This window comes from Gouania willdenowi, chromosome 11 (genome assembly GCF_900634775.1).
Source record: "Gouania willdenowi chromosome 11, fGouWil2.1, whole genome shotgun sequence".
Lineage (NCBI taxonomy): Eukaryota > Metazoa > Chordata > Actinopteri > Blenniiformes > Gobiesocidae > Gouania > Gouania willdenowi.
In genome coordinates, this window is record NC_041054.1 from 12,171,948 (window position 1) to 12,244,036 (window position 72,089).

The 72,089-nt window shown below is 37.7% G+C and overlaps 2 protein-coding genes across 3 annotated transcripts; one reads left to right on the forward strand and one right to left on the reverse strand.

Moving 5' to 3' along the window:
* The first annotated feature begins 24,544 nt into the window (after nt 1-24,544).
* LOC114472683 (putative leucine-rich repeat-containing protein DDB_G0290503) lies at nt 24,545-26,435 on the forward strand. The gene has a single exon (XM_028462000.1). It carries the CDS (start codon nt 24,626-24,628, stop codon nt 25,721-25,723), a length of 1,098 nt encoding a protein of 365 aa, XP_028317801.1. The 5' UTR covers nt 24,545-24,625; the 3' UTR covers nt 25,724-26,435.
* cibar1 (CBY1 interacting BAR domain containing 1) lies at nt 26,319-34,526 on the reverse strand. Of its 2 annotated transcripts, none has more exons than XM_028462002.1 (9): nt 34,343-34,526; nt 33,164-33,398; nt 32,972-33,040; nt 31,438-31,539; nt 31,213-31,218; nt 30,909-31,013; nt 30,027-30,140; nt 29,069-29,182; nt 26,319-26,499 (listed from the first exon to the last, which is right to left on the reverse strand). In XM_028462002.1, exons 1-9 carry the CDS (start codon nt 34,369-34,371, stop codon nt 26,383-26,385), a joined length of 891 nt encoding a protein of 296 aa, XP_028317803.1. In that variant the 5' UTR covers nt 34,372-34,526; the 3' UTR covers nt 26,319-26,382. The 2 variants fall into 2 exon arrangements, with proteins under 2 accessions (XP_028317803.1, XP_028317802.1); XM_028462001.1 differs by having other exon boundaries at nt 26,319-26,502.
* Nucleotides 34,527-72,089: the final 37,563 nt, after the last annotated feature.

A 72,089-nucleotide genomic window follows, 5' to 3' on the forward strand; every position in this document is an offset into this window, starting at 1 on the left:
AAGCTAGTGCAGCTTTAGAGATTCAAGAGATTCAAAGTGTTTATTATCATGGAAAGCATAGAAAGGAAACATGTTTCCCTGTACAATGAAACAAACAAATATGAAACAAAGAAGAAAAGCATAATAACAATAATGATAATAATTTAAAAAGTAATAAAGATGTATATGTACAAGGTAGAAAAGATAGAAAAATCAAATATAAAGTGTATTGTGTAGGGTGACTGTACGTCCGGTTTTACCCAGACACGTCCTCTTTTTATGTTTTGTCTGGAGATATTTTACAAATGAATGAAATTGTCCGGGTTTCCCAGGGACCTTGAACACATCTCGAGGAACCCGTTACTTTAAAACCATAACTCAGCTAATATTTGCTCTATCTGAGAAATTCCATTAGTTTATGAAAGCTAAGGAGTTACTCTTTAAATGTTATGGTTTATTATGGTAATTTTACTTTCAAGTGATCAGAAATTGAAAAGGTCATTTATTGAAGTGTATATTTAATGATCATTTAGTGTTCTGTAAGCTTTGAGTTGTTTATGTCGTTTTAATGTCTTGGAAGATATATTCCTCATTTTGTTTCAATGGCTGAGAGATTTTAAGGTGGTGTATTTGTGATTTTTCAAGAACTGTTTGTTGTAATTCATTATAAATGTGATTGACTTGTCTTAAGTCTTTATTATAAAGATAAAAATGTATTTTTAAACCTTATTGACAACAACAACTTATGTATTTATTATAATGTATTTTGCTGTTACAAGGTAGATTCATTACGTTGAGTCCTTTGAATATGCCGAGGTCGGCCCAAGTGTTTTCTTTTTGAACATCAAAATATGGTCACACCAGTGCAGTTTTCAAATGTCCAGAGGAGCACCTTGGACAAAATGTCAGGCCACGTAATGTTCAATGTGCGACGTGTTCTTTCCCTTTTGTTGGCTACATTTAATGTTAGCCTGACCTAACAAAGTAATAATAATAAGAAAGGACTTCCTGTCCCCACATGTCATTAGTTGAACCTGTCCAGCTGAACTTTTGTGTGTGTCCTGTTGAGCCCAGACACTTCCTCTCCCAGCAATAGGATGACACTCTACAAAACCTGGTTGACTCCTCGGTTGAAATATTTCAGTGGGACACAGTGTCTCTTGCTTCCTCCGTTCATCCATCTTCTTCTTATTCTCTGGTTTTCATCGGCCTTCACTGTTCTCCTCCTTTAGTTCGCTCACTGTGTGAAGGTCATTTAGGAAAATGTTATGCTCAGGGGATGTTTACATCACTGAGTGATTGATGGAATGTAATGAAACTATCTAACCTTGAACTCCTGGTGAAGAACGTGTTCCTGGCAGATAAAGATCAGACACAAACTTCTGCCTTCAGTCGATGGCAACGTGTGGTGTAATGACAAATTAAAAACATTATTAAACTCCTTTAAAGAAATCTAACAAGCTAAATGTAGAAAAAAACTATTTTACAAGGCTACAACTCATCCCAGCAACAATGTGTACTACAAATGCAGTTATAGTGATTAGTTTCACCTCTAAGTAGGATTTACACCATTTGTTTTGATTTTTTTAATCGCACATTATTGAAAAAAAAAAAAAAGTTTTTACTTGTCTCTAGACATTTTGTGTATTTTTGTATTATTTATGAAGTGTTTTTACACATAAAATACTTTAAAGCTGTTACCCCGGATCATTTTATTTTAGTGATAAAATCATAATGTATGCCTCATAGAATAAATCGATGTAATTTACGCATAAAAAAAAAAAAAAGGAAAAAAAAGTCAAAATTGCCGCATTGCAATTGTGGGATGTGGCGTTTAGTTGACACAAGCATATAAGCCAGGTCAGTGATTCTCTTGAATCCATTTTTGTTATAGTTTGTTCCCAGTATCTCCTGTGGTTTCAGAATGAAGTGAAAACACTTCTATACACGCCATTCCATATCCCACAATGCAATGCGCAAATATTTCAACGAGTGGAAGATAAAAACAAATTTTCAAGCGGCAATCACAACATTTTTCCCTTCTTTTTGGAGTAAATAATGTTCGACTCATTGATCTATGAGGCATACATCATTTTTTCTAATAATAGATGATCAGAAGCAGCTTTAAATTAACTCGAAAAGTACAGAGTATCATTCAATTGTCAACAAAACACATTTTCCTGCTGCATGAATAAACAACAAAAAATGTGTAAAGGGATTTGTGAATTTCGGTTTTGAAAAGCAGCAATATTAACAAAATGAAAATGCTAAATAGTTGCACTTTAGATTTAAAGGTGCAGTCTGCAACTCTTATAAAAGTGACTTTTTGTCACATTTGCTAAAGCTGTCACTATGTAAGGACGGCTTTACATCACACTAGTAGTTTGAGTGAAAAAAAAAAAAAACAGCCTACTGCAGCCTTTGGCAGATTGCCAGAATGCACCGCGACCAAGCAAAAAGAACCAATCAGAGCCAGGATTGTGTTTGATGGACTGTCTGTTCACAGGCCCCGCCCCTTTCCCACAGCTAGAGTGCCGTCTTGGTGAATTTCCTGCTTGAAAGGTAATTACTGCTGCTTGATTTACATTATGTTTGATTTGTAATTGTTACACTAGAACTCTGTGGTGCATGTGTTGTTCATGTGCGCGCAGCATCCTCCGTGTGGCTGCTGTAAATGACACTGTGTTGTTGCTGCTGAGGTGTGTGCACATAGAGAGAGAGAGAGAAGCGCTGCAGTAATTTATAATAAATAAGTTATATTACTGTGATGTTGCTGTCTGACTGACGTTAGCTGGTTAGCTCCACTGGAGGAGGGACTTTGGAAAGTTTGGAGAAGGATCTGAGAGTTGCGGACTGCACCTTTTGCAAAATTAGAAAGTTAAAACAATTGATTATTGGGTGGATTGGCCAATTTTTTCTTATTATGATATCACATTGAGGATAAATAATTGTCTGTAAAGGAGATTCCCTAATGCCAATATGAAGAGTTCAGCTCCATTAGGTGAGATAATCTGTGGTTCAACATAGCCTAACAGTTTACAGAGATCTTTTTCCATCTCCTTTGCTATGTACAAGATTAAATTCCATGCCTAATATAGTGTGGGATTGTCAGAAAAAGAATGCTTGCAATGACACATTTGTTCAGACAAGATGCGTCGAAGTGAAGGTGGAATCTGAGATTCAGTAAAAGAGCGATTTTCCCAGTGTTAATATTCCTTTGTTTCCACAGACTGCAGAGTTTATTGTCTGAGTGCCATGGGAGGAGAGTTTGTGTGTGAGCACAAAAAGGTATTTTTGCTGCACAGCTATTGCTCCCTTTTTTCACAAGCATGTATTATGACTAATATTGTTTTATTCATGGGGGATGCTAATGATGCAGTTTGTGGAAAACAGTCTCTTTATGCTTCATGTTTGAACCGTGAATAGTTTGGTGCAGCAATTTTGTTGAACCCTGTCTAATGAAACCAAAGATTTATCTCAGCAGTGTAATAAAAAAAAAAATCATGAATGATTTTTTTTTTTTTTTTTTTTTTTTCAAATTGAATATAAGAAGATATCTTTTTTAAAGTATCCCTGCACACACACGTCCGCCTTTTGATTTGTTGATGATTCAGAAATGCCTGTTTTTACAGACGCTGCAGCATGAATATGTATGAAAGGCTTGTTTTGACCTGAGACATCCTTATTAAAGCAAAAAATTCCAACCGCTCCTCCACAGACTGTGTGGTCCGGGGTAGTAATCAAACAAAAAAAGAGGAACATTTTTACATTTCAAATTTGTTGCATTTCAAAAGGCCCCACTGTCTGAGGGTCGTGTCTCGTATACATCTATCAGACAAAGGATTACACAGGACGGAATGACTCAAGGGACAAATTCGTGGTTGAGAAATGCTCAGCTTGGAAACCCATCATTATTGGGAATGTGAGCGTAACAGCGCTGAACAACAGCTAATTAAAATGTGATCTTGAATATTAAAGTTGGAATGGGCTTTGTGCGAAAGATTTTGCATCATATGATGAATAATTGAGAGCATGGCGTGTGACCCCGAGTCAAAAAAGAGGTCCCAGCATTTAGGATATTAGCATAATGTAAAAGTAGAAGCTGCTTGTCGAGTCAAGAAAAGAGTGCAGTGTAAACGAACATATACAAACAGCCATTTACACACATAACGCACACATGCATCAACTCAACAGTGCAACGTAATCTTGTACTGAATGTTAAAACTCGGTCATGGTTTCATAGCTGACATATTTTGAACATTTAGCTCATGTTCCTCACATTTTGCGGATTTTTCTTTCATTTGAGACACATTCATGTATACCATTGTTAAAAATGTGTAAACATGAAAAATAAACCTAAATGTAAATGTTAAATCTAAATATAAAAATGTAGTTTAAATGTTAAATTTAAATCTAAATGTTATACAAAATGGGCTGCTCAGCACCTGTCGATCACGAGGCCCCGCCCACACGCCACACACTCCACCCTCCACGGGTAAAAGTGAGTTGACATACAGCATGCTGGTGCTCTCAGTGAACCTACATCTGTTAAACTGTGTGAGGGCAGTTGTCCACACATTCTATCTGCTGATGTGCAGCCCGTACACCAGTCATTACCGCTCTTTTGAGTTCTCGCTCTTCCCCTCTCCTCACTCACTGAGCCGAAGTAGGTGGTGTGGGCGGGGCCTCGTGATTGAAAGGTGCTGACCTGCCCACTTTGCACAATTTCTAAACATTTAGCTTTACACTTATAGACGATTAACATTTAAATATAGATTTAACATTTAAATTGAACTTTTACATTTAGATTTATTTTTCACATGCACACATTTTTAACATTAACGAACATGTTGTTTTACATGAGATTCTGTCTCAAATGAAGGAAAAATGACCTAAATGTTGAAAATATGTCAGCTATGAAAAAGTATCAAAAATATTATGGGGTACTGAATGTAAAAACTCGATCTAGTTTTCTTTGTAAAACAAAATGATACACAGTGTGAGTCTCTCAGATGGTTGTTATATAGGGCTGTGGCTAAGATCAGGTCACAATAAGTCATCTTTTTGCAAAGCCTTTTTTTGAATCCACCCATATTTGTCACCACTTTAATTACATGTCATGTGACGATGGACAAAAGTGAATTTCCACCTGTGTTAGACGTAGTGAGGAACACCTGAAAACAGATGATGGGCTTCCATCCTCATTATGGGAGCAGCAGACATTGGAGTGTCATGGCATTAGGAAGTGCACTGACGAACTGGGTGATGGTGATATATGCTCAGTGGCTGTGAGCACTCATGGTACCTGCAGGTGCTGAGAGTCATTGTCAAAGGGAATCAGTTACAGTAAAGCTCAAGGCCAATAAAGCCAGTGTCCCAACTGACACCATAAATAATGCTGAACCTGTCTGCGCATGTGAAAAGGGAAAAGGTTGGGAATAAGAGCCTGGTCATTGCTTGCCTAGTTTGGTGTTTGCTTTCTCATGAAGTCCCTTCAGCAGGAGCTTGGAAGAAAAGCATCTGAAGCATCAGGAAAGCAGGGAGGATATCATACAGTGAAGCACACAAACAGTGTTTGAAAGTCGGCTTGGCCACCTTGTCACTAAAGCATTTGTTTGACCATCCGTCATCTTTCAGGTGTTCCTCTTTTAATGCAACGGCTTTTATGGCAGGTCAGCGTAAATCAAATTCAGCAATAACTCAAATATGATGCGTTTATGGTTATTGAGTATTTTTTTTAAACTGTGAAGACTAAATAAACTATTTTATCCCATGTAACTAGATGGATTTTGTTTTTGAATTGATGTTAGCAGTTAGCACTTCCTTCTCTTGTGAACATATTGAAAGTAAACCACTGGAGGCTTTCACCAGCAACCTGTAACTTCCAGAGGTTATGGTTATGCAGGAATGCAAGCAGACTTACAGGCTCTTACAAGTTAAGCTAACACCTATTAAGCAAGGCATTTGTGGAAACCAGATGACCTTTTCAAATATCCCCGAGAACCACCCGTAGCGTGTCAGTGTAGACTGTGATTAAAATGCAATTAAACAGGAGCTCCGACATGATTCACGTCCATTCCCCTATTGAGTGTTTCAGGGCAGTGTTTTTAAAAGAAACGACTGTTTTTGATCTTTATCCACATGTTGCTCAACTTCTAATGAAACAGAAAATTGTGCAAACCTGAGTGAACGCAAATGACATCGGCAGAAAATGAAAAAAAAAAAAAAAACATGTGAAAAGCCTTTGCAAAGCACCCCCCCCCTCCCCCCCCTTTCCCCTTTCTTAGAATGTTGCTATTTGCTCTGGGCAAATGGGCTGCATGTGCACAACTGTGCAGCAACCAGCACTTTAAATCTTCACACTGAGGCACAAACAACGGTAAACACAGCTTAGGGAAAGACAGTCAGGCTATCGGAAGATTGTTTTTCCATTTAGTTAAATTTAACGGCCTCTGAAATTACAAGCACGTTTACAGCACCAAGCCTTCCTGCACACATTATCGCTTTTACTGAACTGCAAAGTCAGTTTGATCGGTAGACTTTTTTTAATTCGAGCTGTAAAATGCTCTATAATCTTGACTTTGTATTCAATTATTAAAAAAAAAAAAAAAAAAAGTTATACTAAATTAAGAATTAAAAAAAAAAAAAAAGTTATTTCCATGCACTCTGCATATTGTTTTCATGTTGGGTGGTCTGCTGTTTCAAATTTCATGCCCAGTCTTCAGATTCCTGCATTGCTTTGGGGGGGATATATATCCCCTGTGATCCATTGTGGATTGCTAAGCAAGAAATCTAAAAGTTGACACTGCTTTCAGAGCAGCTTTAGGGAAAGTCCACATGTATGTGTCTGCATATCCTGTATCCCATTTATTATGGTTGTGATGTAAGCTGCGCTGGAGAGCTATAGCACCGTCTGTGAGCTGCTTCAAAGAACAGGTTCAGAAAAAGTGGGAAATCCCTGCACATAAGTATAAGATTCAATCCACAGAACTTTTCCCAAGAGAAAAAAGATTCTTTACTATAAAAAGCATTAAAAACACATCTCATATACAGGTCCAGGGTTGGGGTCAATTACATTTTTCAATTGCAATTACATCTTCAATTATCAATGTTAAATTACAACTCGATTACGATTACGATCAACATTTTTTCCGATTACAATTACGTCTTTAATTATCAATGTTCAGTTACAACTCAATTACGATTTTGTGACTGACAATTTTTCCAATTACAATTAAAATATAATTTTTCCTCTGTAAGTCAATTACAATTACATTCTCAATTACTAAAGTTCAATTACAATTAATCACAATTACTGAGCCTTTAATAAATAAGCCCATAAAACATGGCTTTCCACTTATGTTAGCTTTCTGTTAGCATCTCTTATGATAACGGGTCCTAAATCAGCTGTAAAATACACTAAACAAATGTCGATCTATTATTTGATTTATTTTTCATCACTTGGTTATAATTTGTTCGGCTTCCTAATCAATGAAAATATAGGTATTCATATTTTTGGCGAGGGCGTCTGAGCCTTTTTTCATGCCAGTATAAACATAGATTTATATTTTTTATATGGACAAATGTGGGAAAGCTCGCTATCAAACATATTTTAATAATTATCTACATATGTGTAAGACATACAACTGTAACAAGGTTCCCCAGTTTTGCGTTCAATTATAATTGACAATTTTTATTGTCTTTTTATGACAATTACAAAGTCAATTATCTTAATTCAATTACAATCACGGCAGGAACAGGTCTATATTTCATTTATATTAACCAGTCCTTAGAAAACACTGATAAAATGTAATATTAAATGTAATTAAAAAAGCATAGCTACCATATGTGGATGCTCTCTAGAGATTAGAGCCTCTACTCCCACACATCCATCCCTTCAACCACCACACTGTCACGTCCTTGACCAGTCGACAGTGTGACACCTCGAGGCGTGCCCATGTGCGAGCGCTGGTTACGTGAAGGTCGGCCCTGAAGGCAGCATGAGCCTCTGATTGTCACCTCTGGGGATGGAAAGCAGGGCTCATTGTTTTCAAAATAGGTCACATGACATGCATTAGGCAGGAAAAGGACAGCAGAGGGACGTGAACACCTTGCATAGCATGAAGGACATAAATAAAGACTAAAATAAAGTTTTGGAAAACTATAGATCTATATTTTTAAAAGAAATGCTTTTTACTTTTTTTATTGATGGGCCAAAACACAGATATTTATTCAGGTTTATGTAGACAACATAAACACTGGAAGGTAATAGAAAATGAGGTTTTGCCTTGGCTAAAACCTACAAGAATGCTTGACTTTATCTTAAAATGCTAAATGATCAAATATTCTTTCACATTTCACTCACCGATACGGATGATTGACAGGTCAGTGAACGTCACACTAAATGATGCATGTTGAGTTGCTTTCTGGTCACCTATATTATTCTAAAGTGCATTCGGTTAAAGTGAATGTTAAAACATATAAACTGATGAAAATGTTTCCATCTTTGTGAGTATCCTAAGAATACGAAAGGCTAACATCAGTCTACAGCTAAATGTAGTGATGTCGTTCAGAAAGTTTCTTAATTAGTTTTAGGTTTAAGATAAACTACGTTATGGAATTTAATCACAGTGTATAGGCAGTGTTTTCTTGTTTTATAGCTTTTAGACAGAATTATGTACCTATTACTATTTAATATGTTGATAACTAATAAATAGATGAATACATTAAAGCTGCAGTATGTAGAATCTGTGAGACCGGTATGGAAACAACCATGCTCCCTTCTTTGTTTTCAACATGACTTACTTCCCGTTTCCTTGTTGTTCACGGGCATCAGCGTGAATGCTCATGTCTTTTATTACCTCCACCAAGCGTGAAGCGCAGAGCGGAAGGTTATGTTTTGCCCTGCGTTTGTCTGTCTGTTTGTTTGTTTTTAGCAAGATCACCTGACAAGTTAAGAACAGATTTAGATGACATTTTCAGGAAATGTTGATACTGGGACAAGGAACAGGTGATAAAATTTTGGGGATGTTCTCAATGACCAAAAATAAGAAAATACCACTCGTGGAAATCACAGTATGGGTAAATGTGCCTGCTCCTTTTATGCGTAGTGGTTTATGGCTTATGCAGTAGTGGTAGGGAAGTGCGTGCTGTACTCTTTAAATCACAATATGGGTGAAATTAGCTACTTGGCGGAGGTCTGCGCTCTCTGAGTGCTCTAGTTCTCTGTTATCACTGTCTCTCTCTCTTAATCTCTCGCTTCTCCAGGTTGTTCTTCCTTTTCTTTTTTTAACTTGCTTTGCCTTGTAACTGTTATGCATTGACGCAATGGAGACTTTTCCTGCTGGAACGTCCGCCGTTGCACTTTTGCTACTGATAGGACGTGAACGCGCTTCGACAGCCAATAGAAATGCCCGAAAGTGACCATGGTTTGTAAAAAGATCTCTAGTTGGCTGAAAAAGAGCATCTAACTCCCTGATTTCAAAAGCATAAATACAGAAGGAGCAGAGGTCCGGAGTCGCACTCAGAGCATTTTGAATTACAAAATGCTCAAAGGTTATTAAGGATTTTTGATCAAATGACGCCAAAAATAAAAACTTACATACTGCAGCTTTAATGAATATAAATATAAATGATTATTTTATAATTGTTCCAAACTTAATTGCTACATCAAAGGAAGTTTATTTTTGATATAACTCCAATCCAACTAAAATGTGTTTGAAATTGAGGATTTGGAGAAAAATCGCACAAGCAGATACTTTAACTACTATGGAGGTTATTATTCAATCAAAATAAAAAAGTTGAAAATATTATATATATTTTTTATTGAAGTCCTCTTTTTGTATTTGGGCCATATTATGAGTAGTATATTTGCGTCTTTATTATTAAATCAAATAAAACATTTTAATCCAAGAAAAATAAATACATCAAAAAAATATTTTCAATCAAAGAAAAAAGTGTCCAATTGCAATTATTTGGGTCTATAATATATATTTTTTGCATTTCAACACTTTTTTTTTTTTATTGGAAATATTGATTCTTATTGAAAAACACAAATCTTCCTCCATGGAGAACATGCAAACAGAAACATTTGGTATAAAGACGGCGCTGTGGCCCTAATCTAAATATGTATTAGTATTAATGTAAATCATACATTCTCTTATCTTCTGAATATGAAATAAGAAGGTAAGGGACAACAGATAAAAATGAGCCTATGGCTATAATCTGACATATTTGTTGAATGTTCATTGACATGTACTGTCCCTTCTGAAATAAGAAGAATAAATAAATAAATAGAGGAAACCTGCCTGATGGTTCAATGGTTTTACCACCAGTGGAAGCTTCAGCACCAGTCAGAGTCTTTAGCAGTAATCAGCTCTCACTTGTCAGATCTCCTAAGCCTCCAATCAAAATTGTTTTTCAAACAGCAAATCACAGCTTTGTTAAAGCCTTAAATGATCCTTATTGCACTACTTGTGTGTGCATTGCATTCTCTCCGTCCTCTCACTCCTCTTAGGCCATGTAAGGAATTAGGTAGGGAGTGGACTGCATAAACGCTGCTTAATGTGATGTTTGATGAGATGTCCAGGGTGGCCCACAGATGGAGAAGCGCCAGGGTGAAGCCTTGTGCAATCAATGGTCTCGAGTAATTACAAAACATCAAACACCAGCACCATGGCAACCCCGGCCACATTTTCCAAAACAAAGACCTGGAAGGCATTCAGTGACATGGTGCTACGCATGGCTGACACTGGGACGATTAGCAGTGGCCCAGTGTTTATTCCTGAGAAGGGTGCACAGCAGTTACTCACCGTCATTGTAGCAGTGAGCAGCTCACACGGTGATATAAACCAACCATACTACTTCATTTATTATCTAACAATAACCAGATCACTGGACTGGAAATCAGGCTGTGAAGATTATTTATTTTTTGGCGATGCAAGTTTATTCAACACCAAAATAAAGACATTCTGAGATACGGTGCCGTCTATTCCCCACATGCACCTGTTGTGAGAAAAACCTAAAATATAATGTGAAACAGAAACTAAACTTAATAAGTGCACTACAATTTACATTAATTACATCGCACATAGATACAAATACATCAAGGCCTTATGGAGTAGGTGGATCAGGGGGGTTCAAAAGAAAAACAATATAGATTAAAATAACACAGAATCTAAAAATACAATACAGTATACAGATGTTTACAAGACAAAGCTGAAACTTACACTGATAGTGTTGATGCTCGAGGCAGATCTCCATCTTTGGAAAAGCATCAAACACTGACTTCCAGGGTTTCCCCCAGTGCTTTATAGGCCTGGCAGGTTGCCAGGCTTTTCTTGCCCCCGCCAGGCTAAGCATCACTTGTTTATTAATCTGAAAATGTTACATTTTAAGGTTCAACTATTTTTTTTCAAGCTGTGGGTGGAGCTGAACATTGTTTTTTCATGAAGAGTGATCCACCTTCTATATATCTTTGCTCAGAGCTGTATGCATGTTACGGATGTGATTAGCGGGAGCTCAGCGCTGTTACAGGGAGCTCAGCACTGTTACTGGGAGCTCAGCACTGTTACTGGGAGCTCAGCGCTTTTACAGGGAGCTCAGCGCTTTTACAGGGAGCTCAGCACTGTTACTGGGAGCTCAGCGCTTTTACTGGGAGCTCAGCGCTTTTACAGGGAGCTCAGCGCTTTTACAGGGAGCTCAGCGCTTTTACAGGGAGCTCAGCGCTTTTACAGGGAGCTCAGCGCTTTTACAGGGAGCTCAGCACTTTTACAGGGAGCTCAGCGCTTTTACCGGGAGCTCAGCAGTCTGACCGGGAGCTCAGCGCTGTTACAGGGAGCTCAGCGCTGTTACAGGGAGCTCAACGCTCTTACCGAGTGCTCAGCGCTCTGACCGGGAGCTCAGTGCTGCTACAGGGAGCTCAACGCTCTTACCAGGAGCTCAGTGCTCTTACCAGGAGCTCAGTGCTCTGACAGGGAGCTCAACGCTGTTACAGGGAGCTCAACGCTGTTACAGGGAGCTCAACGCTGTTACAGGGAGCTCAGCGCTGTTACAGGGAGCTCAGCGCTGTTACAGGGAGCTCAGCGCTGTTACAGGGAGCTCAGCGCTGTCATCGGGAGCTCAGCGCTGTCGACGACGCTCACACACGCAGCTCGGCTAGTCAGTCTACCTGAAGCTGTGACGAGCAGCAATACATGACGCACCGCTACTTGGTTAAGACCAGACACCTACCCAACAAAGTGAACCAGTCTAAGTTTCTCCGTAAGATCCATCCAAAGTTCCCACAAACATGGTGATGGTGCTTTACTAAAGCATGCTAAGCTAACCCACCGACACATAAGACTAGAGCTAACGCTAACCACTTCATGAAAGGAAGAGACTAGAGAAGTACACGGCTTACAGTCATCAAACCACAAAGGGCCACAGATTTACTTGTGTTTTTTAAAACCGTATTTCAAAATTGTGCCTTTTTGTAAAACTCTACGTTTAAGTATCATTAATAAATGGCTTATAATAACACATAATAGTCGTAATTTCAAAATTCCTCTCAACTTTTAACATTTTTTTTTTAACAAAAAACACGTTGGGCCGCCGGTGGGCTTCTCTACCACCAGGCTTAGCAAGTTTTTTAGGGGAAATTCTGCATTATCAGACAAATATCTTTACTGCAGTGTAACTTCCTGCTCTTTTATCTGTACAAACGATGCTGTTCAGGTGCCAAGTGCCTCATGAGGTACACAAGCCCTGTCAGAATAATATACAGTATATATATATATGACTGCAACTGACATCACTTTAAATTGATTGCTACTCCATTGGTTTATTTTTAAATTTTTTGTTTACATTTTGATGGACTTTTCTCTTCAGGTAATGCTGTAAATGATGTCAGATCAATATACATATATAATAGATTTGAATATTATTTAAAGCAACAGGCTCATAGCTGTTTATTTTGGCCTCACAAAGGCTTGGAAGACATTTCTATCCCCATTAATAGAAATCTAAATACATGGGCACCTCCAATTTTTGGGGGAAAATCGTGATGAAATGTGTAATCTGGATGAAATTCTGTGTGGTAATTAAGAAACAGTCACATACAAGATAGATAGACAGATATACATTTTTGAAATGTTGCCAATGGTGAGAGATAGGGATTTTTCAAGGGATTGCTGTAAGGTCTATCTTTGGTCAAAATTTTGTCAAAATCCTACTTTTGAACAGACAAAAACAAAGGCCTTGAACGCATTTGAAATGGTCAATCAAATGTGATCAAACATAGGTGTGTAATTCTGAGTGTGTTTAAGCCAGTGGAATAGGCTTTGCTGGCCAAGAACTGCTAAAAATGGGTGTTAAAAGTTATTACCTATTAAAATTCTGTACTCCTGTCTGCTGTTTCTTACTTTTTCGCGTATCAGTATCTGCACTCATTAGTTACAAATGAGGCTGTCTGCAAAGTTTCCTATTCTTTGACACTAGCCTCTTCTTTTGCATGTTGTGCGTTACAAATGTGACTACTTGGACATTGTGAAATTGTAACTTTCGGTCTAGACGTTGTTCTCTAATCAGCACTTTTTGGCACTTATTTAAAACAGACTTTCTCACATTCTTCGTCTCACTGTTGCGTTCTCTGGACTGTGAAGAACTTGGTGTGTTCTGTGACAGCGAGGGGACGTCCATGCTGTCTTTCAGATGGCAGCAGGCGTCGTCAGCAGGCCACCCGTGACAAGATCTGTCCGCTTCAGACACGAGATCTGCTCGACTAGCTCGTAGTTGGCCCGTGAAGTGCCATGGTGAGCCAGTTTGTTGAGTGCAAAGCCAGGCCTGATATTTATCTCCTCAGAAGTCCCACTTCCTCGCCGTGACCCTCCAGTGCCTCTGTTTGTTTCTCCCTTCATCCCCATCTGTTTTTTCCCCCTCCTTTCTTCTTCTTCTGCCTTTACTCACTCTCTTCTCAAATTAGTGTCAAATTCCCCAGTGTGCTCGTTATGTTTGTTTCTTAGGCATATTCTTGGATGCCTCATTTGTGTGTTAGAGGGTAGCGCACTGACAAGAAAGTAGCCCCATGTGTGTTTGTGTGTGACAGGGCAGGGTCAGTCATGAGAGCGGCAAGCCTGCATTCCTCTGTACTGTACTAAATCCTCATGGGATAGATCCTCATTAGTGGACTGGCTGTTCCCAGGCGCCCCTTATAGTCACCACTACAATGACTGCACACATCAAAGTACGGAAGTTAATCCATTTTTTTTTTGGCACTTTTGTTCTTCGTTTATCATTTTGGGGATGCCCCCTGTTGGGCTTTCATTAATCATTTGTATGACAGTCACTAGTGTATAGAGTATTGGTAAATCCTACTCAAGTACTGTTACTTGATTGAAATTTTACTCAGATACAAGTAAGTCATACATAAAACACTCAAGTACAAGTAAAAAGTAGCTCAATTAAATAGTACTCAAAGTAAAAGTTACTAGTTTCTTTAACCCCCCACCTTTTTTTTTGGGGGGGGGGGGGGGGGGGGGGGGGGGTAATAAAACTTACCGCAGTTCCCTTGCACACAGTAAACATTTCATGTATAAACTTAAAAAGGAAGAGACCAAATCTTGCACAATTGGAACTTAATTTATTTATTTATTTATTTTTTTACGAAGGCATCTGTATAAAATAAAAGGTTTGTCAAAATGTACAATTCCTAAAACAAACCAAACAAAAGAATTCAATTCAAAACAAAATAAAAATTCTTAGGCTCTAAGTATAGCTACATTTATGAACTCTAAAACAGAAGTTTTAGAGTTTTGCGTCTGTTATTGACGCGGTGCATTACATTAAATCTGGTTGGTCGGCTATGATGTGATGCATTCGCTTGTTGTCTGGGCAATTCATTTTTTTTGTCGTTTCACAATGTCTGTTGATCATTTAGGACGTAACATAATAATTGACTCAGTAACAGCTGGGTGTAGAAATGTAATGATTTACTTTACGTCTTTTAAAACGTATGAAAGTGCAAGTAAAATTACTGATTTAATAATATACTCAAAAAAGTACAAGTACCCATAAAACCAACTCAATTATGTGAGTACTTGTAATCTGTTACTTTCACCTCGGGCCACTAAGCAAACGTCACAGGCTCTGCTCTGCTCTCAAACCTCGAGGAGAAACTTTACACACACACACACACACAACCCCCTCTTTTCACCATGCTGTCGTGTAATAAAGCATCCCTGAGAGACGTTTATCACATCGCTCAGTGACTGTATCGTTCCAGACATAGCTCTGATCCCCCGCTGTTGACCCGAGCTGGGCCTGACAGCTTCTCATGTCACATTCTCTCTTCAGTTTCACTTTATTTCTCAGACTGACGAGAGCGAGAGTGAGAGGAGGAGAGATGGGGGCGGTGTAGGAGAAAGCAAGGGCTCTGTCCGGACTTTTTTCAAAACATGGAGGCCGGGAGAACGCTGTCTTTGTTGTGCAAGAGGGCAGACAAATATTTTTTTCCACTGTGCATGACCCCTGTGTGCACATTCGCGCAGTTTCACACGTTCTTGTGAAATATGACTTCCCAGAGACTCGGTCGTTTCTGCTGTCTCAGACTCATGGGAGACGTGTCAAACTCAGAACCCCCGTGAGCAGAATCCTGCCAGGTAGTGCATCCATTTCAGACACTGGATGGTTTGAATGAAGGTGAACATTACTATGATTGGTTAAATCACCTTATAGTTCAGCTTCAGATAGCTGTAGCTAAATGCTAACTTACTATAGAGTCCTTTACATCTGGCTGTGTTAAAACAAAGGCACAGTTATGTAGACATTGGACTCTTCTTAAAAACAAAAACAAGAGGATTTTTCTTGATTTGTGTAAAGTATGGCCTATGAGCTAAAATGAGCTTGACACTCTTGAGTTGGGCGCTCTTGTGTGGGCATCTTGTCAAATCATAGCAGTCCACCATATTCTTTCCTTGTCGGTTTGTTTTTCTGCCTCATCTCTCCCGCTCTAAAGTCACATGATTGTTACTGAGAGAACAACAACTAGAGTACAGCAGGCATAATGTTTGACACATGATGTTATTTGATATCTCAGAAATGGTAAAACTGCATGAAATCTGAGTAAGCTAAGAAAAAAAAAAAGCATCCTAATGGGATGGGTCAGTACAGTTAAAGCACAACTAAAAACAATACAAACTGTCGATGCATAAAACTGTAAAATTGCAAATTAAGGGATAAAAAAATCGGAATCAGAATTCCTTTATTAATCCCAGGAAAATCAATAAATCAAAAATCTAGTGGAACAAAGACCATCAAAGACCTAAACACCAGCTCCATTGTCCTTTTTACCAGTTGTGGGACAGATTTGGCCACTAATTTGCCTGTTTTCACCCCCTTGTCATGATATTCCCTAACAGCTTTTTTTTAGTGTTTGAATTCATCTCTGACCAATGTTCACAAACGATTCATCTGGTTAAAGTTCACAAAGATAGTTGGATATAATAGAAAAGATCATGTGGATACAGTTCATGTGCAGTATTATACCAGGAAGCAGTTAGTTGACCGTAAAGCGACGTCCAGCTCACCTGCCATGAGACTGAGCATGGCTGACAAGGTCCCACTGATAGCAGGCTGCTGCTGCTGCTGGCCGGGGATATTTAGGGACAGAAAAACACCAGGGAGATATTGGTTAATCTCACACACGCGAATAAGCACACAGGGCTAGGCAGCCAAGGCTAAAGTGACAGTGAGCTCCTGCAATAACCTGAGCCAAGGCCTCCCTCACAGATCATAACACAACTCCTTCTGATAAGCAGCTTGCGCAATGTATACACTGTAAAACAGCACAGGTTGTGGAAACACACAACTTTAACGCTGAGTGAACTGGATCCGTGTTATGTTTGTTTTCACTTTGTCAATAAACCCTGTGTAACATCATAACATGACATTGATATTGAGTTTGTGTACTGGAGTAGGTGGATCAGGGGGCTTCAAAAGACAAACAATATTAAAATTAAACAAACAATACAATCTAAGCAATAGATTAAAATAACATAGAATGTAAAAATACAATACAGTATACAGATGTTTACAAGACATAGCTAAAACTTACACTGATAGTGTTGAAGCTTACCTTATGGACGTCATTCAAATCCATATGGTTCTATTTAGTTATTGTGTTTATTGCATGTGATTTTTTTTTTTTTTTTTTTTTAGTGTAAAGCTTTCTCACTCTGCACATTAGTGACAAGTGGCTGCTCGGTATTTATTTAGAAAATATATAACTGATAACGGTGGTACCATGTTTACAGTTTAGTTAAAGCGCACACACACGCACACATTTTCCATTCCCGTTGATTCAACATCATTAACAGCAGCTTTGGTGTGTAATGGTAGGAAGTCAAACCTGAATATTAGGTTTAACAGATACACACAATGAAATCACACATCAATTCTGAACTCACGGCTCTAATGTAAAATAATGAGGATTAAATGCCTACATGAATACGATTCTTGTGTTTTTCGTCTTTAAAAAACAAAAACTGCGCACGTGTGATCTTCACCCTTTAAACACATGTATTAGTGTTATTTGTCTTTACTTAAAATGAAAAAAGATGCATGCAAATCAAACATGGCCAAAGCAACACACATGAAAACCTGTAAAAACCTGGATTTTGTTTTAAACAAAATGAGAGAGATGATCGGCTCCCCTCACTGAAGCAGAACACAAACATTTGCACAGGATGTTTGTTTTAAAGTTTTATTTAGAATGGCTTTAATTTCCGTAACGTCACTTCTTTGTTTGCTTCTTCAGGCAGCACCTGACACCAATGCTCTAAATTGGACTATACCAAGTTGGTAGAAGGTGAGGGGTCACAGTTTTGTTGAAGTCATAAAATATTTAATTTGGAGTATAAACTGTAAATATGACTTATTTCAGAGGTGTTTTAATTACTGCCCACTTTAGCTAAAAACAGGGAGAAGCTTTTCTTTATTTCTGATTTTTGGGTGACTTGTGCAGCAGAAGGAACAGATGGACTGAGCCAAAGATCAGTTCTCTCAGGTTTTGTAGAAAAGGAAGAGATTGCTTGTTTTGTGGACGTGTCGTGCTGTTTTTTGTCCTTGATATTGTGCATTGCTGAAGAGATGATTAAAAAAATATGATTGAAAAAACTGATTTTAGGACCTTGTTTCTCAAACATCCTTGAAAACTACTGGTACTCTTGTTCACTCCAAGTAGAGGCAGGTCTGATTTCAGCCTAAACCCTTCAACAAAACACGAGCTGAAGAAACATCTAAAGAATCTAAAGAATCAGTTTCAGCCGATAGCAAAATTCAATTGTAATAGTCGGCGTTCAATCCTTATGCTGCGTACACACCGGATGCGTCACGAAACGTTTGTGCATCCAGATTACATACAAAGTCAATGGATAGATGTGTCCCAGAGGTGAAATCTTTCGGTGTTGTCCGATTCGCACGTCAAGAGCGTCGGCCGTGCGAGCGCGCTTCTGATTTTTTTTGTCATATTCGCACATTCACAAGAGTTGAAAATATTGAACTCCTGCAACTGTTTCATGACAAAAGTCAATCAGAGTTTTTGTTGACGATGACGTCAGGCCATCAACACGGACACCGGTCTGTTCACCCATTCAACCATGGAGTAGAAGCAGTGTGTGACCACCTGGAGCTCTATGACACGGCCTTTATCACTGGGACCAGACTAGAAGGATTTGGCGTGGAGGAGAATTAGCGGTAGTAGCAGATAAAAGTCCTCTCTGTAGTTTTCATCTTTGAAAGTCAGCACTGAGCTAGGATAGCATTAGCCGCTAATCACACCAGCTTTTTTCACTGCTGGTTTATGTTTATGAGAGGAGAAAAAGGAGCGCAGCTTCTCGCTTAGCAGGCAGTGAAACTCACCGAGTTGGATGCGTCGCTGGTGGGCGGGGCTTCGCTTCAAACACGCATACGAAACGAATGGGGACATTTTTTGTTTGGTGCCGCAGAAGACGCATTCGGTGTGAACGCAGCATTTGTGGCCAACAACTCTGACATTTTACAATTAAATAGGCAAAATTTAAATAATTTTACTAAAATGTGAAGAGTGGGACTAGGGTTAATAAACAGCACTACTTAATACATATGTATTCAGAAGAAAAAAGTGGGTTTAGGGTTGAGTTACTCAAAGCTGCTCTGGGTTTAATTGAGCATTTGCACTTTTTTTTTCTTGACATATTTTATTGACAAATTGTTTTTATTATGAGAGCTAGATTTCCACTCTGTGGTATCAGCATGTCTCTTCTTTGGTGGTGGTTTTCCATTCGCACAGTGAAGTCCTCTAAACAGAACAAACCAATGAAGCTGAGGAATTATGTGCTTGCTTCTTGGCTTGTTAACAGTGTTATACTATACAGTAGATATTATTGTTTTACTGAAGGCCACACTATGAGACCAAGACTTGCCGAAGACCAGAGTGCACTAAGATCGAGCCAAGACCAAGACCATAAAAAAACCCTGACAGTGTTGAACATTTTAAGAGAATTCTTTACATGCAAAAATCTCATATCTTCGAAAAAAGCCATATGATAACTCTGATGTCCAGGATTATTTTAAATATTTCAAAATAAGATTTGTATTTGTCAGGTGAATGAGGCTTAAAAAAAGTGTCACATCAGGTGCTGCAAAACGCCGACACATACCAATGCAAAATTTCTAATATGAGAGCTTTTGTTTAGAGAGGAGATACCCTTAATCTACATTTGGGTGTGAGAACCTGCAGAGTGAGGTAGAAACTGAATAATAATTCATTTGATTTACTGCCCTTGACAACAGGTGCACCACCACGAAACGCTAAATATGAAGAAGGAGGCCTGAGACTAATTTTGTTGCCTACAAAAAAAGGATATTTAAAGTTTACCACGTAAAGTTGAACATGAAGTACTTAAATATGGGTGTGTGGATGAATTACAATTTGATAATATGCTTAACTAGGAAAACTGCTCCACAAGTGAGAGGCACACAGAAGGGATTCTGGTTGACTGGCTTTTTAGTGTCCATACATACTGTACATCTTTGTAGCTCTGCTGTTACTCTGCAGCAGTGTGTTCATACTGCCTGAGCTGCAGACTGACTGTAACTCTTTTGTTTCCGCTGCTCTCTACAATATCTAAAACAGGTGTGAATAATCACATGCATATAACCTGCTATTAATGACCTACAGAGTCCATCCCTGAATCACCTCCCCCCAGTCGTCTCTGCCTGCTAACACATGCCAACGCCACAGTTTTTTGTCATTATAAATCCAGTGGGGGGCTCGTAGTGTTACATTGCATTTCAGCTTAAAGACTGGGGTTTGATTCCACTAAGGTCTGATTTTTTTTAATTTATTAAAGTATTAATAGGGTTGCATGTTCTCTTCATGTTTGCATGGATTTTCTGCCAAAGATGGATTACTAAGGGCAGCTTTTGTGTCTGTGTTGTAAGATTTAACAAAATATTTGACGTTTTGTGACATGTTATGCGCTGATGTAACGATTAGTATCAATGTTGTTTTACAGTAAGTTCCCATTAAATATGTGTGATACCTGTGTCATACACACACATCTTAGTTTTGTGATGCCCAACTCTGGGATGTGGCAGTGTGTAAAATTTGGGTAACACCAGAAGCACATAATGGTTTTTGCACGAGAACTCATGGAGTGTGAGACAGACCCACACTCGCATGCACTTAGATACACACACACACACACGCCGTGGCAGTGCTGTCAGTGAGTCAGTGTGTGTGAGTCACACTTTGGCTATGTGGCCTACTGATTTTATAAGAGCCGGCAGCCCGGCACTGTATTTAATATTCCAAACAACACCAGCACATGATTATATATGTTCTAAGGCAACATACTTTAGAGATGTTTGAACACACACACACACACACACACACACACACACACACACACACACACACACACACACACACACACACACACACACACACACACACACACACACACGTAGAGGTTTTCATATTGACACATGCACCCATTGTTCAGTCTATTTCATGTTTGTTTTTCATTCATTCAAACACACACACACACACACACACACACACACACACACACACACACAAAGTGATGCACATGTGTTGCAGATGTTTGCAGATGAGTCAGAGAAGAGGGAATCCTGAGCTCTTCATGTGCCAGCTCTATAAAAGGGTACATTCACAGGTTTCTGTACCAACCATACATACGCTATTAGACGTGACCTATGAATCATCCTTATATTCTCTTTCCCATGAGATTACATAGCATTAGCTATAGCTTCGGGGGGAAAGACGCTAAAGAACGCGCTCGCCAAAAATGTCAATCCTTGTCAGTTTCTCAGCAGGAATACTGAAATCCCAGCTGGCAAAGCAGACACACACACTGTTTCTGGAGATGAAGATAAAAGCTACAACAAAAAAAAACTTTCTACATTAATAGAAAAAATATTGAGGATCCATGTGTGTACCGATGACCACACTCCTATTACATCATATTAGTAGTTTTTTGCATAAGTGTATTGCATTTGGGAAAATGCTGCCTGCTTGGAGGTGAGTAATTCTAAAGAACACAGTGCTTCCTAATGATATATGGAAAGATTTCTAAACAGCACCCCCTGGTGGTGTGACGTGGAGGTGAAATCTATTCAGTGCCAGGGTCAGAACGTTCTGAAATATTTGACAATAGCTTCTCCATTTGATTACGTTCAGTCCCTGAAACAAACACAATTGGAGTTTTTTGTTTTGTTTTTTTTTGTTGTCTTTGAAACACAGTTAGTGTCTGTGCTTTGAAATCATGTTGCGTTCAATGACATTGACTTTAAACAAGAACGTTCAGTATTTTTAAGTGGATGCTACATTTCTTTAAATGTATTGTGCACATTGATGTCATTTGAGAGTACATTCAGAAACATATGTAAAACCGTGATGATGTAAACAAGCTGGATTTAGCAAAGTATGCTAATTTACATCTGTGGTCCCTTACATTTAACATTAAACATCACAAGAAACATTAGTTACATACATTGTACAATTATACAGACAGAACTAAGACACGTGGCAGATTATAAAAGTTAAAATTGAAGGAAAATGTTAACTTTAAAGATAATTTTGGTTCACACCAAGGCTTCGTTCGAAATTGCATAGTAACGTACTACTCGTACTAAATCTGACGTTAAAATGAGTATGCAGTGTGTTCACATAAGATAGTATGGAAATGAGTATGCGGGAAATACCCAGATGTAAATCAGGACTAATCATGCACGGTGGGCACACTAGTCGTACTCAACAGCCCCATGATGCATTGCGAGTGGAACATAAAATTGTCCATGGACCAGCTTCAAGCTAAAAGTCAAACATCCCCTTTTCAAAACAAGAGCACCTCTTCTGGTCTTCCATTCGTTTTTGACCCTTTTGTAAATAAGGCTCTTGTTTTGAAGTTAATCAGAAGTTTCGTCAGAAGTTTTATGGATCGAATGACCAGATGTTGATATTCTACTTGGTCACTCTCTCACTTAAAATGTTTTCAGAACTTTCAAAGGAGGCGAATCAATGGAGATATTTACTGTAGCTTCTGTGTGCTTCAGGTTTTTGTGGTTGTAGGTTCGAAATGCATCTTGGGAAACTTAGAAGTATACTTCAGTGGGAACGCTCACCATCCTAATCCTCCTAACCATACTTGTGCTATATAGTACACACTACAGTACATACTCATTGAGTTTCTAGTGCATAATACGGAGCGTGCCATTTCAAACACATTGTTTCAGCATGTGCGTGAGAGTAAGTTAGCCGTACAGCACCTTGCACCCTCAATAGGCCACGATGAGGAACAGCACCCTAAGACCTGTATGAAGCCAGTATATCTTTACCATATGAGAGATTTACAAATTGGAAACATAATCACACAAAACTTGGCCTTTAGCAGAGACTATCTGTACTCGGATGCAGCATGTTTGTTGCCGGTTTGATGAATAAGGATTTCGTAAAGCTCTGAAGAAAATGTGGCACTAGTTGGGAAAAATGTAGGTGCACTAAAAACTGGAAAGTTAGATTGGTGACACAGCTCTAGGAAAAGATGTGCAAACCGAGGACAGCTGGATGCATGTGAGCTGTTGGTGATGGGAGTGGTTTGTCACTTTCAGGCAATGAGTCAGATTTAAAGCAATGACTGACCTCTCACTCTCTCGCTATCTTTTCTCTTTCTTTGTTAAATGCAAATCTCTGTGTGTTTTTAAACCTATTATTTAAAAATAGTGACTCACAACTTTCCTCCTGTCCATCCTGCCTTAAACTTAAATGATTTGATCTTCTTTTCGATTCTTTCAAATCCCATTCAGACTTTGTTCTCACAGATTCACCGTGTCCTTACTTAGGCGTGGATCGGGGCGGGAGCCTTTCTGTTTATCTGCATTTGGAAAAACTTTCTGACTCACTCTCTTACACAAACACATACTTTATAGATGGTGACTCATTGCATCATAGGGCCATTCAAACTGGTACATGGGCCGGTTTGAGTGTGAATGCGTTGGCATGCACATTAACCTTTATGTGCATTAGGGTGATATTGCACTGAGGGTTCATGACGCATCACCGTTGTAACTTTGACCTAAGGTGCACTGGGATAACTTGGGTTGTTTTTTTTTATTCCAAAACAATGACGGCACACGTTAAAAGAAAAAAAAACAAGTGAACACACATTGGTTTTTTCCATCTGAATAGCCTTTATTTTTTAGAAAATTATAAATGTGGTGTATTGAGGATTAGATTAAAGAACAGGGCTATAAAGCCAACAATTAGGGTTTGCACACAAAGCAGATAATAAATCCAAGTAATCCGTCTATGCTGGAAAATATTCTACACCTCTCACGTTTGCTTAACAAATGTGGGTTAAAATCCAGATAATCCCCCAGCAAAATAAAGCATTGGTTAGTAGAAGACAAACTCACACAAATGGTAAATGGACTTGATATATATATATATATATATATATATATATATATATATATATATATATATATATATATAGGGCTGGTGATGGTCACAATTAAGCAATAAAATCAATCAATTTATGTTATTGCAATAACAAAACATGCATTGCTGTCTCATAATGATTGCACTTCTTGTAGTGTTGACCTTTGACAGCATGTGCAGACAAGAGAAAAAATAAATAAATAAAATAAAATAAAATAAAAGGTTTGTCAAAATGTACAGTTCTTATTTTAAATTAAAATAACACCAGTTAATTCAATTCAAATTAGGAACAAATTATCAGGCTCTGGTCATGTCTGGTTATATCAGTTTTTTTTTTTTTTTTTGTAGTTTCACAATTGTTCGTTGATCATTTTTAAACAAAAAAATAATTCACTCAGGAACTGTTGGGTATAAAAATGGAACTAATTACTAAAATACAAGCACCCATAAAAGCAATTCAATTACAGTAATGTAAATACTTGTAATCTCTTACTTTCCCTTCGCTTGATGACGTCGCCAGGATGACGTCATAGCACCGGAACCTTTAGGAAAAAACAATTAAGCGCCTTTGCCTTTCATCTGAGTTGCACACGTAGAATACATTGGCAACAGGAAGAGACACTTTACATACAGTAAGGTTATTAAACTTATTCAGTACAGTCGGTCACTATGTCTGAAACTACAGAGATGGATCCAAACACAGAGACAACTGCGACCTCTCATGGAACTGAGAATTATCACGGTGTGGTGGACTCACTGGCAATTATTGAGAGGATTAGGTGCCAAACAAATATTTTTAAGAGTTTTTTGGAAAAAGAATGTGCTTTACAAGCCCAGGATGAAGAACAGTGTGACAGTATCCAGCATGAGAAGATGGAGAAGCTGACTTCAGAGAACAAAGATGAACTAAAAATGACAAAGCTGGAAAATGAGAATCAAAGCAAAGAATTGTTGTGTCTCCGGGAACAGTTGGAAGCTGCAAAAACTAGCCTGTTAACACATACTACAGAAGAAGAAAGACTTAAAGAAGCGAACTTGAAGCTTCAGGAGCGTATACAAGGTTTGGAATTTGAACTTGAAGAGCAAAACAATTCACTTGTTGGTCAGATAGAGAAAGGTAAAGATATGAATTCCGAGATTCAAAGTCACAAGAATGAATTAAATGAACGTGAGAGTGAAATAGAGGAATTGAAAGAAAAATCTCTTAAATATTGCCTGAAAATTAAAGATTTTAAGTTGGAGCTTGAAGGAAAAGAAGAGGAACTAAAATCAACATTGGAACAAAATTCCAAATATCAGGATGAGCTCCAATCAGTGAACTCAAAGCTTCAGGAGCATATAAAAGGTTTGGAGTTTGAACTTGAAGAGCAAAACCATTCACTTGTTGCTCAGATGGAGAAAATGAAAGATGAAAAAGATTCTGAAATTCAAACTCACAAGAATGAATTAAATGAACGTCAGAGTGAAATAGAGGAATTGAAAGAAGAGTCTCTGAAACACTGCCAGAGAATTAAAGATTTGGAATCAGAGCTTGGAAGAAAAAAGGAGGAACTAATATCTGCACGGGAAGAAAATGCTAAATCTCAGTTTGAGCTCGAAGCAGCAAAAATCTCTAATACCTCCTCGCTCAAAATCTGTTATTCAGACATTCAGGAGCTACGAGAGCAAAATAATGTTTTAGTTGAACAAAACAAATCCTTTGTTGCTCAAATGGAGAAAATGGAAAGTCACATGTGTGAAAAGGATTTGGAAATTCAAAGTCTTTGATCTTCAGACTGGAATGAAGGAACAAACCAATCCCTTTCCTCCTGAGAACGACATGGAGAACCCTGTTAAGGACTTGATGGAACGTCACCAGGAATTGAACGGACTGGAAGGAGAAGAGGCCAAACTAGAAACCCGTTTGGCAGAAAGTGAAGATGCAGAAACCAATGTTCCCTCGGGTGAACCAGTGGAGCTACAGACTGGGACCAGTACTAGCTCTGCTGATGGGGAGCAGACAGGAGGCTTTTGGGGACAAACTGTATTTTCACGCCGTGTTGGCATCGCAGCAGCTTTTACAGCGGCTTCAACACTGGCATTAGCATACATGGTGGTAAAAGGACGTCCCAGTTTCCTTTTCTCAAGCAACATAATTTAAACCAGGGGTATTCAACTCTAGTCTTTGAGGACCAGATTCCTGAGACTTTTCGATTAATGCTGCAACAACGAATCGATGTAATCGATAATAATTGATTATCAAATGCATTGACAACGAATCGACAACGTCATCGATTTGTCGTGTTGCGCTACGATCTCGCGGAACTGTGACGTCACTCTCATGGAGCAAGAGAAGGAGAGGAGAAGAGATCACCTGCAAGAGTTTTGGCAGACATGATTTTTTTTATTCCTAAAATGTGCACCACGACACCAAAATAGGTAAAAGATTAGCGTCCATCATCCGAGTCCTCCTCCTCGTCATCTTCCGCCTCTTCGGATTCATCGTCCTCTTCATCATCTTCTTCCTCCTCTTCTCTCCTTGTTTGGCGACTGCTTGTTCTTTGCTGCTGTGACAAAAATAAACATTCATCATGCAATGACAACACAAAAGGTTTAATGGTGCTATTCAGTAATTAAATGAATCCCATTTAACACACCTTCCATCACCACAACTTGTGTTTATGATTAAAGTGCAGTGTGATTCACAAACACAAATATGCTGTATGAGGATTTGATGTATGTTTTCTGAACCCTCCAAACGTAACTGGTGTATTTATGTAGCAGACTGTAATCGGGCTTGAGTAAATATTTAAATATAACTGCAAAGTATGACTTCAAGATCCTAGACAAGCCCCCATTTGGTCACAACCTGATTCCTCTTACAGGCTATGTACGATTTTCAAAAAGTTAATGCAGTGACGATGCCTGATTCTTTTTCTCTTCCAAGGATGGAAGACTGTTGATCAGGTGAGGGCATCCAAAGATGTCATTGAGTCTTATCTTCTTTCCCTGGCCCTTTCTAAAAGGACATTGGGAAATTGTGCTTTCTTGAAATGTTTATACTCTTGCTTGTTGGTGACAAATGTGTTCAGATGTGTCTCTGTGAGCTACAAGCTGGGCTTTTCTGAAAACACACCAAAACACTCAGAGATCAGTGCTCAAGATATCTTTAACAGCCTTAAAGGTGCAGTCTGCAACTCTTATAAAAGTGACTGTCATATTTGCTAAAGCTGTCACTGTGTATGGACAGCTTTACATGAAACTAGTAGTTTATGTGAAAAAAAACGACTCATTGAGTCCCCCCTGCTGCTCCTGCAGCCTTTGGCAGATTGCTTTTTGCTTGAAAGGTAATTACTGCTGCTTTATCTACATTGTTTGATTTGTAATTGTTACACTAGAACTCTGTAGTGCATGTGTTATTCATGTGCGCGCAGCAGCCTCCATGTGGGCTGCTGTAAGTGACACTGTGTTGTTGCTGCTGTTGCTGCTTGGTTGGTGTACTGTGTGCACATAGAGAGAGAGAAGCGCTGCAGTAATATGCTATAACAAAGCATGTTATAGTACTGTGATGTTGCTGTCGGATTAACGTTAGCTTATTCGCTCCTCTGAGGGAGGGACTTTGGAAAGTTTGGAGGCAGGGCAAGAGAGCAGTGGGGAGGGATCTGAGAGTTGCGGACTGCCCCTTTAAGACGAAATGGAAACGTTTATGGTCAGAGTCGATCACAAAGTTATGCAGAAGCAGAGTTCATTTGGTTACGTTATAACTGTGTAAACATATAATATATATATAATATAAGTGAATGCTGGAAGTCTGTGGTCTGACTCAAGTGGTAAACTGAATATCGACTGTGCAAAATCCCTGTAAGAAGCTCAAACATGAGAAAGCGTCATTAAATTAAGTTTTTATTTTTCCAAATGACATACTGTATAGTTAATAGTTTTGTCATTGTTGATGCAAAGAACGTGTCCTGCTTATGGGATACTAACCCAATCTTAGGAGAGATAGTGGATTCATGTTAAACATAGATACATGTAGACAGAACATAAGCACACATACAATAACACATTCAGTAGAAAGGTGTATGCAGACCAGCAATAAAAAAAAAGGTTTTATAAATTGAATAATTTGGTAATATGAATCAAATTTAACAATGAACAGCTCAAAATTTTCAGTTTCTTTCAAACCATTTGTGTTTGTGACATCACCAAACAGCATCTATGTTACTGGTATACTTTTAAAGTTTTAGTATTATATTTAATAGACAAAATCATTTGTATTATTATCATGATGTTTTCAATAGTTATTGCCTATGTTAATTATTTTTATTACTAAGGGTGTCAGGATCCGATATTGATATCTGATCACGGTCCAATATCAGGACATTTTTTATATCAGATTATATCAGTCTGCATCTAAAATCTAAGATTATTTTTCAAGGTCTATAACTACTGCTGCTGACTATTGTTCTCTGGTTGAGTAATATCACATGATCAATAAGTACTAATAAAGTATGTATGATTCGTGCTGATATCGGATCAAATCAATATCGGCCAATAACTAAAAGATGCAATATCGGTATGATATGGAAAGTGAAAAAGTTGTATTGAGATACTCTTAATTATTACTTATTATATAACAGTAGAAAGAGAGATACATTTGCATGATACATTACTTTAGCAGCTGAAACAATGTAATTAATCAGTTTTTCAATTTTTTTTATTTTCTTAAATTTTACTTTTCAACATACATACAAGACAATGGCAAAGAAAACAGTGTAAGATGCTGAAAAGACACTCGAAACGATATTTACAAGTTGTGCGTGCGTGTGTTTGGATGATAACTGGAAGGGGTGGGACAAGAAGAAATACTAAAAATAAATAAATAACTCAATTGGAATAAAAAAAAAAAAAAAAAACCAAGAGAAATGACGACAGAAAGCAGTTAAAGATAATGAAATTAACCGTGAAAGGTCTACACAAAAATGTGAATAAATTAAATAATAATAAAAAAAATACTATATATAGCCCTAGCAGTTTCACTGATTGTTATGTAAAGTGAATAAATGGACATCTATGGAAGAAAAGGGACTTCCAGTGAGGAGTTACATGTGTTTTGCACAATCCTTATCTCACCTGTAAACTCCCTGACGTATTTAAGAACAAACCAGTTCGATCCAGAGACATTTTGGAGTTGGCCCGCATTAAGTGTGAGTTGTAGTCAGGGGGACGAAGGGAGTTCCTGAAAACCTGCCGATGACACACAGCGTGACACAATACAGGATGAACAACTGTGTGTTTGAAGAAACCAAAAAGACTTTTACCTGTACCGTAATTAAGGTGATATTTCAGGTTTATGTTTATGACTGGAAGGATATATTTTGTCCTAATCCAGTTAAGCAGAAGCTGGCCTGACAATTATCTTTGATCATCTCGAGGAAAATGACAGCGTGTAAACACAACTGTGGTTTTCTCTGTGTAGTAAATTCAGAAGTGACTCTCAAGCTGGAATTTCTTCATGCCTGCTATTGTGTGTGATTTAATCACCAAAGCGTTGTGCTGTGAGTCACTGCTCTGCTTTATCAGAGTGAGGAGTTTTTGTTTTGTTATGAATGAAAGGGAGATGATTCAGTGCAAAAGCACACTGATGAGAATGTAAAGGGAGGATGGAAGGACACATTAGGGGCAGGTGCAGGACACTGAGGTACATATCAATCACCCATACTTTAGTCTTTCTGTCTAAAAATAGCAGCACAGAACATACATGGAAGTGTAAACACAGGAAATCTATGATAACAATGACATAAATTTGGCAGCATTGGCAGCATGATGCTGAAAGCTACACAATATTAAGGGTGTGGACCAGAAAACATGTGAGTAATGTGTACAGAAGGCCACACCATGTGTGTGTTTTGGATAATAACCCTCGGTGACAACCAGCAGAGAAGCATCATCAGTTTTCATTGTGTTCAAATTCCCATACATTTGTTAACCCTCCTGTTTATTGATACCTTTATAAATGTGTGTGAACAGCTTCAACATTTGGTCACATTGAATGAAACGTGTTACATCACACATCAGATGGAAACCGTACCTCCAGGTCCTCTTCCTCATCCACACTCTGTATACTTTGGAAGGCCAGAGTGTACCTCTCCAAAGCCTTGGCGTGGAATGACATCTCCACTTTCACAAACTCACCAAATATTTTCTGGAACAGAACAAATGATGGCATTTTAATGCTGGAAAACAAATGATGAACCGAATATCTTTTATCTCTTGTTAACCTAATGGGAAAAATGGGACATATTATTTTTTCTATTAGTTTTCTATTGTTTTCGACTACACCCATTGTAGCCCATGGAAACCCTGTCATACATGAAATATTCTTGCATTTAGTTAAGTTAAGGTCGGTAAAAGTATTCATAGAAGCAAAGTAAAAATAAATACAGATTAAGAACTACATTAGATATAAACACACTATCAAATAAATTACTATCAATGACACCCAAAAATATGTGGGGGTGTAAGTTCAGACACAGACAGACAAGTTTTTACACAGCTGTTAAAGCTTGTGGTCAAATTGACCAAAAAGGAACACCAACACCTGCAATATGTGTTCAGCACATTAAAAAATGACCATCATGATAATTTCATGCTTTATCAATTGTACCCATCAAATTTGGAAAAGTCATGAAATATGAAGCAAAAAATAAATAAATAAAGTCAAGTAATTATTTTTTGAATGATAAACATTGAATGGGGTCAAATAAGGGCCTAAATGGGCCCTGTGCAGGGCTAGAATCAGCCAGCAGGCCAGATATTTGAAACTCCTGCATTAATATTTGGGATAAATCTACACAACAAACAGGTTCTAAAATAAATAAAAGATCTGTTGAAGGGTAGATGACCAGATCACTCAGGGTTTGACACAAATAAAGGATCTACTCTGTGAAATGATAGTGTGACATCAGCAAACCTTTATGTCCTGAATCTTGTGCTTCTCAAAATCATCTATGGTCTCCTCGAGCTGCTTAGTGGTGCGCGTGGCATCCATGGTGGCTCTCTGGAGCTCACTTTCAGCCTGACCACAACATCAACAATAACACCACCACCACCACATGTGAATAGATTCAGACAGGAATAGAAATCTTAAAGTTGTGTGTGCCGCATATTTAACACAGCAAAACCCAGAAGGTGACACCACTGCTGCATCTGAACCGTGCAGTCCATCGCTGTGGTTATACAACACCAGTGATGAGACTACGTACACAGAAACATACCTGAGACTGCAGGCTTCGTCAAGGAAACTGGTTTTAAATATGTAGAAAATGTGGCGCCTAAACAACATTGTTATGATGCACACAGGTTAGATTTGCCTGATATTAAATAGTTCCAATAGCTTATTTAGTTTTACAGCTAAAAACCCATACAATATCAGATATTAAGGTGAAATGTGTGCAGGCATGTGTTGAATAGTTCACAAAAAATCATCATGGCGAGGATACAATGATCTGTCTGTCTGAAGGGTTTTTCTGTCTGGTTCTCTCGAGCTGAGCCATCTGTTTGGCCTCTCGGTCTCTGGCGCTCTGCGTAGCCTTTAAATCCTCCTGCATGGATGCACAAGCACACAGGAGCAGAAGTAGGAAAAGTCCACTGTGAGAATGGCAGACGCAGAGAAAAACAGTTGAGAACAGAAGTGTTTCTGATCAGTGCTCGGTGTTGGAATTCCTTCATTGTTACAGTGGAAGAACCAGGAATCTTCCCACTCACACTCTGTGTAAAACAACATCTAACACAATACGAGCACAGATCTACGTCAGAGCAGCATACCTGAAATACCTTGGATGCCTAAAAAAACAAAGTAATATCTTTTGATCTTTCCATCCAGAGCTACTCTGGCACATGTGAATATTGAAATAGCGCTGCCTCCTTGTGGAAAGCACATGCTAGTGTCATTTAGAGCAGTGTTTCCCAACCTTTTCTGTCTCATGTACCCCCGAGGCCTCTCTTTAGATTAGGAGAACCCCTTCATCACTCCATTTTAGTAACATTTGTTCTATTTACATGTCAACATGTTGGCCTCTGAAATCTCCTACAGCTTGAAAATGTCAACCTGTACGTTTAACGCACATTTAACGTGCATTACAATTACTGTATATCAGAGAATATATTTACCTCTATTTTTAGTAATGTAACATGTTGGTAAGAATTTAGTAGGATATTAAAGCCACAATATTGTTTATTCCATTAATGCTGTTTATTGTCAACTGAAATAGGCTTAGAAATGACTCAGCATGTTGGAAATAGATTCATCAATGTTTCCAAGTGCCCCCTGCAATGTGTTCAAGTACCCCAAGGGGTACACGTACCTCTGGTTGGGAACCACTGATATAGAGGGATTGTATGGAAGCTCATTTACAACAGTGAAAGAAAATCAAACAAAACAATTAAGAAAAACAAGATCACAATGATCAAAAAAATTCTCAAGTTATAATTATGAGATCTCATCCTGCTAAATCATAATTATAGTTTAATTATGAGATGAGAGTATCTCAATTAAATGACTTTGCATCTCATAATTATGACTTAAGAATTGTTTTTACTATTGTTATTTTACTTTTCCTGTTTTTTTTTTTTTATTGGCAGAATTGTGCTTCAATAGGATTAGGACGTCTCAGGAAAAAAGTTTTTTTTTTTTACGGTAAACAACATTCAAATCCAAATTCTTAGAATTACATAGTAATTCCAGCAAGTTCATTTTTTTCATTTATTCAGACAATTTTTTTTCTTCTTTTTTTTTTTTTCCAGGAAGTTTACGGTTCTTTGATCTCACATCAAAGTCATCAGCTGGTCTGTTAATGTGTCCTTATAAGGACGTATGAGCAGACGCCTCTGGGGAAGACTGCAGTTCAGCAGCTGAAACATTTTAGGGGATTAAAAGTTGTCTGAATAAATGAAACCTTAACAAATGACGTAGTATGTGTTGTTGTGTGTAGAAGATGTTAAAGAAACACAGCAGCTTTTTTTTTATACACTCACCCTTTTCCGTTTCACAACAGATCCATAACATTTTAAAGGCTCGATTACTTTAGCCTCGAGGCGTTCCACCTGAAAGGCCAACAAAACGCAGCTGAACTTTATTCAGGAACAAGTGTCTCATTAAGCCAAGTACAAAATTCAGTTTTTAAAGTGAAATTCAGAGCATCCAACATGTATCGTAGGTGTTTTTACCTCAGCTTGGCGGTAGTCCTGAATCGTGGCTAGGTGGTCTGCAAACTGCCTCATACCGTTTTTAAGGTTTGGCGTTTCGGTATCAGCGTACACGCCAATCTCTCTAACCAGATTGTCGGCCTTGTCTCGTAGCTTGGCCGTGGTACGGACATACTTAGCAAACAGTTGGCACATTTCTCCAAAGTGTTTCTCCACATTGCTGATGTTCTCCTGGATCTTTCTTGTTTGGCTATCCCTGAAAATGCCAAAACAATAGCGGTAATTCCAGACTAGATTATCCACAGAGGTGAAAGTAATGGATTACAAGTACTTGCGTTACTGTAATTAAGTTGATTTTATGGGTACTTGTGCTTTTGAGTATATTTCCAAATAAGTCATTTTACTTGTACTTAAGTACTCTTTAAAACAATTAATTCATTACATTTCTACACGCAACCATTACTAAGTAAACTATCATTTTTTGTTAGGAAATGATCAACAAACATCGGGAAACTACAAATAAAATGTAATATACCAGACAACAATGAAATGCATCACATCATAGCCGACCAATCAGATTAAACGTAATGCACCGCACCAAAACAGCATTGAATGGAGGTTATTTTCTCGCTTTTAGAGTTTATTAATGTAACTATACTTACAGCCTGATCATTTTGTATTACTTTTTAATTGAATTAATTGGAGTTATTTTATTTGAAAAAGAATTGTACATTTTGACAAACCTTTTATTTTACACAGATGCCTTTGTGGAACATAAGAAATTCCAATTTTGCAAGATTAGATCAAGTCCTTTATAAGTTGAAGTTTTTAAGTTTATTATACTGTATGCAAGGGAACCATACAATATTTATTACCAAAGAAAGGATGAAAGTAACTAGCAACATTTACTTTGAGTACTATTTAATTGAGCTACTTTTTACTTGTACTTCAGTATTCTATGTATAATACTTGAGTAGAATATATCAGTACTCTTTACACCTTTGCAAATCAGAGTATTTAAATCATCTAAACCTTGGTGCTAGACACACACATCAAATGGAGTTTATTGGACACAACAGTTCAGTTATTGCTAATATGCTGTAAAACTGCTCCGAATGGTTTATTTTGTTAAAGCTAGCTCTAAGTGGTAGAGCTTGTAAATAACCGACAGTTCACGAGTATTTTCTCAGTATTTCTTACCTCGCTCTTGCATCTGGAGTGCGGCTCATGTCTGCACACACTTTCTAAATTCAAATATATTAACGTTGATAACCAGGATGGATGAACCAGGTTTATTTTTTCCCCGCTTTAGCATTAGCTACAGTTAGCCGAGAAGCGCTCGCCAGCACGCCAGGCAACCGTTACCATGGTGTTGGTACTTCGTTTCCGCTGTCGCAATGCCTCCTGGGAGAATGAGTCTTTTTCAAATGTTATGCTCATCTGCTTATTACAGGAATAATGTAGAACTGATACAGTGAAATGGGAGGATATGGTCTTGTGTTTTTTTTTAATAGAAAATATTCTAAAGAAAATGCTTTTTTTTAAAAAAAATAAAAAATAAATAAATAAACCTCTTGATTATTTTGGCGAAATATTACATCCATAAGTGTAAGTACAGCAATCAAAAACCAACCTTCATTCACTTTCATATTGATATAATAAATTACATAAATCTCATTAAACAATCCGAAAACAAAAAGGCTCAGAAAACCATTTACATCTGTACAGTTTTTAAAATGTTTGATTGTATGTGAACCCCCTGGCACTCTTGTATTTTACTGTTTGTATACTGTTTGTTTGCAAAAAATAAAAAAAGGAAATAAAATAAAAATAGAACTGATACATTGTTAGTGGTATGCTTCCGCTGTGTAAACCTGTGTAAAAAATAAGACTTAAAAATAATGATCATATATAAAAAGTAAATAAATGTGTAAAGCGATATTTTACAATGCAGTAGAACTGAAATTAATTTAATAGTTAATATTTAATAACACCAAAATGCGCTGGATTAAGCAATGTATGGCAAGCTGTTTTATAACATTTAATCAGTAGGGCTTAGTAGTTGCAATTTTAGTTTTCACTTGTGAGAATTACATTTCGACATGTCAAAATGTATTTTTGACTAGTGATTGAATTATTGATATCTACAATAAACTCACAAAACATTTAATTACAGGACGATCTTAAAATCTATCGCAACTTAATATTTTACATCACTAATTAATGTTTTGTTGTTTACCATTCTTGAATTGTTCTAGAAAGATATTAAATACAAAATGATACATGGCCTAAACATGCTGCAGTTGGCACCAGGTTGATCTCTGGTTGTGGTTCTTTGATCTGAAATGAACTGCTGATTGTCTTTTTGTTTTAAGCCTCTCTGAGTGCCAACAATGCCAAGTTAATGCACATTTCATCAAACAAACTCTAAATGTTTGTGTGCATTCGATGCTTTCCCTAATTCCCTGAATAGATTAAGGTGCATTGCACTCAGACGGCTACAAATATTCCCATTCAGTGATAGCTTGAATGGTTTTGAACCATTGCCAGGAGGGAAATTTGTGCTCACCAAAATGAATGGAGGGTTCTTTGGAATTCCATGATCCTCTGTGTTTGGGAATGCATGAATGTCACCAGCTGCCACGTCCGCTCCTCTATGGAAAATGTCCAAAAACCTTAATTATCACGCTTAATCATCCATGGGATTGAAGCAGAGGAGATCCCACTGTAACAGATTGGAGATGTAAAACACGGTCATTGCATGGAGCTGTGTGCAGGGAATCCCAAGACAAGCTGCTCCAGCTGAGGCTCCAGTGCTAGGGATCCACTTTCCACAATGTGTGCAACATATAAACTGTTCCTGCTTCAGAAAACCAGCTATTGTTCCTCTTTTTGTTAAAAATGGAGGCCAAACTTGTGTTTAATAGGAAGCTCTGTAGAAGGAATTTCAGTTACACATTTACCTTCAAAACAAACTGAATCGAGTGGTCAGCGTGTGCACCTCACAGCAAGAAGAATACAGAAAAGCAATCAGAAGATGTCCCTGAGGAAGACTGACAGTTGGCACTTGAAACATGTCAGGAGATCAAATTTCCTGAAAAAAAAGTTGCTTGAATAAATTTAACCTTAACATATTGAAATAGGCACTAGTTATGTAGGCACAGAAACTAGAAATAATGATAAGGTGGGAGGAGCATGCACCGAGGCTTCCTATTTGACTACCAATGAAAACTCAGGATTTAGTTCTATCCCACCTGCTTCATTTGCACTATAGTTCACGAGTTACATCATGAAATGCAGCATGTTAACTTAAAAGTCATCTTAGTGTGTACATGTTAACAAGTAACAAGAGAAGTCCTCAGTTAGCTTGTTATGGTCTATTGTGAATTTACATATCAACTAGTGATGCTTCAAAATTGCTGAAAAAGTTCATGTTTAATTTTATTTAAGCTCAGATTTGTTTTGTTATTTCAGTTTGAAGCGCCTATCTCCAGCTCTCATTGGGCGTTAGGCAGGGTGGAATAATAAGTGGAATAAAACAGTATTTAATGCAGTGATTCCCAACCTTTTTTGGATCGTGACCCCATTGTTTTCAGGAATTTCTAGCGATTTAAAAGACATTTTTTTTTATGATCATGTTTGAGCTCAGATATATATATATATATATATATGTGTGTGTGTACATATATATATATATATGTGTGTGTGTGTGTAACCTAGGGAGGGTGATAGCAGCCCTCCCTAAGCACCCTGAGACTCTGCGTTGTGTTTGATGTTAGTTTGGAGTGTGTGTGATGCAGGAAGACAAAGCACCGGAGACAAGAGTTCAGATTGAGGCTGGTACCAGGAGCTTTTATTTTGGTTCTCACTGCTCATAAAACGGCTCCACATCCACTTTTGACACCTTATAAATGACGGCAAACAAATGAAACAAAATGGCCCCCGCGCTCAGATTAACGCAAACTATGACGTCCTTGTACAGCTTCACTCTAAAAGGAATACAAAGCGACACCTTGTGGCGACGTTAGGCCACTACCTTACATATATTACTGCATTTTAGTTGAACTAGATTTATATTTCACAAAATGAAAGTATAGAAATACAGTTGTTTAAGATTGTTTTTTAAAATTGTATTCTTAAAAAAAACAATAATAATTAAAACATTTAAAAAAAAAATATCTATTTTTATTTTTCAGAAATTTCAGGTGACCCCATTTAAACTCCAGGCGACCCCACTTGGGGTCCTGACCCCAGGGTTGAAAAACACTGATTTGAGTACCTCTTGAATATATAGATTTTTTTTCTATAGTTATTATTTCCAGTCACCTCCTGAATGGAGTGGGACTAAAGGTGATACTTTATTTGTTAATTTTCCTCTCTTTCTCTCTCTCTTTCAAGTACCCCCTGTAGTGCCATCGCGTATCACTAGGGGTACACGTACCCCCATTTGAGAAACCCTGATCTCATCATAGGTTTTCTTCAGTAATTGCAGCACTTCACCACATGATGGCACTCCACCTCCATCTGATATTCAGCTAAAGACACTAATATGAATGTCCACATTGTTACAGGTGGATTATGCACTATTTCATTATTGTTTATTTACATTATTTACATTATTCTCAGGCTGTAGGTCAGTGATACATTGATTCAGATGCCATCAGGGTTTGTCTGTCAATGTGAGCCTGAGGCTGTTGAATTGTTTGCCTTGGCTGCTACTAAGTGTAATTAGTGGTGGTGGTGGCATCCCATTTTTTTTTATAGTGTGCATCTGACTTTCTCAAAGAACAGATGGTGTTGTTTCCAAACCACCAATTAACAAGGAGAGGCCATAGTGGCCACCAGCAGCAGCTCTGTCTCTGTCTTATATGTTCCCTTCTTGCCCTTCTGTGCTCTCATGTTCATTCTCCTGCTTGTTTCTGCTCCATCCAACTTCCCCTCACTGCAGCTCTGCGATGGAGTGGGTGGCCCAGAGTCAGGGTTGGGGTCAATTATATTTTTCAGTTACAATTACATATTCAATTCCCCATGTTCATTTACAATTCAATTATGATTACAGTGACCAGCATTTTCCCCCCTAATTACAATTATTTTTTTTCATCCTCAGTCAATTACAATTACATTCACAATAACACAATTTCAATTACAATGAATCATACTTACTGAGCCTTTAATAAAAACCTAATAAAAGTGACCCTTCCTCTTATGTTAGCTTTCTGTTAGCCTCCCTTATGATATCGGGTCCAAAATCAGCTGTAAAATACACTAAACACAAATATCTATCATCTAATTTCTTTCCTATCTATTTGTGACCTTGTTAGGCTTTCTAATCAATGAAAATATAGGTTTTAATATTTTTGGTTTGGGTATCTGAGCCTTTTTTGTGTCAGTATACCCCTCGATTTCAATTTTCTTTAAATGTAAAATGTGGGAAAGCTTGGTATGAAACATATTTTAATAATTAACTACATAGAACTGTACATAGAACTGTAACATGGTTCCCCGGTTTTGTTATTGTTATCATAATTCACATTTTTTATACAATTTTCATGGCAATTACAATTAGAAAATGAATTATCTAAACTCGATTACAATTCTAGCTGACCCAAACCCTGCCCAGAGTGCCATGTGAGTGCATTGGTGGTGCGTACGTGTTGATCCTCCTCGTTCTAGTGTGAAGACCTCACATTTGAGGCTCTCCTGTCACACATACTGTACCACACACGACACACACACAGCTTAAGATTCTCCTTCAATAAGACGGAGAAGGCGTCTGCAGGAGGTGTGTGTTCAGGGATGCAGAGGATTATGAACAGTGTGATATCTTGTTTGCCACTTGGTGCGCAACATGAAATTACAATCCGACTGTCAATATCTCATCATGCTGCTTTTTTGGCCAACCTTGCTTTTCTTCTTCTTCTTCACGCGACTTCATTGGCTGAGGGACAGAACAAGTCCAGTGGGAAATTTATCCATCTCAAATCTCACCTCACCAACTCGGATTATAATGTCACGAATTTCAGATAAAACCTAAATTAGGAATTGATTTGTTTTTGTTGCATCCCTCCCTGGAGTATATGCTTAAATATTGAAAAGTGAATCCCCAAACTTGTCAAAGAAATTATGAAATGTGTGTGCAAGGTGAGGTTTAACAACAGAACAGTCTGTATCGATTACGCTGTTATCTTAATGCTCAGGGTATTTGTGATGTACATCCACTTCAGTGTGACAGAAACAGGAGGTCACAGATGTTTTGTTTATTGCACACATGGCTGTGATAAAGGCTTTGCCAAGTCACTTGTTTCACACTAGAAAATTGAGTGTATTCTCCTATAACTCGTGCACCCTTGAACCAAAGTCCTCCTTCTGTAGTTAAGCTCATGCTTGAAGGGCAAACCGATGCAGACACGGTCCAGCGCGTTTATTGACCCAATGAAAAAACCTCCCACTGTCTCTGGGGGGCTTCGAGCTCAGGTTAGGGTCTTTGTTGTCTACGTTCATTAGTGTCTCCTTCACCATCTTTTTACTCCCTCCCTCCCTCCATCTCTATCCCTCCTCTGCTCTTTCCAAACACCCTTATTCTCTGCTGCTCTTTCCTTCCCTCAGGAGTTCAGAAACGAAAATGTCACCACATCAAATTAGTGGAGCCTCCAACGCTGCCTGCCTGTCCACGACTGTCTATTCCACAGAGTGAGAGCATCACTTATGGAAGTTTCAAGAAGTTTGTCTGTGCTAAAACTCAGGGTTACACATCTCCATATCCTCGGGAATTAAACTGTAATATAAATGGGATTTTCTTAATGCAGTCCATAAAAAGTTTCTTTTTGCTACTTTGTGACAAGTCTGTGTAGGAGACATTGAGCCTTGTGTGGCCCACAACACAATAATGTCACCAGGGAAAAGGCAAAAGAAAAGCACGACTCTAAGTAAACTCAGACTGAGATCATGGTAAAAATGTCACAAATGCATGAAAAAAAAAAAGTCAGACTGCAAACAAATAATTGTTTTTTTGTTACTTGTGCCAAATTAGGACAAAAACTATTGACTTATTTTTATTGTTAGTGAATGCTGTTGCAAACCACAAGCTATTTCTATTGGTTAATACAGTAGCGTATAGCAGTGTTTCCCAACCAGGGGTACGCATATCCCTAGGGGTACGTGAGCACATTGCAGGGGGTACGTGGAAAAATTAAGAATTTATTTCCAAGATAATAAAAAATATTGTCAGTCATTCCATAAGTCCATCAATAAAATGGTATGTGTGCGCAATGACTTGTTTTTAACTCTGGGTGAGTTTGCGTGTTTTGACCTACCACTGTTGCCGTAGTAGTCGGAAGTCGCCATTTTGAAAGCCCATGGCCTACTGGTTTCTACTAACTAAGTTCTTGTATTTTCAGCTTGATTAAATGTATGCTTGTGAGTATGTTTACGTGTACTGTTTGAAAGCACTCCTAAGACTGTGTTTGTGAAAATTAAGCATAATCTGCATGTTATACAAATCACGTGAGCATATACATGGGTTTTCCTATAGACAGTAGCATGAAGCTATAGCAGACTTTTTGTATAGTGGTCTTTTTATCCTCCGCCACTAAGTGGAAGGAAGGTGAAAGGGGTGAGAAACCGTTAAAGATACGATAACCAAATTCGTGTGGCTTCAGGGTATCATTACCTTGATGGAGTTCGAAAATGAGAAGTGCATAATTATTTTAGTAATTATTGCCCTTGTTCCGTTTTTTTTTGTGGCGGGGGACGTTGATTGTTTTCTTGTTCACAATTTCATCTAAATGTTAACCTATGACAATTAATTTTTTCTGTTTTTGTATTTAGCCTGCTTTGATTTCTTGTTTCTGGTCTGTTTCTAATATAAATAAGTTCAATTATTTTATTTAGACATTAAAATGTCTATATAAATTTACAAAATGCAGTTTTGATTGAAAATGTTGCTTCATAAAATCATAACTGCGATATCTTTGACCCTGTAAGGGTTTATTGCTTCTCGGGTATAACAAATATAAACTATCAGGCTATTAATAATAATAATAATAATAATAATAATAATAATAATAATAAAAAAAGAAAAACTGATTTAGCAGGGCTGGGATGATTTTGAGTGTTCCATACCAAAGTTGTACTCGAGAAAGCCTTACTCCATTAGCACAAATTGTTTGAAATGGTGAAAAAAAAACATGTTTGAGTTTTGATTTTATTGTGTTTTTTAGTAATCAATAATTTATCTCCACTATACTGTGATTGACTGACTGTCTAAGGAAGCCTGTATCTCCTTATTATTGAACAGCTTTGATCTTGAAACCAGTTCCTGCTGTGTCACCACCACTGCATAACTTATTCATTGCACATTTCATATTCATAGCCTTCTTTACTTGACTGAGATGCATCAGATGATTTCTCTCTCTGTGTCTGGCGTTATTTACTTTAATGCATTTTAGTGGAGTGAGTGAAATGTAGCCAAAAATCTTTGCAAACAGATTTCCGTAATGCATGTTAACCTCAGGGACAGTAAAAGGTCTGCACCATTATTCCCCATAAGCTGTACAGTGTCTATCAATGCCCACTGAGAGAACACTGGAGCATTTCCAGGCCTCATCATAAATGACCACAAAAAGGCCTTAATTGAAAATGACTTCAGACTATTGAAACAGAGGGCGAGGCTTTGCAGGGTGTGCAATACGGGCATATTTGAAAAGGTTTGAAAATCAACCGTTAAGTGCTATGTTTAATCAAAACGATACGTTTATTTTTATTATTATTTTATTTCAGCTAGATGACAACAGAGATACTGAATGTTTTTTTTTTTTAACAGAGCTTCATCTAGCTGCACGAGAGTGGCCACTGTCCTACATCAATATGCAAAGGGAAAATATGGCCCTTGAGTGCGGGGGAGCAGTTCCCTCAAGTGCATTCATTAGCCACCATTAGCATAATTGATTCCCAGTCCTGCCATAAAACTGGTCACTTCTTGTGCCTTGCACACTGGGGATCCCTCAGGGGACATTGTGGGCTAACTTCAATCATAAATCATTAAAGGACACTACTAGCCAATGGACTATTGCAAGTCCCCAGAGCCACGTGAGCTACAGTAATACTGTCAATGACGTCTAAATCATTGAGGTGACACTAAAGTGCCAACGGGCTGACATTTCTCTTTCACCTTGTCCTTATTTCTGCGGTTGTAATCCTAAAAAATATACATTGGTAATATACAGCATGTACGTATGATATGTACATATGGAATCAACCAAACAATGATCTCACAGAAGAACTGAGAATAATGAAGAGTTAAAATGAAATGTATCTTCAATGAGGAATCATCTAATTAGTATTCTGTGAGATTTCCCTCAGCCATAACTTATTTTAGTGATTAAATGAGCATCAGGAATGCAGACCAGTTACTGCTGAAGTCATCATGGTTATTAGCTTTGTCTGTTTCCCACTCCCCAGTATCACCATTCAAAGCAGGTGTGTGGCTTATTAAGGCTCCTATTAGAAAGTGAGAAACCGAGTCACTTACTGTGCAATAAGTGACTTTTTATTCTTGCCATCCCGTCTTTCCCCATCTGTCTGGCAATCAATCCATCCATCCCTTCTCTTTACAGTCTAATTAAACTCATCAACTTGTGCAGTGAAGGTTCGCAGCATCTCGAAGAGGCTGACTTAGAGCGACTCAGAGGGAAGGGAAGGGAGGCATCGAGGGGCATCCTCATGGTGGATCGTCTCCTTGCAAAATAAAACATATTCATAAAGAATATTCATTACCTCCACCAGCCATCCCACAGATGGCCAGAAAATTGACTTTGTGTTGGGATGTGGATTCAGGCATGCATATTAATGGCAGGCAGATGTAAACGCATATTCATAATCTTTGGCTTCTCTCTTTCTGTGACAGACGAAATGGAAATGCATCCACTTAGGAGCGGGGCGGGGGTGGGGGGTTGGGGGGGGGGAAATTGAGCTGCATCTGAGACGCAAATCACTCCTACTGTGCTGTTGGCACTGCGAGATTGGTTTGCATTTACGCCGAGTTGCTCTACGTATAGTTATGCATTATTTCAGGCATTCTCTCTCTAAAGCAAATACTCCCAAAAGGTCAGTATGTTTAGCCACAGAACCAACTGCATGCTATTGGAATTGCAAACTAGTCATGTGGCATTTTACTCCCAATAATAGTCTCCCAAATAATTTCTCCCATATTTAAAAAAAACAAACACTTAATGCGATTAAGAAATTATGCCATATCCATATTGCCTAATAAACTGCGCTCGTATGCAGGATAAGCAGGTACTCAGATGTCACAGCACATTTCATTCTTTGTTAGATTTTTTTCAATGCTAACAACTTTTGATTTTAAGTCATGTTTTTATAACCACAAGAGGACAGTAGTGCTTTCTTTACTTCTGAAATTATGTGGTTGAGGTATTTCCAATGCAGACATAGGCAACCTGCGGCCCGGGGGCCACATGCGGCCCTCGGTCTAATTGTGTGCGGCCTCCAAAATAAAACTGTAATGCATGAAGTTGGAAGTTATATGAAGCCCAACATAACACACAAAACTCCAGAAACACAGAAAATGACACTAAAATGTGCAAAATGTTAACAAAAGTACTCAAAGACACACTAAACAACCACTTAAACACAAAATGACTACAAAAAAACAACATATACAAAGGACTTCAGAGACTCACAAAATGCCAACAAAATGACACAAAATGACAGAAAAATACACAAAAAGACAATAACACAAAAATACACATAATGACTTGAAAAATGCACAAAAATGCAAAAAAAAAAAAAAAATTCCCGTATTGTCAAGAAAATAGACAAAATGAATTAAAAAACTCAAAAAACACAAGGAAAACCCACGAAAAAGGACTAGAAAGACAAAACCCTTTGTTGTTTCCTGTATTAATGCTCAAATTGGTAATTTTTCAAATTGCTAATATAAATGTTGATAATGTGGCCCTCGGATCAGACAATGACATATTTGTGGGCCCCGCTCTGATAGAAGTAGCCCGTCTCTGTTCTATTGTTACATTTAAAATGCAATGTGCTCCTTATTTATAACAACTTGTAACAGCCTGTGTTTGGTTATTGACAGTAGTGTCTAATTTAACAAATTAACTGTGTCGTATAATAAAATAATTATACTTTAAACACATTTATCTCAATGTTAGCAAGTCACAACAACAAAGCCTAAGCCTAGTCTTATTAATCACTTTGAGATTTTCTATATATAACCTAAATGTCTAATTATAATGATTTACAATCATTGTGAAGGTACAACACTTGTTTCGATGTTTAAGATAAATGAATAAATAAAATGATGTCAACAATAAACATGAGCGCAGTCACTCAGCCATTTACATATTAAGCCCTGTCTTCATGTTACAGCCTACATATAGTAATGGGTTGGTTTTTTATATAAATGTTCTTGTAAACGCCTTTTCTTTTTCAGTGTCCAGTCTAAAGAATAAAGTCTTCATTGTAAGTGTGTGCCAATATGGAATATTAAAGCCAGTTAACAATGAAAAGTGTTAAATCAATGAAAGCCATAAAAGTTATTGAGTGGTATAAAGAGTGGTGGACGAGGGGAGGCAATAGTGAACCTGAATTATCATGTTAATTTTATATATAGTCTTCAAATGAAGCAGAAAACCCAATAAAGTTCAATTAAGCAACTAGCCTTCTGTTCCCATTTAGGATTTTATAGTCGCATCTGTGCTAAATCACTGAATCTGTGCTTTGTCCAAAGTGTTTGCAAAGGTTTGGAACCCAAAAGCTTTTAACTGGGGCTGTCATGTGATTTTGGTCCAAACCTACCTATTGTGATCCAATACTGTTTCTTGGACTTCCATAAAGCTGGCAAAGAACAGATATGAGATAAAAAATTAAGATGTAATGTAAAAATAAAAAATGACTATAACAAGGACATTTTCTAATAAACGATAATGTCAGTCACATGACTGTGAATTAAAAAAAGGATGCTCTTTGGAACAATTAATTGCTGCATTATAGTGTTTTTATTGTTTCCAAATCCAAAACCTGTACATCAATACAATTAATTTTGGATTTGTTATTTAGAAGAAACAAACTGTATTCTTTTACCAAAATGATAAAAAGTTTTTTCGTTCAAGCATAAAAAAATGAATAAAATATAATTTCTGAGAAAATTAGATCACTTGGTTCTTCAAGTTCGTTCATGACCCATGTAACGAGACAACACCCTCAAGTGAGAAATGAATTGCGGGTGAAATTCCTCAAACCTAAAGGCCATTTTAAAGGAGAAAAAAAGCCTCACCCTGAAATTAAACCCAAGCCCATCTGAGTTTAGTCAGAACGGTAATGTGTGTTTGAAGAAACTAGTATGCTCATGGCATGTGAGTGGAATCAAACCTGCAGCAGATATATAGATATGTCAGGATGTGGTGAGAAAAGCCCAGATGTAGAGAAGGAGGAGGCAGGAGTCATGTTTTGAATTAAAATAAATTTAATAACCAAAAAGTACAAAATAAGAGAAAAAGCATTTACGTAAAATAAAGTCATAAAAATACACTAAACTAAACTGACACACAATGGGCAACACCAAACAGTCATCTATCTGTGTCCAAACACTCTTTAAATAGTGAGGGTGGGTAATTAAGAGATAAGAAACACCTGAGTGGAAACAGAAAGCAGCTTAGGTCTACAATCAGACTTCAGGCAAATGCGGCCCAATCCTATTTTTTTGTCCAACTGCGACCTGTATCTGATCTATAAAGATATTTTATTTTTATTAACCTTTGACAACTGAAAGCAGTTAGGGTTAATGTTAACAGATTAATAAGAACCCGACAAAACTACATTAACAGAAGCAAAGACAAATACTGCTAAAAGAGAACCAAGTCAAAAACCAAAAACTACCTAGACCACCGCAGGCCATAACAGAATAGATCACTATCACCCAATAGTTCCAAGCATGGAATTAGTTGTACAGAAAAAAAAAAAAATCTATTAATCTTATTTACTCTATTTAAAATGATTGATCGTGTCCTTTCTGTCACAAAACTCCAATGATGACCCTTTCTTGTTCGTTTAGCTAATGAGCTATAGCGTGTAAAAATCCTTCAAGCATGTTGTCTTAAATTACATTTTTATTGATATTATCAGTTGAAATATGCATCTGAATTCTCTGGATATACTCTCTTACTCTCCCACATGACACAGTTATTGATTAAGGTGACCTTAAGAACAGGAAAAAAAACTGCTAATGTATCAAATAATGACAAGCAATGACAATGCACCACACGTCTGCAATGCACTAAGAGTGGTAGCTGGAGTTTAATATTGATGTCCATTCCCAGGATGGTAGATGAACAGTCAAAAAAATGATGAATAATTCCCCTGTAAGCACAATGCGCATCGACCGTCTATTGACCTCTTCAAGCAGGACGGCTCCATTGACATGGCTTCATGCAGATCCATAGACTCATGAATAAATCACACTGAGCTACTTACAATAAGTCTTGTAAGGGTTGAGGCTGAGAAACAAAACAGGAGGTTTTGAGACACAAAGTAGTGACACACTGTGGATTTAGACTGCTTTGTACAAATAACGCACCCCACGACCGTATCATTTATATACCGTATTAGCTCAATGAAAAACAAATAGAATTCATCTCATTTTGGATAAAAGCGAAAAGCAGAAGTTGACAAATTTAAAATTTCAAGACAAAGATAACACTATCTATATTAGGATATGTTGTTAAATAATTAAACGATAGTACTTCTGCGCCTGTACTTCCATGTTATATGTGATTGTCTTTTCATGTTTTCTTGGACGAGGTGTAACTGAAACTGAATTGCCCCTCGGGGATAAATAAAGTATTCTGAATCTGAATTTGAATAATTATGAAATGCTTCCATGTGTCAGTGAAACCGGATATTTTTTAGGAATCAGTTGTTTTTTGTAATTTATATGTTGGTGTCTCTTTGTTCCGCAATGAAATCCTACAAAGTCTGATAAATTCCCATCCCCACTTTCTTTCTTTTTTAGGCGTGAGAAAACTTTATTACCTCCACTAGGGAGGTAATATTTTGCCTGTTAGCAGGATGACGTCAAAAGTAGGCCTAACTTTAACCAAAGATAGACCATACGCAATGGAAGATTCCCTTAAATTTTTAGAGGGGATTTGGATCAATATACCGATTTTGGATCAGTTTCAGAAATAAATAAAAAATTCCCTTTCTCTCGTCATTGTTGAAATTTCAAAAATTCCTTTCTCAAATTGTAACTGACGGAAATTTTTGATATTTGACTGAGTTACGTTGGGTTTGTTCCACCGAGTTTCATCCGGATCGAATCTGGATTTCAGATTTTATCAATAAATGGGGGTGCCCATACAATTGTTATTAATGGGGATTTGAAATTTCTTACAAACCTTTAAAGTGTGAATGATCATCAATATCAGTGAATATCTTTTTCAAAATAAAGTCCATGTTTTTTTTAACTATAAAGCCCAATAACAGAGTACAAAATAAAGTTGTTAGATGGTAAACAGGAAACAGACAGGAAACGGTTACCAAACAAGAGCAAGAGCCACGTTTAGAACAGCTCACCAAATTTCACTTAAATTCATTCATAACTTTTTGAAACATCCTTTCACTAAAATTTCTTCTGCATACTGTATCTACAGCAGCTTTCAGACCACCTCCAAAATCTAATTCCTTCTTATTTTTGAAATTGTCTATCAGCTCACCAAATTTCACGTAAATCCGTTGAGAAGTTTTTGAGATATCCTAACAAACATCGACCACATCAACAGACAAACGGAGGGACTGACAGAAGAAAAGTCTGTGAGCTGAGAACAAAACACAAGGTCAACCATAAACTGACAGGAATCCAATAAAAACACTAAAAAAAAAAAAACAAGAATTAAACTACAACCTACATACGAAATAAAAATAACAAAACTGTAAAGTAAAACATAAAAGCCACCATATCTTCACTAATAGACCTACAGATGTGGGTCAATGAAATCGAGAAGCTACGGTGATGTTGGGATTCAGGAAGCTTTTACATTTAAGCTTGTTGAGTTTTGCATATCAATCCTCCAAGTAGAGCTCAGGACACACATTCCTCTTACATGAGAGTGATTTCTTTTTGCTTTGAAGCATCTCACACAAACGCTGAACTAAATGCTGCAGTAGCGGCTGAACATCTTTTCTTCCTTCCACATGCCAGCTGCATCTGGATGATGTCTGGGCACATTATATGTGTGAATGGGTGAGTGACCCAGCCTCACTAATGGGATGTTAGGTGCCTTATGAAACAGAAGAGCCTTTATAAAGGATGCATTAAACCCAAAGACATCAGCTATACATGTACAGATGAATATTGTTTTTGAAAAGAAGCCAATGTGCATTAATGGGATATTCAAACCATGTATTTTCCACCAGTAGTTTCTAAATAAATGCTTAGAACCAACATTGACTTTGTTTTTTTACTTTCCCTAAAGCAAAATAGACTTGGCTATCTGTTGTCTATTTATTAGATATCCTAGTGACAACACACGCATGCGCTATGTAAAGTCTGTCTCTCCCAACCATAACAAACATCTGTCAGTGGTGCAGATCAATGGAGATGATAGATAGGAAGTCTTTGCTGTAATGACAGAAGCAAGAATCCAGAAGCGAGCACAGGCTTGATGTGTTGTCCTGACCCAGCGGGGAAAAGGCCCTGAAGTTAATTTGGCAGAAGTGCCGTAGCAGGCTTGATTTTGACTGTCAGAGAATAACTACGCACCGGCTTTTGAAAAGGCACATCAATGTCATTCAATCTCTAGAGACTTGGATATGTTTCTCGCACTTCCAGTGTTTTTACTCCATTTCCAAAAGTGTTAAATTCTCACTGAATAATCAATTTTGCTTAGAGCTTGGTTGGCTGTTCAAAGCATGTCACATGAACAAGGCAAGAAAACAAGCAGAGGATGGACTGAGACACGTCCTCACACATCTCAGAGCATAACATCCCCATAACCAGTTCCAAACCAGTTTGATCCACTGGGTAAGATCAAGAGGGATGGACATGATTCGATGAAACCCATTTCACACTTGCTCAGAAATAGATGTCCAGGCCAGTTAAAGTCCCTTGGGCCTTGCACATGTGAAGCAGCAGATTTTCAGCAAAGATCATTCTTAACACAGAGGAGTGAACAAAATGAAAGGCTTTTCTTCAATTTCACCCTCTGCCAAATTGAAATCTGAGAGAGCAGTGATACCTCTGTGGGACGTGTCTCTCATTTGTATTCCCACTCCGCTCCCACACCGATCCACTTTATTTAGTCTTTCTGTGTTTTCAGCTGGGACCAAACAAAAATTCTTATACCAATGTTTCTCTTGAATATGAATAACGGTGTAAGAAAACAAGGCTACCCATATTCAAACGACATGTTTTAAGGAAAACTGAAATACTAGGGGTGGGATGATGTACAAATAAATGAGACAAGACAATAACTCACGGCTTTCCATAACGATACAAGAAAATAGCTTGAAAATGGACGATAATAACCATGCTTTTATTTGACTAGCTCTGAGCATACTTAATGCTTACTCTGGGTATATCCTTTTTAACTCCAGTGAAGATAAAATGACATAATAACAAAATAATATAAATGAGACCAATTTTTCCTATTTAATTTTCTGCATGTCTACACTTTTTGTCAGCAGTTGAGACCTTTAAACATTGTCTATAGTTGGGTTTCCATTCCAGATTTTAAATGTCGACAAAGTATAATTGCACTTTGAACGTGTTTCCATTGAACATTGTTTTGGGCAGGAGCCTCGTAACTCCTGTGAAATTTCATTCCGCGAGACATCGCTCCAGGAAGATGGAACCTCTTTATAACACTCTGTATTCCTTTGTTGTTTCATGTAATGATTGTCAAGTATAATGCTGAGAAATGTCTCTTCTGTTTACACATACCGCGCCATGTTTTCTCTGTGAGGAGTGGTCATGTGACCAGATATCTCATATCATGTGACGATGTACAGTATGTCACATTTTAGCAATATTTGAGTGTTTTTTTTTTTTTATTTTTTTCAAAATTCACGTGTTTCCATTACCAGTTTTTATTGCGCTATTTCGATTTTGTGCATTTTCAAGCATAATGGGAACGCAGCTATTGTCTCCTGCAGTTGAAAATCGCAATTCTACTGGTACCATCGATGATGCATCTTGCAATGCTTTAATACTGTATCGCGATATCTTGTCGCACGAAATATCGTCTCACTCTTATGAAATAATAAAAAGTAACACATATGATAATAACTGACCACTTTTTTTTCTGATTCGCCTGAAAGAAACTGATATAAGGACACAAAGCCACACACGCACACACACACACAATTACCTGGACACAGACTTGCTATAGCACAGCACACATCTACTGACACTGTCGCACAAACCAGCAGCGCACACACTCCTCTCTTACACACCCGGGCAGTGGGGATTGCTTCTGAAAAACAGCACCTGCTCCTCCATTTGAAAACTATTTAGAGAGGCATCAAACTCTATCAGGGCAGGTCTGATTGCGGTCGCCTCTTCACAGTCCCCCAATCACTCAGTGAGTCAATTAGCCCATCGCCCTCTACACACACACACACACACACACACACACACACACACACACACACACACACACACACACACACACACACACACACACACACACACACACACACACAGTATGTACAACAGACTCCCAATCTCTCCGTCCGCTCCACCAGGGAATGAGAGTCCATCGGCAGCCTTCTGGCAACACCTGAGGCCCCCCTCCATACCATCCTGCCCCCCCTCCTTCCTAAGCCCATAGTCGGCTAATAGCGTTGCTCCAAGGGCACCCAACCACAATGGCATTCAATTCACCCCCATTGTACCCCTTTTACCAATCCTCATACCAGCAACTCAGCAGCTATTTAGCAGATGATAGAAAAAGAAAGAGAGGGTGGAGGAGGAAATGAGCGACACAAAACGAGGGTGAACACGTATATTCACCTTGTGATCATTTACTTTGTTCAGCCGAGGGAAATCTGATTGTGCTGTTTGCTATTCATGTACCAGTGTCGGTATTTGCTTTTCTGTGCTTCAAAAGCATGATTCCAAGAATATTTTTCTTGCATCCCTATTCAGCAACATAAATATCTGCTCTTTGGGTCTTTCTCTCTCCCGATCGCTTATTTATTCAGGGGCTTTTGAAATAATCGAGTTGACACATCTGTCAGATGGTTAGAAGAGGAATGCTAAAAGGTCACCGGGCGAGGTACCAGCTGCTCCCACACCAAACCTTTCTTCCTCCAAATAGCACAGTCATTACACCAGAACAGATGGGACTCCTGCCGTTCACTTCTGCCTCGCTCAAACACATTCTGGCCACGCACAGATACGGCAGGCACCCATCACACTTATCCACACATGAACACATATATACGCTGAGGTGCGGTCACGCCAGACACATGTCACTGACAGGCAGACACATGTACTCTACACATCTGTGCTTCACTTTCACTTCTGAAGTCACAGAGTCGCTGGCTCTCACCTGCACTCTGTACTTTTTGTTTCCTGGTCTGATTTCCACACAAGGTCAGTATCAGCTGTCAAAAGGGAACGTCACTCGACCAGACATGCAGCATGAGTAAGAAATAAAACAGCCACAAGGGATACACAGTGTGGGAGACCTTTCTGTGTACTGCCTGCCTCTTTATTTTTACTAACTTGTTTTTTTTTAGCTATTGTTTTCATTTATGACACTAGCTGGGTTTCCATTGCAGATTTTCGCAAAAATAAAAGCGATATTTCTTGATGTCGACAAAATAATTCGAAATTCAGGTGTTTTCATTACCAGTTTTTTTTACGCTGTTTAGATTTGGTGCATTTCCAAGGGTAATGAAAATGCAGCTATTTACGGGCGGAAACAAATCACATATAAATCAAACCTAAAGGTATTTTACAATACCTTACCGAGCTCCATATTGAACCACCTGAAAAACACCCAGACTTTTAATCCGCAATAATTAGCCAAAACAAAGCAAATACATTATTATGCAACAGTTAGTTCCGACCAAGTAATTAGATTGAACTAGAGACATTCTATAAGTGCTGATATAGAGTATAACAGCATTGGGACTCCACTGTTCAGGCTTTCTAATAACCGTTTGGTATGTTTATGCAATGCCTGGCAACGGCCTTGTCTCCCTTCCAGTTGTGGACCTATTTGTTTTGGCGGAGCCAAATAAATGGTTAAATAAACAAAGCACAACATTTTGTCGCTTTATACTGTTGAGTACTGAAATGCGCTTGTAGAACTGTTGTATAAAAGCAATATCAGACTGCAGCCTCGTGCCTAGGGATGTCCCGATACAACTTTTTCACTTCCGATTTGATACCGATGTTGCAGCCTTGCATATCGGCCGATCCCGATATTGATCCGATACAATATCAGCACAAATCATACGTACTTTTATTACTTATTTTGTAGTGTGGAATGTTAGAAAAGGCTTGATTAAGTAATGTTACTCAAACAGAGAACAATAGTTAGCAACAGTAGGTTACTTTGTTGGAGTGTGAACCACAGTCACCTACGGATAGAAGTGCTGGAGCTGAACATTTTATCGGAGCGCTTATATCGGTGATTTTAGATGCAGTCCAATAAAATCCGATATTCGTTTTCTGGCTGATATCGAACCGATATCCGATATCTACAGTATATCGGATCGGGCCACCTCTACTCGTGCCTATGATGGAATCACACCAAATAATTTGAAACAAGACCTCTGGTAAATGATAGAAAAAGGTTTTGTGTTAAATAGTTATTCTGACAACACAAAGAAAAACAAAAAACATTTGTTTAAAGGAGCTGAAGAAGACATGTTTGTATGAGTTCACTCTGTGTTAAGTTTGCCGAAACTGTTCTTGATAGAAATACACTTGATGGTGCTATAAAATGTCAAAGATGAATTAGAATATTAGTGACATCACACAATTAAAAAAAAAAAAAAACACTGCATATTGTGTAAAATGCTAAATTCCATAGTCCATAATAGATTTTGGCTCCAATCCTCCAAATGGGATCAATTTCTTTGTCAGTTTGATAACATACTGTTTGGAATGTTGTTATACCATGCACTATGTGCTTTGAGAGCACTGTATGAAAACAAGCTACTATTGTCTGAATGGCATCACTTCACACACGACACAAAATATAGTAATTTTGAATATTTTGCACATCGTACAGCAATGCATTGCATTTGTGTATCTGGTGATGGACGACAGGAAGCATTTAAGACTAATGCATGAATCAATGTAAATGCTCCGTTAGGATATAGTTGCCGATTTTTATTGCTCACTATAAGGGAAGTATTTTTCACTGTGGTTTGTCCAGTTGATTGATGCGTGATAATGCTATCCTGACTGTTTGTACACACCTGGGTGCTGTGAAATACTGGCACCTCTCACGGTGGACATAAAACCTACAGTGTTGTTAACAGAATCCATCATATATTGTATCCGTGACATTTATAGGCTTATGCAGAGGATTGAAGTGCTGGGCTTGCAAAAGAAATGACCTGTTCTTAACCACAGTGTGCAATATTATATTAAAAAAGAAGCATCTTATTTTTTTTTTAATCCAGGCCTGGTTTTATTCTAATAGCAAATGTTTCATTGTTCACTCTCTCAGTTAGTGTAGAGAGTGATGCATAGAGGCAGCAAAGACAAGACACCAGAGTGGGCCCAAAAATGAATGGTGGGAATATACAGTATGTTTACGATGGCTTTGATGTTACAGTGTGGGTCTTAGTGACAGTATTGAATACAGTGATGTCCAATGTAGATGGTGCTGGTATGAATAAATAGATGGGTGGCATCAAACCAAGTAGGACATACAAGGACAGACATGCCGTCATTCACGATTACACTAAACGTCCATCCAGTGATAACTCTTCTCTGTTTTTTGTGTCACTTTGAAGTTTGCTCATCACACCCATATGTGACCCATTAACATCAGAAACAGTCATAGAGGGAGACTTTACAATAAAACAGATGTGTGTTAGTCTATGAACTACAAACTTTGCATTATTTGGGTTGGATCAACTGTCCTAATAGGTAGCAACTATTATTATTAGTGAATTATCACTATTCATTCACTATTGTTATCCGTTTTAGTGAGGATCCAGGAGGCATCCTCACTAAAACGGTGATATCAAAAGAAAGTGTGGTTGTCATAGGGACAACACCCAGTGCTATTGGTATGTTTACCGAAGTACACGTGTTAGGGTTAGGTTTAGGGTTAAGTTATAATCCTATATTGCAACATTTTTTAGAGTTAGGGTTAGGTTTAGTTTTACAGTTAGGTTTAGTCTTAGTCACGTGACCTAAACTGGCCAATGAGGGGCGCTGCGTACAGATAGAATGTCAGTATATTGATACGGCAACCATACTGCTAACATTGCTAATGTTCAGTCATTGCTAGGTTCATGCTTAGCTAATGCTAGGTTTGTGCTAATGCTAGGTTAATGTCAATGCTAGGCTAATGCTATTGCTAGGTTAATGTTAAAGCTAGGTTAATGCAAGGCTAATGCTAATCCTAGGTTCATGCTATTGCTAGGCTAATATAAACGCTAGGCTAATTCTAGCTAAATCTAATGTAATGTTAATGCTACGCTAATGATAGCTAATGCTAATGCTAGATAATACTGGTTAATGCTAGCTAATGCTTATGCTAGTTCTAGCTAAGACTAGCTAATCCCAAGCTAATGTAGTGTGACTTGGGCTAGCACCTGCATCCTCACTTGCATTTTCTTCAGGAAATTCAAATATTATTATTATTATTATACATGATATATTATATTATTAATTCTAATAATACCAGGGACCTAAATATTCTATTTCCCCCTCTATGCTGTGTGTATGGTACATTTACATTGTATGTATACAGTATGTGATTGATCTCCTCTTGTTCACTTTGCAGTAGCACCCTTTAAGATGTAGTTTCCTAAAGCTCTTTCTATAGCTCTGCCCTCCAAGTATTGTAAGAATATCAGAGACAATTTACTTTATAGTTAGCACTCAACACTTTTAGTGAATTTATTTTTATGTATTAGCTGGCTCTGAAATGTGCTAGATGGTAATGATGGATGGGCAGCTGGTCATAGAAGGACAAAAGTGCTTTGCTGGCAGCTTAAGTGGATTCAGCATTTCAGTAAATGGGATTCAATTAAAACTTCTTCTTTGGTGGGTCTGACCACAACTGATTGAACGCTATAGCTACATTAAAGGCTATTTCAAGGATGATAGATTCTCTAAATTACAGAGTAATTGGCTTCACTTGTACAATTTTGCACGGCTGAGGAAATTGAAGGAAGGATTCACTTATTCAATTTAATGTTTGAACTAGATTTAAACTAGACTCCTTAACATGTGGATTTATCCTTTTTTACAATCTTATGTTAGGATTTATTTTTCTTCTTCTTATTCTGTGTTGCTGCAAATGTGGATTTTCCCTCTGGGGATCAATAAAGGTCAGTTCTATTCAATTCATTTCTATCCTATCCTTTCCTCACCTCAAACAGCTTTATTAATCTTATTTAAACCCCAGCCAGACAAGCTAAAGCCTACTGCTTTTTCCAAAAGTTTCTTTTTTTTTAATTGTTCAACCATTGGCCTTTATTTAAGCACCAGCTCTGTCGAGCCGTTCTACAGGAAATACTGTAAGAGCTGCAGAAAAGATAAACAAACACAAACTATTACAAGTGTCGACATATTACCTGAAAATAGCTTTAACCAAACATGATGTAAATATTAACCACTGTATTCACTTATTTATCAAGACACTTCAAAATAGAAAGTTAGCAACACAAGATGCACATTAAGAAAAAAGTTAGGGTTAGCATGACTACAACAAGAATACTGTACATATAAAGTTCCATTTTAAAGTTAAAATAGGCCTATGATAACACACACACATATACAGCTCAGTGCTAAGCTAGTGTACATCCTTTCACATTGGACAGCAGCAACACCATGTAACCATTTTCCACCAGTTTTATTGTCTTTAAAGAAAAAAAAAAATATATATACAGTATATATATTGGTCATAACACAACAGGGGACAAGACTGTTGTGGAAACTACATACACAAGTAGTGTTAATAATCAACACAACTATCAAATCTCACATTAAAAAGTAAATAAACTATTCTGCTGAATACAAATGTATTTGGATATGAAGTAGTGCTGTTGATTGATCCTGGATCAACTCTCAACATTTATTGTATTTTGTTGTAAAATGTTAGTGACTGCCCTCTATGGGTTGAAACTTGGCTATTACAATACATTTTTGCTATTTGGCTGAGAACAAGATTATGTGACAATTTGGGACCATCTTGCATCACAAACGAGCACTGTTAGCCCCGCCCCTTTAATAAAAACTAGAACCTGTGGGCTCTACAATCTGTGGTGAGTCGGTTGGATTGAGTGAAGAGTGAATAGAGGTATATTGAGTAGTGAGTAGCTCGTTAGCATAGCATAGATTGTTCATTGGAGATTTTATAGTATATACTGGGCATGTCTTAATTGCTCCATTTTTTGAATTTCCCTCCTAGTGGCAGGTCAGGAGAAAGCAGGGGTTTTGTTATTTATTAAAGAACCATTCTGTGAAATTTTATCAATAAACAAGATTTGTAACTGCGAAATACCAAACATATCCTATCTATCTGTTTATATCTATGCGATACACAGTAGCGTAAAATATCATGGTGATGGCCCCCAGTGCAAATAGTTTTTGTGCCCCCACCACAGCGCTCAACACAAGGGAACGCTCATGTGCATCGTACGCATGCACAAACACACACGCCTGGACACAAAAACACAGTCACTCTAGAGAACTGCTAATGCCACCATGTAGGCTAACGTTACAAGTGACTGACCACACAGACCACATCCAGCCCAGTCCATCGACTCTGACCTCTAAGGCAGCGGTGGAGGTGAAGTCATCTTCTGGTTGTCCGGAGGAGCAAGATGCAGCGATAGTTAGATAGAGAGCTGCCGCTAACCTCTGGTGGGACGTTGGCTTTTACCTGTGTTTTTTTTTTTTTTTTTTTAAATTAAATAATCTATTTTGATCATTCTTCCTTTTCCCTCATCCTGTTCTTTTCTTTCCTTTTTCCTTTTTTTGTTTTGCTTGCGAAACATGATGATGCTCGTCGTCAACTTTCACCCAGTCATGACTCATCACGAGTTATGACTGACAGGTAGACTATCAAGGTAATTGGACAAATAATTATTTCCTCCTCCCATACCAGCCACCACCATTACCATACGACCTGCCCGAAGCCATTCCATTCACAAAATAGAATAGAATAGAAGCCTTTTATTGTCATTGCACAAAGTACAATGAAATTGCACATGCCCCTCCCAACAACATTCATGTACGCTTCAAAGATTCAAGCCAGACATATGCAGTTATCATAAAAACAAAAGAAGGTACAGTAAAAGTCTGTTGCAATAAAAAGTTCATCAGTATAACAAAGGCTGGCAAAAATAAATTAGCACATAAACAGACCTCTCATAAGAATCATTTAAACACAGTCCAGTTTATTGAACCAAATGCTTTCCTTTGGTTCTATTGACCTAAATGTACAGTATTTATCTGAATGGAAGGATAGTAGATGACAAAATGTAAATATGACAGATTTTTGTTGTGATTACTTTATTACTGATGTTTGATTTTTTATTTTTATTTTTTAAGTTAGGATACCAGTACTAAAGAAAATAGGAGCTTTATACAAAGTAATATAGTTTATTACAAAACTGTAAAAAATCACAAGGCGTAAGACAAAATAACGGCACATTTCAAGCATTTTTTGATAGTGTAGATGCCTTTAAACTGGTAGAATGCACTTTTGCACTGATGTCGAACTGGAACCTGCAACATTACATAGATTGACGATAACTGCGCATGACTAAGTAACTAACAAACACTGTTAGCTCTGCATCAGACTGGTAACTTATCCAGGGTTTGCTCTTCCTCGTGCATTGTATCTGCTGGGATTGGCACCACAGACTTATTGCAATCCTCAACAACTTAAACAAGTACAGAATGTTGATGGATAGACAAATAAATTGACAGAGTAAAGACAGAGAAAAGCTCTGACTGCATACAGGAAAATACACCCTTTAGAAGAAGCCGAGGTAAAATGTCCTTGTCAGACGGAAAAAACTGATTCATAAAAAAGTTATGGCAATTATAGAGAAAAATAGCAGAGGCGGAAAGAAAATTACTCTTCTGAAAATAGTCTGGTACAACGTGTAGTTTCTAAAAGTTCTCTAAAAGATTAAAAACAAACGTAATGCGACATGTTTCTTAGGAAGAAATCAAGTGTATCTTTACCTCCATGTCCACTGGTGTCAGGGTGTACAGGATGGGTTTACATTTTGGAATACAAATGTGTTTTCTGGCATTTATTACATTGTTGCCAATGTAATTCAAACAAACATTTGCGTCCAGAAAATATTTGTTCATTTCAAATGTATTCACCCTAAAATAAACATGTGGCATTGCATGTGTTTATAAGTGTTAATGTGGCAGAAAAGGAGAACAATTCTCATTGATGGTTTATAAGGCGCTTTAAAAATGCAAGCATAGAAGAACACGTATTACATCTAAAGATAATGCTTGTCCACCGTGCTGCATCTGATCATTTATATTCTTTCTGATTACTTCTGTGCATCAGGGCATTCGGTTGAAATGTGGGACTGGCTTGGAGGTTCTTCTTCTTCATCTAATTCTTCTTTTTAAATCAATCACTGACACTTGTCCTGATATGTTATGGCAGTTACTAAGAGTGTTGGTGCCTATGAGCAGAGCAAAACAGAGAAAGGTTGCATCATTTTAGATGATTTGATGATATAAAACAAATCGAAACACTAATATGTTATCTTCTTTCATCCTACTTTGACCACTCACCATATTTTGATTTACCCCCCACACTATCCCATAATTTCATTTCTCTATCTCTTCCTCTAGACTTCAAGTCAAGAGGAATCTCTCTGATGACAAATGACATCTCAAAATAACTTCTGACAGTAGCTTGTGGCTATCTCTTTTGATGTTAATGGCAGATATGTCAATCAGTACTAAACTTTAACCATATAATCATACAGATTTCATTAGTGTGACTCACTGTTACCATTTAAGCACCTTTTTCTCCATTATTTGTTTCACCATTCTCTAAATAATTCTCTATTTGTGAATATTTTTCTTTGGAAAATACTTCAAAGCTTTTCTATTTAGTAGCAAGGTATTTGTACGTACTTGTTCAGGGATTTAAAAGATTAGTTTATTAAAAGCAAGGCCACATTGCCAGCATAATTTTTTTCATTAAGATGTTTCAATAATTTCTTTCGACATTCAACCATTTAGATATTAAGTTCAATACACTTAATTTACCAACTTTAAAGACACTATGGAACACGCTCTCATCTGCAGCCCTCAGAAGCATTTTTGGCACCCCTCCAGCAGATGGCACCCTAGGCGGCTGCCTGGGTTGCCTGGTGGGAAGGCCGGCCCTGAACAGATGGACGTGGCGACAAAACGTAGCTACAGTCGCTCCATGTACAGGCAAGGGTCTTATAAAGTTGGGAACCAACATATTACAGGATCATTATGTTTAATCAGAATAAACAAACAAAAGAGGAAAGAGTTGATTGTTTTGTGAACTTGTATAGGCTAAATTGTACATTTAAAGCTGTCAGTGAATTTTCAGCAGCAGGATGAGCCAGTGGTAGAAGTCGGAGGAGTGACATACAGTGGGGCATGGGGTAGCCATATGGCCCGCTGACAAGGAGAGGGGACAAAGCTGACAGCGCAGAGGGAATGGGGACAGCAGCCTGGAGGAGACGGGGGAAATCACACTGGAAGGACAACATGCACCTCTCTACCAAGGAGGAAAGTAGCAGCAGTCTTTGTGAGCAGGTTTACGCTCCAACCTTGACTGACAATGCATCTGATTGAATCTAACATGGAGGCCTGTGTCCTGACAATAGGATTGACACAAGTCTGTGCAGGAACCCTAATGTCTGAATGACTGAGGGAAGATGGAGGGATATACGAAAGAAAGAAGCATGCTCCTGTGTCTGTGCGTGCACACGTTTTTTTTAGCCCGTCAGTCCTCTGTATGCCAGAGGAGTCTCTCCTCCAGCTGGGTTAGCCAGGTGCTCAGTTGCCCCCTCACGCCCCCTGGCCCTCCCATTACTGCTGCCCCCCAGGCCCACTCAGTCAACTGCCACTTGCTACCAGATCAATATTATCTCCCTCGGAGGACAACATGTCATTCCACCACTGAGGGGTCAGACGTGGTAGTCTTAGCTACAAACTGTTGGGATACAATACAGTGTGAAAGCTCAGCGTTTCTTAGGAACAGTTTTTCAGAATTACTCCGAATTTAAAAAAAAATCATGTCTATATATATTATTTTGTAATGCCCTCGTATTGACAGTACTCATCAACCGAAACAACATAACCACGTACAGTTAGCGTAAAAAAAGAATGATTTATATAGTTTTATTGCATTAAATTAATTTGCAGGCGATCATGTTTTTTTCAATGTTAATGTGTTTAATGCAGACATAATATAATAATGAAATTGTCATGGGGATGACTAATGCTCGTCACTTTAACGCGTTAATTGCAATTAATTAATAACAGGAAAAAAATAATGCTGTTAATTGCTTTCTTTTAACACTCCAAACAGCTTGGAACCTTTCTCATTTCAAGAGTTCCCGGTATACCCATAATACTGATGCACAGACTACAATACAATAGAAGGGAAACTGCAAAGCTTCTCAGCTTTGTTTGCGTTTATCTTATCTTATAAAAACTAAAGCCTAGTTGTGTGAAAATTGTATAAGAGTTTGCCAATCACCGGAGCTTTTGCAGCCTCAATTACCACCTAAATGCTAAACATGTAGCAGCTAGCATGGACAGCAATTTCTAGGTGAGATTAAAACAGAGATTAATTAGATTAATTAATTACAGAGCATGATTAATTAATCGCTCAATTTTTTTTTAGTCTCTTGACAGCACTACTGTTTTAATGATCTGCAATATTAAAGGTGCAGTATGTAATGTTTGAAAGCGAGCAAGATTTCAGCTTGCAAGATCTCCCCTAAGCTCCACCCCCTCCTCCCCTACTAGTCAGGGCTCCATCCAAAGCCACACCCCCAGAAGCTTGAACACGCTTTGTACTTGGCAGAGCTATTTCAGCACATTTAGGAGTGTGTGCAGGAGGAGGGAGGGACGGAGGTGGGCGTAGCCAGGACAAAGTATGTATGGATATGATTGGCTCTTCCTATTTGGACTGAAGGGCAGGGATTGGTCAGAGGTCTAGATTCCTTTCGATCCTCTTTCTGAATACATCGTTTATTGACTACTCACAGGATGGAAGGACCATTTCACTCAGTATAACAAAAGGTGTTTATAAAGAGGATTACAGATAATATCTGTAGATATCTATTAAAAGTGGTCCAAAGCATATAAAAAGTCCATAAGAATAACGTTTTTAATATTTAGTTTTTAAACATCAAATCAAACTCAAATAGAAATTTTTTTTATCAAACACTGAGAACACAAAAGCCAAAAGATAAGCAAGGTATATACTGTATATGCAAAAGCCAAAGCATAAGAAAGGAATCACTGCAAAGTGATTGTAACTGCACAGCATGAATTTACATATATATATATACACACGTGTGTACATGAGGCCAAGGGATTAAAGCAATTCCTATTACCAGCTTGGATCTAACCTGGCTTTGCAAACAAAAGAAATAAATGGATTATAATTGATTTTGAATGTAATCCTATTGCTTATAATGTGACAGCCTATTAACCTTTGTCAAAGACGGAGCACTTTGTTTTGGTTTAATTGTCCTTCAGTATCCGGCCCCATATGACTGCTGATCAATGCTTCACACAGACAGGTGCCGAAACCGACGGGCGGTGTGAGGTTTTTTAAAGACAGCATCTGCATTAATTGATTAGTGGCACACAAGAATATCTGCATTTTCTATAATATTAACTATATGGCAAAGCTCCAAGGACACGACTGAGTGTATAAGGCTGAACGTGCACAACATTTTTCGCTTTGTGCACTAACGGCAGTTCCTCCGTCAAGATTGTTTTCATTCCTGCTCAAGTAGTGACACAAAAGTGATAAGTATTTAATGGCTTCTAATTAGCGATGTCCCAAAAACATATCAGCAATAATCAACGACATTCCATAATGTTTCTGAACATCTGCGCGAGGCTGAGCGTTTTCATCAGTGCGTGTTGAATGATGGCCCGTTTTAATGCGGCATCAAACTCCTAATGGCTGCTTTGTACCTTTTCACGTGCGGGTTCACTTTAGAGCCATCTAATTCAAAACAGGGATTCTCAATTATGCAACGTCCAATTTACATATGCTAATTAGGATCATATTAATTATCATGAAATTGGGTAATTAGCCAATCTCAGTTAAGGCATTGTTCATTACACTAAATGCATAGGAACGGTGTTTGAAGTTTTTTTTTTTTTTTCTTCTTCTGTGCCTTTATTCATTTCTGCACGTGTGCATGTGTGTGTGCATGAGAGAACTGGGCTGCCTGCCATGTCTGAATCAAGCCTCGATGGTGTATTTAATAATTTAAGCATCCCAGCTCATACAAGAGATGCACCCACAGCTTTTATCATTACCAAGCATATGGTTCTGTAATGAGCCTGCTTGCTTGTAAAATAGTAATGCCAGTACAGAACAGAGTAGAGGAGACAAGAGCCAGGCTTTTCTCTTTTTTAGCCACTCAAGCTACGGTGCCAGCGGTGGCCAATGCATTATACAAGCTTGTTTGGGTTCCTGTGTTGTTGAGATGAGGCTGGGGAGGCCAATTTTCCCATGTGGGATGAAAAGAAAAGTGGAAGGGAAAAAAAAAGAGAGGAGGAAGTAATTGGTGCAGCACTAGAAGACGGCAAATAGTTCTTTCCAAACCCAAAACAAACAATTTACCTGGAGGGGAGGAGAGAGGGTTTCAGAAGATGCTCTAAACGGACTCACAGCTGCGAGTCACACGCACAGGCAAGGTAAACATGTAATCCTATTGACGGATGGATCCTTTGTAATGTAAGGAAATCATGCAGGATTTTGAGTTCACTGAAACGGATAACAATGTATTTTAAGTGTTCGTCGGTGGCCCGCAGAGATCTCATTCAGTACTGAAACGAGGAAACAGTTGCACCAACTTTGGTTTCAATTGGCAACACCTAAATGACTTAAGTTCATTGACATTAAATCAATAAGTTAAAGTTGTTTAGCATTAGTCGAACTTAAAATGAAAGCAAGTCAACTTAAAGTTTTACGTTTTTCCAACTCAATAATTTATATCATCCAAATGTAAATAACTGCTCCTTTTTAACGTGATACTATCTTTTTCTATACTTTATTTTTTACAAATTCTTGTCTCACTAATTCTCACCTCTATCAGACAGAGGTGGTGCCCATTTTTTTGAATTTTACATCTACATCTCCAACTTTTTTTTCTTAATCTCTTTACCCATGATGCTATTTGAAATACATGTAAATCTATGCTCATGTGAGCTTGTGCTGCTATGCATACATATATTTCTATAGATTTTACTCTCATCCTCTGCAGGGCATATCATCTCTTCTGTGCTGTAGAAGGATGATGAATGATGTTTTGCCCTTCAACCGTTCTTGAATAATGAATTAAATCCCTTACAGCTGTTGATTGAAGGAGAAATCCTCATTCATCGGTGGTGAATAGCGAAAGCAATGCAAGGTCAAAGGTTTAAATACAGTGACCTTTAATACTTGCAAATGTCTATAAGCGACGGCACAACAACAACAAAATCAAGGCTGTTATTATCATGTCACATCCATAACCTGTTTCTCTTACTTACAGGTAAATATTGTGGGTGCAGCAAAAATATGGGAAATGTCAGATTTTTACCCTATGAACAAAAGCAGCTTTACAACAAAGAGGTCAATTTTATTTTTTTATTTTTTAATTTACAGACCTTTTATTTAATTTAAAAAATACTTTTCATATTGGAAATCTCTTTTGGGATGTGTTCAGTTTGCCCATGTATCATTATAGCTAGCCTATTGTTATTTTAATTAGTCAGTTGTTGACTTTACTCTTTTATGGGTTTGTATTTCACTTCTGATTGAATTTACACCAAAAACATGCCACAATTTGTATCCTTTGCATGAACCAGGATGCATAAATAATTGAAGAATTCAACAAAGCTGACAGATGTGACAGCCAGTCGTTTTGTCCTGTTGCAAGAGCATTATATATACACAGATAAAAACACATTTTAGTATTTAACATAGACACCAGCTGCAAGAAATCTATATTTACAGGTTGCGTTTCACTTTAATGCCACTTGCTCTTATTGAGGAAAAAAACAACAACAATCCAATGACATTCCCTATGACTGATTCCATGGCTCTGTTCCACTAGGGGGAGCTCTGGCATGTTATTAGAGAGTCAACATGGTCATTTGGAAACCAACCAAAGCAAAGATTTCCGAGCACAACATAAACACAGAACAATTAAAAAGCAGAAATATGAGCATACAGGATGAACCCTAGATACTCTGAATAATATATAAAACATATATTGTGAAATCTTTACCCGTATTCAAACAAAACAAGAATAAGCATATGGCACGACTGGAGGCCTAATTACAATGAGCCCATTTATTATCTCTGGCAAAGATCCCTCAACTGAGAATGCAGTGTTGCCTTATTCCTATCTGCAGGTTTAACAATAGGAGGAGGTGGAGGCATGAGAAAGAGAGCTCCTATTTGTCATTGGCAGTCTGTTGCTCGCTGATTGACTTCGGGGAGAGAGAATAACGGCGAGACTCCTCCAGGATGATGCTTGAGTGCCTCTGATCTTCATTTTCCAACCGCCCCTGTTATTTTTCCTGTTCTCCGTCCCTGAGCTTTTTTTTCCCCCTCTTGTTCTCGCTCCATCTCTTTCTCCCAGTCTGTCTCGTCCCTCTCATTCACTGGACTCAGATCACTTCATAGCTCTAACCTTTCATTATGACAAGACAAAGCTTATCTCTCACGAACCATTTGCTCTCGTGACAGGTGGAGTGAGCAGTGACAGGCAACACCACGCACACACACACACACACACACACACACACACACACACACACACAGAAAGACAGACCAAAGCTATGTCCTTAACTTTATTACACTTATTATTACCACCACATGTGGTGCCAAAACCCTATTGTTGTCGTACGGATTCTTCTCATTATTGTTCTTTTTCTGACACTTTACTTAAAATTTTGAGGCCCTTCCCGGGTGTGCAATTTCATAAAATTTGCTGGACAGTATAGTTTGGTAAAAACATTGGCAGTGGCTATTCGTACGGTTGCCGTGCCAATATACCGACATTCTATTTGTACGCCGCACCCCTCATTGGCCAGTTTAGGTCACGTGATAGGTCAGTCATTGGCCAGTTTAGGTCACGTGACTAAGACTAAATCTAACCGTAAACCTAACCTTAATCCTAAAACGCTACGTACGTTTACTTGAGTTGTCCGTACGGCAACCGTACGAATAGACACTTTATAAAAAAATTCATTGGGTTTGTTTTTTTTTATACAATTTCAGAACTCGTTAGTGCCACCTAGAGTTTGTACCTTTCACTGGTTGGAACTAGCTGCATGGCATTCAGTAGGTACAGTATATGCAGTAGACTGTGACTAGCAAAAATGTAATTTGCACCTATAACCTAAATTCAACAGGAAGTCTGCCATTTTGAATTTATCAGGCCAATTTTGGCACTTTTTCTAAATGTTTGCCCTAACCACACCAAATTTAATTATCATTATTATTAGAATTATCAACTCAATATTTTTAGTGTTTGTGCTATTTAAATAGGGAGTTTTTCTTCCCAATGTCGCTAAATGCTTGTTCACGTGGATACTACGACTTTATATTTTGTAAGCGCTCTGAGGTTACTGTTGTAATTTGTGCTATATGAATAAAGTTGAGTTGAGTTAATATATATAATATATATATATATATATATATATATATATATATATATATATATATAGAGAGAGAGATTTGACACTTGGAAATTCCATTAAACCAGACATGCAAATCAAATTAGAAAGAGTATTTAACTTAAAGTTTCTACACCCTGATAACATTATATATAAGAAAAGTAGAAATAAATAAATAGATAAATACATTCCTATTTTTTTCTCCAAATATTATATTCTATATTTCACATTTTCACTTTACATTAAAACAAAAAATCTTATGTAAAATATTTTTGAAACTATTCTAGCCAGAATATTCTATAGTGCAACAGGAGTGACAGTGATGTAAAACCTGGACTTCTAATTGTAAATGCCATATAAAGTGCAAACAGTACACAGCAAGTAAACGTGTTTTCTATAAATGTACAACATAAACAGTGAATCACTTCATTTAGGGAGGAGCATTTTTAAATTGTCACCTATATTTTTTTCAGAGACTAAACTTTAGTTGTCACTTGCTGGACAAAGTGGAAAGTGTTTTTCATGTCTTCACAATGGTCTGTGTGCAGGGTGTAAATTAGTCCAACAACAAATCCACTACTACAAAACACTGGACATTTGTTTCTTATTCACTATCAAGCTGCATTATTGTTATATTTCATAAAGTGGTTCTTTAATGTGATGGATTTGAAAGTTGTGTTGATTATTTACATGGACAGAAGCTGTCTGTTGCTGTCTGTTGCCTGGTAAAGTGTTGTCCATTTTTGCACCATTCTGTGTCCTACCTCTGTTTTTATATATCTTTTTATATATTTTACAGTTTTTTTTTTTTCTATTGGTAACAAGAATTGGTCAAAACTCTTAACATAGTCTGCATATTCATCATGCATTACATGAAATACATCTTATCTTTCAAGTTTCAATGATTTTTGTCAGGTAAATCAGTGTTTTATTATAAAATAAGATCTCTGCAGAAAAAAAATAAAGATTACGCAAAAAAAATAAATTATAATCTCAGAATTCCTATGCATCCTAAATGCAGTACAGTAAATTCAAAAACTTTCAGTTGATGTTAAAACATATATTACCTTTATTTTTTTTTAAATCTGGCCCAATACAGTAATTGTAGGATGCATGTAATACCTATTGTTTTGCTGGAATTATCATATTATCATAATTGATGCAACTGTTGAGCGCTGCAAGTTTGGCTGCAGCCATAAACCAGCCTCTATAAGAGAGAGTCTATGATTTAACACATGGTCAATCACTGTGGTTCTGATTTATTCATCAGAACACGTACAGCTCTTGATCCTCCTCTCCCTTTCCTGGTTCTGTCTCTACCCTCACCCACTGCTCTTTGATCCAAAAAAATAATCAGAATTCACTCCTTTGTTTCTAACCAGACCAAACACAGATCACCTAAATCAGTTTTCAGCTACAACTACACTTGGAATTGCATTATAGTTTTATTTATTCTAATTTTGTCAATATTTTGACATCATTTTCAATAGATTTCAATGTAGCAGACATTTCCCATGTTTTTCCCCATTATTCTGTTTTGAACAAAGTGTGCTAGCATACGAAATATGTGCCGTAAAAGTGTTTTCCAGAAAGCAAAAGAGTATGTGAATTTTGGGGACTGTGGTCACTGAATGCGTTCTGTATGAAAGCATTGAAAACAAGTTTATTCCATGTGGACTTCTGCACTGCAGACTGTGTTAAGAGTTTTCAACATGTGACTTCAAAACGCTGTAATGATCGCGAACCAAGCAGTAGCTGCTCAAGTCCTGTCAGACTAATTCATATAATTTACGTATATAAATAATACAATTCTTTATGATCTGAGATTTTTCTGGAAGACAATTCAAATAATTTAATTTCATTTGTATCGGTGTTCAAACCCCAGTTTCCTTATGTAGCTCCAATTCAAAAGATCGACTACATTAGAATTTCTAACTTAAATATATTACATTAAAGTTAAATTGGATATTGTGTTCATTATTGACAAAGACAAGGATTCAAATATGAATTGGAACATTTTGTGATGAAAGCGAAAAGGTGTACACTGCACCAAATTAACCGTTACTTCTTTTAAGAAGTTTGTTAAAGGAATGAGTGTAAAATATAGTCTTATAATTGAGGTAGAGCCATTGTGATATTGTCAGTATCATCCTCAAACATTTTGGGGGTCAAGTTTTTTTTTTTTGTTTTAATTTTGCTCAGCAGTCTGAGAGCCACACTTCACAGGGACTTCATAATCACAACCCCTGCTGAGATGTCAGCCTGATTGGATATCTTAGGGAGGCGCCCGCATTCATTTGCATGCTAATAGACAAATACACTCCCCTCCTTTACACACGCACTTTAATCCTTTTGTCTTCTTCTCAAACGCACAGTATAAGTTCAAATGCTGGCTGCAAAGTGTACAGATCTAGTCTATGCTCAGTGGTTCTCAAACTTTTTTGGCCCTAGTACCCCCTTTGTCTGACTACAACATGTTGCTCAGAATACTGTGAAAAACCATCTGTAGAGCATAATGACGGAATGAAGTAGTGATAATAACACACAGTTTTGTAAATAAGTAGAATGAAACAGTATTTAGTGCCTCCTGAATAGATTTATTTCTATAGTTTTTATCATTTCCTGTCATCTCCCTCCTGATGTGGGACCAACAATGTCCCTTGTATTTTCAGTTCATGTTCTAATTAATATCATTTCTATAATCATTTTGTGTGTTTTTAGTGTTGTTTTGTGTGTATTTTTGTTGTTGTTTGTCTGTTCTTTTTAGTATTCAGTATATTTGTCTCTTATTTCGTGTGTTTTTGTTGTCATTTTTGTGTGTTGTTGGTATTATTTAAATTCTTCTATCTCAGTGTGTGTTTTTGGTGTCGTTTAGTTGTTTCTAATCTCAATTTTATATGTTTTTCTATTATTTTTGTCTATTTTGTCATGATTTTGTGTATTTTTCCCTCATTTAGTGTCTCTGTCCTTTTGTGTGTTGCTGGTATAGTATTTTTCTCTCTTAGTGTGTGTGTTTTTGGTGTCTTTTTGTGTATTATGTTGATATTTGTTTGTTCTTTTTATTATCCAGTATATTTTTCTCTTATTTTGTGTGTTTTTGTTGTCGTATTGTGAGTTGCTGGTCATATTGAGTATGGTTATCATTTTTAAATCAAAATAAACATTATAAAACCTTTTATTTTAATACTTTCATTTGTTTTGTTTCTCTCTCTCTCTTTCTCTTTCTCAAGTACCCCCTGTAGTGCCATCGTGTACACGTACTCCCATTTGAGAAACACTGGTCTATGATGTGCAGTATCCTCACATAAGACGGGACTTTTAAAGTAATCTGTGAATAACATATGAGAACTACACCTTCTACAGAGCTGCCTTCTACTCTCCGTGGAGGAGAGGATGATCTGGAGCAATAGTCTAAAATAACACATATTTTATCTTTTATTTGGCAACTTAACCACAGACAACTAAGCTACAAGCAATCTGAGAAGCTTAAAGTCCTGCATTGCATCAGGATGTAATAAATTGACTCTTTCTAAACACTCTTTATAAAGGGTTTTCACCTACGTCACGTTCTGGGCAGTAACCCGGATGCACGGCCATATTGGAGGCACTCGGCGGTGAACACTGCGGTGGATAAATGTCCAAAACCACAGAAAAGATCCTCAAAATGGGTCATAGATGCAAAGGCATACAGGGAAGGACTTGGTCCGCAGGAAAGGGAATTATATTTGGAAAAGTTACGGTTTATTGGTGTTGCAGATCCATACGAGTCGGCTCCCTTGTCGTAGATCATTAACGACCCGGAGATTCTTCCGTCTATTGCGTATCCTGATATTGTCAACTACCTGGTTTTAACCCTAACCCAATCTGAGTCGTCCTTTTGATAACGGTCAGACCTTTTACCTGGAATACAATGAGAAATACAGCACATTTTAGCTCTACATTATAAGAACTGTGTTGCTACTGTAGCAGGCTATTAAATGTGATTGTCTTAAGTCAAAAATGCCACATACAGTAGCTTGACATGAATTATCTTATCATCAAACAATAAAATTCGTTAAGAGCCGCTGCTATAAACAATTAACTTACCTGACAAGAAATGGGCCAAAAAAATGTGGATGTTGTCCAGATTTTTGCCGAGTAGATCCTGGTTTAGCTTCGCTAACCACAAGCGCCTTTTTTCCTCTGATTTTTGACATTGTTTTCCCCGATTTGTTATAACTTTTGGCAGTTTAAAAAGCTCCAGATGTTTTTCACGGTCTGAGCGATTGGTACAGCCAAAAACACGGCAATAATTCACCATTTCCTCGTACCTTTTTGACGTTCTGGATCTGCTTGAGTGCGTGCATTGTGTTTACCTGCTGAGTACCTCCAATATGGCGACTTCCGCTTTGATGACGCAGTGATGACGTGCCGAGCTTAGCTTTGCTGGTCATAGGTTGTGACATATATATATATATATACACATGTGCTCTCTGTGAAGCTGATTAGCATAACATGTTGCTAAAATATAGATAGGAAATGATCTCAAGCTCCACTCAAGAGGTGACTTCACATTATCAAACAACATATTTAAAAGCATCCAAAGGCGCGCGCACACGCACACACACACACACACACCCTGGTCGCGTGGTATTAAAGTTTGTTGTGAATGGTGTCAGACCTGCACTTTCTGTCTTTATCTTTCTTTTCCTTCATCTCCACATTTTCTCGGACCACATAAATAATTCCAATTGCTTTTCCGAGCATGCACTGAGCAATAGAGATGAAATATGTATGGATACACGCCACAATGCTTTTGAAAAGAACTATTTCAAAAGGTACTGAGGTCTGTTGAAATCTTCATGAGTGCCTCCACCTACTTTTCCCCGGCTAGACAAAATAGATTCTTTGCCAGGCTGTATCAGCTCTGCAGCCTCGATAAGGAGCTGCACATATACCAGATTCAACAGACTTTTTGCTCCTAAACAGGATTACATAGGTCAGAGTCTAATTTGTTTATTCAAGAGATCCCCTTTTAGTCCGTCTACTGGTTTGTACAAGATGTCATGGTTAGTATGGCAATTCTGATGCCCCTCTTCACACAGCGGAAAGTGCATAATTCTGTGATTTTATGTTTGTGTTAATGTTTACCTTTTTTCCTTGAAGGCACATTGAGTCACCTTGTGCATGACATGTGCTATACAAAACAATATTTCCATCCCTTTAAGCTTGCTACGGATCCATCCATCTATTTTTTTTCTTCTTTTGGTAGATTTGAGATCATTTCAGTGTTTTTCAGGTATGTTGAGGTTGCTGTTTGCTACAGTATGTCTGCAAGACAAAGTGTCATAGGTTAAAAAAATTGTATTTTAGGGTAGGGTTATTTTTTCATTTAGGTTCATTTTGAGTCAGCCAGTCCTGTTTGTTGGTGTTCAGTTGGTTTTCAAATTTCTGCTTCTGTCTGTGGATTTAGACTTTTTGTTAAGTGTTGTCTATACATGTGTTGAGTATGTGATCCTGTTCTCCGTTCTGTCTCCACTCGGGTGTGTTCAATCTCCTATATTGTCTTCCCTCTACTATCTAAGGGATTGTTTGGGCACAGTGTTTTTGACGGATTATTGTGCTTGTTGTGTTTCCCTCTACCCTGTCCTGTCTGCATGTTTCTGATTTGTTGGTTCTGTTTTTCTTGCTGTTTGTCATTGATTGATTTGATCTGTTGGTCACAACCCCTGTCAGTGTCTGCCACTTTCTCACCTCCTTCATTTTTATCCACCTCTCCGTGAAATAATGTTTCTGATCCCTACATTTTTTGTTTCTTTGTGTTAAATGTACTTTTCA

What these genes read in the sequence shown, in the direction of transcription:
- LOC114472683 (XM_028462000.1), top strand. Translation starts at nt 24,626, where the DNA reads ATGTCTGAAACTACAGAGATGGATCCAAACACAGAGACAACTGCGACC.
- cibar1 (XM_028462001.1), bottom strand. Translation starts at nt 34,371, where the DNA reads ATGAGCCGCACTCCAGATGCAAGAGCGAG. An exon ending in ACTCCAGATGCAAGAGCGAG is followed by an intron (nt 33,399 to 34,342) that starts GTAAGAAATACT and finishes TGGCATTTTCAG; the next exon opens with GGATAGCCAAACAAGAAAGA. An exon ending in AGGACTACCGCCAAGCTGAG is followed by an intron (nt 33,041 to 33,163) that starts GTAAAAACACCT and finishes TTGGCCTTTCAG; the next exon opens with GTGGAACGCCTCGAGGCTAA.